Genomic DNA, 65,069 nt, shown 5'->3' on the forward strand with positions numbered 1-65,069 from the left:
TAGGATAGCATCTTGCAGTTGATGGAGATTTGTGGGATGCACATCCAGGGCACGAAGCTCCCGTTCCACCACATCCCAAAGATGCTCTATTGGGTTGAGATCTGGTGACTGTGGGGGCCAGTTTAGTACAGTGAACTCATTGTCATGTTCAAGAAACCAATTTGAAATGATTCGACCTTTGTGACATGGTGCATTATCCTGCTGGAAGTAGCCATCAGAGGATGGGTACATGGTGGTCATAAAGGGATGGACATGGTCAGAAACAATGCTCAGGTAGGCCGTGGCATTTAAACGATGCCCAATTGGCACTAAGGGGCCTAAAGTGTGCCAAGAAAACATTGAATAAACCATTATGAATATGATTCGGCCCTATTGTTACATTATTATTATTTGATGGGCTGATGTGAGACGAGCTTCTTTCATTGGGAGAGTGTAGTGCAATGACTGATTTGTTTGATTGTGGTTTGAAGGGCTGCAGGTGAGAGAGGGAGCGGGGGGCACATATAGACCTGCTAAGGCAGGAGAGAGGAAGGCTGTATAATGTGATGGATTGTCCTCTAAGGTTGAGCATGTTCTTCACTGTCTCTTTATTGTGTGTCAGCATGGGAGCTCCTGCCTCATTGAATGTGAACAGTGAAGCACCACGTCTCTGCTTGTCAGTTTGTGTTCTACCTCCCCCTAGTGGCAAATAAAGGTCAATGAAAGAGAATGACTGTAAACCTTTTCTTTTTCAAACACCCTGCTTTAGCGCCTTCTTGGCTCCACATTCAGAACCATTTATGAGAAACAGTTCCATTAATTAAGAAAAGAACCTACAAGGAGCTAATTAGTAATACAATAAATTATTAACAAAATATATAAATAAGATATACAGCCTACTGAGCATCGACTGAGGGGATGTAGTGCCTCAGAAAACATGTCTGTCCAGTAGGTGAAATGAGTTCAAGCTTATACTGTTGTACCTATAACATCAACAATAATAATAACAATTTAAGAAAACAAGTTATTAAAAATGTGCTACAGTTAAACTCATATTTTATAATTCAGCATAAAATAAAGAACAAACCGCCGGTCATGAATCTGCTGTCACAGGACAAGACCGCTCTGTAACTGACAGATACAGAGCGGTTTTAGCCGATCCATGACCTGTGAGTCAACACATTGCCTGATCTGCCACCCCCGCTGAAGTTTAAAAGCGACCCAACATGGCTTTACATACGTTTAATCATGGCTGAATTCACAGGTAACTGCCATCAATGCACAATTGACTGATAACACAATTTGATATGCTGCTGTGGTGTGTTATTTCAGCAGGACACACAGTCCCTAACAGCAATTAGTGATTGATTGATTTATCTTAGGGAGACAAAAGGACATTGATTGTTGACTTGATCATCAAGGTCACCCAGCCATTCTCTGTGGTGGAAGATGAGAGATTCAAGGCCTTTGTTAAGAAGCCTGAACCCAACTATGTGCTTCCTTCAAGGCACACTCTCAAGGCAATGGTGGGCTCAAGGTACCAACAAACCTGGGAAAAGGCAATTGCTGAAGTGGCTGGAGCAGCGGTGGCTAGACCTGGTCCTGCAGGGCTGCAGGGTGTACAGGTTTTTGTTCTATCCAGATTGTTAATGGCTTAAATGAACCAATTGTGGGTCTTAATTAGGTACAATTGCCTTGTGTTCAAGACAGGGTTGGCCACCCCTGGTCTAGAGCTGGGTTCAGATCCTGGTGCAGCACCTGTCTTCTAGAAATCTGTTGTGTGTGGTGTGTGTCAGTGCCAGAGGGGGCAGTGTCAGGCTGATACACCAGAGCTTTGAGAACATGTGAAGGGAGTCCTTGTGGCTCACTGCATGGTGTGCTGGTCTAGATGTCATGAGGACCTGGGTTCAAATCCTGGCAGGCCACCTGTTTCTGGTGAAATCTCTTGGTCATGTACTTGTACTTTGTCAGAGGGGGCAGTGTGAGGTAGTTGATCAGTGAGCATGTGTGTATGGTGTGGCTCACTGCATGGAGTGCTGGTCTGAAAGCTTGAAGGCCCAGTGTTCAAGTCCAGGCTGAGGTGCATGCTACTGAGGTAAGTACATGATAGAGGACAGAGTGGGTTGTGTGAGACTGGAGGAGGTAGTTTAGGCTGGGTGGGGTGGTCTAGGGTAAGACAGCTGCAGAGAGGAGATGTTGGGTAGAATGAGGTAAGTGGTTGTCTAGGGTGAGATGATTGAGGATAAGAGAGGTGAGGTGTCAGGCATGTAGTGGTTGGGCTACAAGGAGGGCACATGTAGTCTAGGAAAAGAGGACTGTGTGCAGGTTTGGTCTATATTTAAAAAAAAGTTGCAGTCTCTTGCACCCCCTCAATCTAACCCAACCCAGTTTTTTTAACTTCCTCTCCCCTCATTCCAGCCCACTCCATCCATGACATCTGTTACCCTAGACCACCCCACCCACCTTTCTAACCTAAACTCCCCCTCCACTCATTCTACTACAACCCACTCTACCCCTGGTATCCACACATTGGTTAGTATTATATCCCTTAATGTACTTACCTCAGCAGCATGCTCCTCAGCCTGGACTTGAACACAGGTCCTTTGAACTTTCAGACCAACACTCCATGCAGTGAGCCACACATATTCACTGATCAAAGATCTGGTATATCTACCTCACACTGCCCCCATCTGACCCTAAAACAAAGCACAAGTCCAAGAGATTTGCAGAAGACAGGTGGTGCACTAGGATTTGAACCCAAGTCCTATTGGCTTCCAGACCAGCACTCCCTGCAGTGAGCCACAAGGATTCCCTTCACACTTTCTCAAAGCTCTGGTGTTATCAGCCTGACACTGCCCCCTCTGGCACTGAAACACATCATACACAATTCACAAGCATTCATGGAAGAAAGACACTGCACCAGGATTTGAACCCAGGTCCTGTGAGGCTTCAGACCAGCACACAACACAATGAGCCACAAAGGACTCTGCATTTGAATACTCAGATATCTGATATATCCACCTTACACTGCTATGTAAGGCTAATCTGATCGATGTTGCTAGATATGGAAATCTGGCACATATAGTTAAATGACTAACATGATTTTAACATGATTTAAACACTTTTATTGAACATTCTCAAAGCCCAGCAACTTCATTACTTACTTCCCCTCAAAATTTGCTCCTGATACACAATACATGCAAGTGACTTCATTGCAGGCCCTCAGTCTCGCCAGTGAATTCTGTATTTATATTTTATTTCAAAATTAATACTGCACAATGAACAATATCAGTATTTTACTGACTGAGCTGTTTTTCAAGTTCAAATGTATGCAATAAATTAATGTTAATAAAGACTGTTTCTATTTTGTTTAAGTACTGCTCATTTATTTAACATACTGTACAGAGTGTTACCTATGCCTACTGCATTTATATTTCAAAATCTCAGTCTACATTTATATTTGGACACATCCTTAAAGCACTGTTTAGATTATGCCTAGCTTTCCTATCTTCTTTTACAATTCATTTTTGTATTCTTTCTAATGTCTAGATTATTTTTACATGACTGTGGATTAGTGCTTCTTAAACCATGCACATGGTCTTCTTATTACTGAGCACAATATTACCGTAATGCCAAAAGGAAGAGTGAATCGTGATGGTTTCAGTCTGAAGGAAAGTGGAAGATTTGGTTTTGGGAATGAAAACAGATGTCCAGCTGCTCCCCTCTCAATCCAAGGCACCTATATCTTTTAAGGTTAGTATTTCAAGTCTCAAATGTGGGTCAAACAGGGTCAGACATGTTAAAATGTAAATGCAAATTAGACACCTTCACTGCTAAAACTAAAAACAAATGCACATTTTTCAAAATGCAATACTAACCTACACAAGACATTAACTGATTTATCTCAAAGGTTTGAGTTATGCTCTTGAATTTGGCAGGGTGGATCATGTGACATTACCAAACTAAACTAGACCAAATCAATGAGCTGCCCGTGAATCACAACATACAAATCCCTATCAAACCTTATTGCAGTTTCATTTATTGATTGTGTAAAATACTCCAACAAATCTTGTCAAACACCTTCTTTAGAAGTGTATGGAAAAAAATTGAAGTAAAAAGACATTTCTGTGGCAATAGCTTCTTGAAAACTACTCTTATAAACTAACATGGGCAAACATGTTACGAGACATTTCATGTTAATATGCACAGACACCAACATATCAACATGGCTAGGGCCAAGGCCAGCGCACCTGTGTCACAGTAGCACCAGCGTTTAACCTGCTGGATGAGAGCCATGGTGCTGCAACAGCAGTTCGGCTTTATCTGACATATATTGCATTGTACATCAGCATCTTTTGCACACTAAACAAATACCACACAGTGCTCGAGTGCCTGCCAGTCCCGAGCAGCGTCCTGGCACTCCTCTCCTCGGCCTGGCTCCCTCTGTCTCCCCGGTCCGCCATTTGCACTAGATTAACATTTAGACGTCAAATCATATGCAACAGCGCCCAGCCTATTGATTACACTACACCACCTTGGTATTGCACGAGCAGGAGGAGTTCCTAATGAACAGATCAAATTAACCATAAATATTTAAACACACAAAACAGTGGCCAGCTGTTTCTCCTGTAGAAAGAGAAAAACTATGAATGACCAAACATAACTGACAATATACTAAAGTAACTTTTTAATATAAAAAAAAAAACAGTAAACTGCCTAAAATAATAAAAATAATACATTACCTCAGGTGACCCAAACCAATCCAGTGATCTTCCCTCTTGTTCATCCTACTGAATACCAACAAAAAAACACTTAGACTGGGGGAACCAGCACACGAACAAGCACAAGACACATGGAGAGCATGTGTTCCTATGAGTGTGTTATACAGGGGGGCGATTGCCAGGAATGCTTAGTGACTGAATTATTGGTGGCAATTAAGCAGAACTGGTCTCACCTGCTGCACATCAAAGGTGCAAGAAGCTTTTTGTGCAAATGCAGACATGAATACAAGAACTCAAATACCTTATCAAACTGTTGAGAATTAAACTAGTGAATTCCGAATCCTAAATCTTCCCGGGGTGTGGTGCAGCTGTGTCACTGTTATCCACAACTGTGTCTTAGAAAACTCTTACAATCCTGTTATAGTCTTAGTGGTGGCATCCACAAAATAGACAGATCTGCATACACTTTTAAGACCTTTCTCCCCAATGGACATTACTCAGCTCTCCAAGTAACATGAGATGCCCAGAGCAGCATACAGGCATGATGAGTTAACCCAAAGTCACATGGGAGGACATGCAGCTCCGAACTCCCCAGGGCTGCTTTACTTGCAGACCACTGCGCAATGAGAGGGTGCTACTGATGTGCAGATGAGGTTTCAGTCCAGGCTGCACTGGGACAATCGCCAGTCTGTGCCGACACATTCACAGCAGATGGATTGAGGCCAGTGAATCAATCGGCTGCTGACGGGGCTTTCTCCTGAAACTGTAGAGAGAACTGTGTAAAGACAAGCAGAAGCCAATTAACATGAAATCCCACAGCTTCTTACTGGGAGTGTAGAGAACTGTTCACATGCTGAGGGGCACAGAATACAGATCATAATATATATATATATATATATATATATAGATATATATACATACATAAACAAACTGCCCATCTATAATCCTATTTACAGTCAGAGGTCTTATGGCCACAAATAATTTAAACAATTGAATTAAAGATTGTTGGATATGTTTCTTTGTTTGTCAATCCTGAGCTTTTTTCAGAAAATTGACATTTGACATAACATAACACAGATTATTACAGAATCTTAAAAACAATCAGCTGTTCATGACAGTATTACATCCAACACCAACATATACTAGAAACAATTTCACTTGTAATATGTATTATAAGTCAAATTATGTTTCCAGTAAATCTGAATACAGTATATTGGATCAGGAATGTATTCTATTCATACAAGATGTATACTATACTAAGTGTTAAGGAAAAAACGTATTAAACACATGTAAGGGAGGCTCTGTTTTTATTCTGTATTTTTCATTTAAGAGAATTTGCCCTTCTGGCAACCTGGGGTGATGTAGAGCATCAGAATGACAATTTAAGGTGCAAAATAACGTTGACAATTGAAATGCTGCAATTAAAATGGGTCCAGATGTGACCAAAGGCTGCTATATTGTTTACACCACTGGGAGATACTCATGCAACTGGACCCAATCCGTATCAAAATTACTCATGAATCATTATTTTGTTAGATTTTTAGAATGTGAAAAGTCACTTAAATATAACTCCAGAACAATGCTAGTGTAAACAAATGACGTCACGCACAGAATGCTGCAGGCGGCGCGTCACACTGTTGTTTCCCGAGTTGTGGCTTCTGTCACTAAAACCGCGTCTAGTCCCGTCCATAGACCCGCACCTGCGTGAAACAGGACAAAACCCGCTGCTCACGCAATATACAGCTCACGCTGAACACGGTGCCCTGGATTCAGCTTCAATCACACACGGGCTGCAGCGGATTTACCGCGGGGGACGATTCCCACGTCCTCTCGTCGGAGGCCGGACCTCCGAAGTGCCGCTGTGTGCACGACCAGGTGAGGACGCTATTGCGCCAATCGTTCCTTCTTGTCCTTCTTTCTAACGTGTGGCAGAGCTTTTGATCATCTCTGTAATGTCAGCGCTTACAGTTTGCACAATAATGGAACCGCGGACACTGTAAGGGTTTGTGAGCCCCAGACGCGGCTCTGTTTTCATATATTGCTCAGGATTTACAGAGGCGTTGACCACATGGGGGCTTAGCCCGGAGTCACAACCCAAATAGCGGGGTCCCGGGGCACCCTCCCCCGGAAGACAAACCTATATTTTCAACAGCTAAACACCATAGTTATACGTGTATATAAAACTGGAATGCAAACCGCCGAGCACGAGCGAGATTGCTGTCCGCCATCTTGTGTGCTCAAAGAACGCGAGAGGCGCGAGTTCGGCACAGCGGTCAGTTGAACACAGATGTGAGTCCAGGCCTGTTCATATTCATATTCCCATTTCACTGCTCACTGCACATGCGTATTGTATTAAATGCAAATAAACTCAAATAACACGACTCGTTCCTTGTCAGTTGAAGCTGCTGGATATTTTTCATTTTTGATGAAATACTGTGAAATGTGACTGTCAAATGGGTTGAGATCAATCCGTCTGTAACTGTTCTGCTGTGCGATTACAAACAGTTGCAAACATGCTGATCTTGACAGCTTTGTAACACATTTGAAAGGGTGTTGGTTTGCAGACAGTCATTTTGAGTGTGTTATTGTATCTGCACACACACGTGTACGACTCAGGACATCTGTCTCCCTAAAATGAACCAAATGTGTTTAATGAATGATATTGTATGTTCACTTGCTTTGTGGATTACTGAAATGTGTGCTATTTCTTTTATGAACTGTATTTTTGAATATTGTATGGAGCTCATTTGTATTGGGTTTTTAATGTACATTTTATTGTGCAGCTGAGATACATGTTGCATATTTGATGGCTCTTGTTCGTGTCAATAATGATGCTGCATTACAGTGTCAGTGTTATTACTGTGGATTTGATATCAGCTGTGTTTTCATATTGCGATGCATTACAGTGTCTGTATCACATGATTTGCGTTTAATTATGTACTATTGAAATGTAAGGATGATCAATGAAACACACGAATAGTGGAAAGCATTTTTAAAGGGCAACTGCCCCCACATTTTGTGCTGCCAAGAGCCGACCCCCCATTTCAACGCACCCCAGTGATGGCCCCCACTTTCAATGCACCCCAATTTCGTCCCAATGCTTCAGCGCACCCCAGTGATGTTCCCAATTTCAACGCACCCAAGTGTTGACCCCGAGTTTCAGTGCACAACAGTTACAGCCCCCTGTCTCAGTGTACCCCAGTGATGACCCCCACTTTCAATGCACTCAGTCATCTTACACAGGAGGTGTGCTCCCAGTGCCCGACCTCCCAGTTTCCACACCACAGCTACAAGGTGTTCGTGCTGCCAGAAGCCCGACCCCCAGTTTCAGTGCACCCCAGTGATGACCCCAAGTTTCAACGCACCCCAGTTACGGCCCCCAGTTTCAACGCACCCCAGTGATGACCCCAAGTTTCAACGCACCCCAGTTACGGCCCCCAGTTTCAACGCACCCCAGTGATGTTCCCAATTTCAACGCACCCCAGTGATGACCCCAAGTTTCAACGCACCCCAGTGATGGCCCCGAGTTTCAACGCATGCCAGTTACGGCACACAGTTTCAACGCACCCCAGTTATCTCCCTGAGTTTCAACGCACCCAAGTTACGGCCCTCAATTTCAACGCACCCCAGTGATGACCCCAAGTTTCAACGCACCTCAGTGATGGCCCCGAGTTTCAACGCATGCCAGTTACGGCACACAGTTTCAACGCACCCCAGTTATCTCCCTGAGTTTCAACGCACCCAAGTTACGGCCCTCAATTTCAACGCACCCCATTTATGGACCCCAATTTCAACGCACCCCAGTGATGGCTCCCAGTTTCAACGCACCAAAGTGATGTTTCTAATTTCAACGCACCCAAGTGATGTTCCCAATTTCAACGCACCCCAGTGATGTTCCCAATTTCAACGCACACCAGTTAAGGCCCCCAGTTTCTACACACCCCAGTGATGGTCCCAATTTCAACGCGCCCCAGTGATGGTCCCAATTTCAACGCACCCCAGTTACGGCACATAGTTTCAACGCACCCCATTTATGGTCCCAATTTCAACGCACCCCATTTATGGTCCCAATTTCAACGCACCCCATTTATGGTCCCAATTTCAACGCACCCCAGTAATGGCCCCCTGTTTCAATGCACGCCAGTTACGGCACACAGTTTCAACGCACCCCAGTTATCTCCCTGAGTTTCAACGCACCCAAGTTACGGCCCTCAATTTCAAAGCACCCCATTTATGGTCCCAATTTCAACGCACCCCAGTGATGTTCCCAGTTTCAACACACGACAGTTAAGGCACACAGTTTCAACGCACACCAGTTACGGCACACTGTTTCAACGCACCCCATTTATGTCCCCCAGTTTCAGCGCACCCCAGTGATGGTCCTAATTTCAATACACCCCAGTGACGTTCCCAATTTCAACACACCCCAGTTACGGCACACAGTTTCAACGTGCCCCAGTGATGGCTCCCAGTTTCAACGCACCCGAGTCATGGCCCCGAGTTTCAACGCACGCTAGTTACGGCCTCCAATTTCAACGCACCCCATTTATGGCCCCCAGTTTCAATGCACCCCAGTGATGGTCCCAGTTTCAATACACCCCAGTGAGGTTCCCAATTTCAACACACCCCAGTGATGTTCCCAATTTCAACGCACCCCATTTACGGCACAAAGTTTCAACGCACCCTATTTATGGCCCCCAGTTTCAGCGCACCCCAGTGATGGTCCTAATTTCAATACACCCCAGTGAGGTTCCCAATTTCAACGCACCCCATTAACGGCACACAGTTTCAACGCACGCCACTTACGGCACACAGTTTCAACGCACCCCAGTGATGGCTCCCAGTTTCAACGCACCTCAGTGATGGCCTCGAGTTTCAACGCACGTCAGTTACGGCACACAGTTTCAACGCACCCCAGTTATCTCCCTGAGTTTCAACGCACCCATGTTACGGCCTTCAATTTCATCGCACCCCATTTATGGCCTCCAATTTCAACACACCCCAGTGATGTTCCCAGTTTCAACGCACCCCAGTGATGGCCCCGAGTTTCAACGCACCCTATTTATGGCCCCCAGTTTCAGCGCACCCCAGTGATGGTCCTAATTTCAATACACCCCAGTGAGGTTCCCAATTTCAACACACCCCAGTGATGTTCCCAATTTCAACGCACCCCATTAACGGCACACAGTTTCAACGCACGCCACTTACGGCACACAGTTTCAACGCACCCCAGTGATGGCTCCCAGTTTCAACGCACCTCAGTGATGGCCTCGAGTTTCAACGCACGCCAGTTACGGCACACAGTTTCAACGCACCCCAGTTATCTCCCTGAGTTTCAACGCACCCATGTTACGGCCTTCAATTTCATCGCACCCCATTTATGGCCTCCAATTTCAACACACCCCAGTGATGTTCCCAGTTTCAACGCACCCCAGTGATGGCCCCGAGTTTCAACGCACCCTATTTATGGCCCCCAGTTTCAGCGCACCCCAGTGATGGTCCTAATTTCAATACACCCCAGTGACGTTCCCAATTTCAACACACCCCAGTGATGTTCCCAATTTCAACGCACCCCAGTTACGGCACACAGTTTCAACGCACCCCAGTGATGGCTCCCAGTTTCAACGCACCCGAGTCATGGCCCCGAGTTTCAACGCACGCTAGTTACGGCCTCCAATTTCAACGCACCCCATTTATGGCCCCCAGTTTCAATGCACCCCAGTGATGGTCCCAGTTTCAATACACCCCAGTGAGGTTCCCAATTTCAACACACCCCAGTGATGTTCCTAATTTCAACGCACCCCATTTACGGCACACAGTTTCAACGCACGCCACTTACGGCACACAGTTTCAACGCACCCCAGTGATGGCTCCCAGTTTCAACGCACGCCAGTTACGGCACACAGTTTCAACGCACCTCAGTTATTGCCTCCAATTTCAACGCACCCCAGTGATGGCCCCGAGTTTCAACGCACGCCAGTTACGGCACACAGTTTCAACGCACCCCAGTTACGGCTCCCAGTTTCAACACACCCGAGTGATGGACCCCAATTTCAACGCACCTCAGTGATAGCCCCCACTTTCAACGCACCCCAATTTCGTCCCAATGCTTCAGCGCACCCCAGTGATGTTCCCAATTTCAACGCACCCAAGTGTTGACCCCGAGTTTCAACACACCCCAGTTATCTCCCTGAGTTTCAACGCACCCAAGTTACGGCCCTCAATTTCAACGCACCCCAGTGATATTCCAAATTTCAACACACCCAAGTGATGTTCCCAATTTCAACGCACCCAAATGATGGTCCAAATTTCAACGCGCCCCAGTGATGTTCCCAATTTCAACGCACCCAAGTGTTGACCCCGAGTTTCAGTGCACAACAGTTACAGCCCCCTGTCTCAGTGTACCCCAGTGATGGCCCCCACTTTCAATGCAGTCAGTCATATTACACAGGAGGTGTGCTCCCAGTGCCCGACCTCCCAGTTTCCACACTACAGTTACAAGGTGTTCGTGCTGCCAGAAGCCCGACCCCCAGTTTCAGTGCACCCCAGTGATTACCCCAAGTTTCAACGCACCCCAGTTATGGCCCCCAGTTTCAACGCACCCCAGTGATGACCCCAAGTTTCAACGCACCCCAGTTACGGCCCCCAGTTTCATCGCACCCCAGTGATGTTCCCAATTTCAACGCACCCCAGTTACGGCACACAGTTTCAACGCACCCCAGTGATGGCTCCCAGTTTCAACGCACCCCAGTTATGGCCCCCAGTTTCAACGCACCCCAGTGATGACCCCAAGTTTCAACGCACCCCAGTTACGGCCCCCAGTTTCATCGCACCCCAGTGATGTTCCCAATTTCAACGCACCCCAGTTACGGCACACAGTTTCAACGCACCCCAGTGATGGCTCCCAGTTTCAACGCACCTCAGTGATGGCCCCGAGTTTCAATACACCCCAGTGACGTTCCCAATTTCAACGCACCCCAGTTACGGCACACAGTTTCAACGTGCCCCAGTGATGGCTCCCAGTTTCAACGCACCCGAGTCATGGCCCCGAGTTTCAACGCACGCTAGTTACGGCCTCCAATTTCAACGCACCCCATTTATGGCCCCCAGTTTCAATGCACCCCAGTGATGGTCCCAGTTTCAATACACCCCAGTGAGGTTCCCAATTTCAACACACCCCAGTGATGTTCCCAATTTCAACGCACCCCATTTACGGCACAAAGTTTCAACGCACCCTATTTATGGCCCCCAGTTTCAGCGCACCCCAGTGATGGTCCTAATTTCAATACACCCCAGTGAGGTTCCCAATTTCAACACACCCCAGTGATGTTCCCAATTTCAACGCACCCCATTAACGGCACACAGTTTCAACGCACGCCACTTACGGCACACAGTTTCAACGCACCCCAGTGATGGCTCCCAGTTTCAACGCACCTCAGTGATGGCCTCGAGTTTCAACGCACGCCAGTTACGGCACACAGTTTCAACGCACCCCAGTTATCTCCCTGAGTTTCAACGCACCCATGTTACGGCCTTCAATTTCATCGCACCCCATTTATGGCCTCCAATTTCAACACACCCCAGTGATGTTCCCAGTTTCAACGCACCCCAGTGATGGCCCCGAGTTTCAACGCACCCTATTTATGGCCCCCAGTTTCAGCGCACCCCAGTGATGGTCCTAATTTCAATACACCCCAGTGACGTTCCCAATTTCAACACACCCCAGTGATGTTCCCAATTTCAACGCACCCCAGTTACGGCACACAGTTTCAACGCACCCCAGTGATGGCTCCCAGTTTCAACGCACCCGAGTCATGGCCCCGAGTTTCAACGCACGCTAGTTACGGCCTCCAATTTCAACGCACCCCATTTATGGCCCCCAGTTTCAATGCACCCCAGTGATGGTCCCAGTTTCAATACACCCCAGTGAGGTTCCCAATTTCAACACACCCCAGTGATGTTCCTAATTTCAACGCACCCCATTTACGGCACACAGTTTCAACGCACGCCACTTACGGCACACAGTTTCAACGCACCCCAGTGATGGCTCCCAGTTTCAACGCACGCCAGTTACGGCACACAGTTTCAACGCACCTCAGTTATTGCCTCCAATTTCAACGCACCCCAGTGATGGCCCCGAGTTTCAACGCACGCCAGTTACGGCACACAGTTTCAACGCACCCCAGTTACGGCTCCCAGTTTCAACACACCCGAGTGATGGACCCCAATTTCAACGCACCTCAGTGATAGCCCCGAGTTTCAACACACCCCAGTTATGGGCTCCAATTTCAATGCACCCCTGTGATGGCCCCGAGTTTCAACGCACGCCAGTTACTGCACACAGTTTCAACACACCCCAGTTATCTCCCTGAGTTTCAACGCACCCAAGTTACGGCCCTCAATTTCAACGCACCCCAGTGATATTCCAAATTTCAACACACCCAAGTGATGTTCCCAATTTCAACGCACCCAAATGATGGTCCAAATTTCAACGCGCCCCAGTGATGTTCCCAATTTCAACGCACCCAAGTGTTGACCCCGAGTTTCAGTGCACAACAGTTACAGCCCCCTGTCTCAGTGTACCCCAGTGATGGCCCCCACTTTCAATGCAGTCAGTCATATTACACAGGAGGTGTGCTCCCAGTGCCCGACCTCCCAGTTTCCACACTACAGTTACAAGGTGTTCGTGCTGCCAGAAGCCCGACCCCCAGTTTCAGTGCACCCCAGTGATTACCCCAAGTTTCAACGCACCCCAGTTATGGCCCCCAGTTTCAACGCACCCCAGTGATGACCCCAAGTTTCAACGCACCCCAGTTACGGCCCCCAGTTTCATCGCACCCCAGTGATGTTCCCAATTTCAACGCACCCCAGTTACGGCACACAGTTTCAACGCACCCCAGTGATGGCTCCCAGTTTCAACGCACCTCAGTGATGGCCCCGAGTTTCAACACACCCCAGTTATGGCCTCCAATTTCAACGCACCCAAGTGATGGCCCCGAGTTTCAACGCATGCCAGTTACGGCACACAGTTTCAACGCACCCCAGTTATCTCCCTGAGTTTCAACGCACCCAAGTTACGGCCCTCAATTTCAACGCACCCCATTTATGGACCCCAGTTTCAACGCACCCCAGTGATGGTCCCAATTTCAACGCACCCAAGTGATGGCTCCCAGTTTCAACGCACCCCAGTGATGTTCCTAATTTCAACGCACCCCAGTGATGGCTCCCAGTTTCAACGCACACCAGTTAAGGCCCCCAGTTTCTACAAACCCCAGTGATGTTCCCAGTTTCAACACACGCCAGTTAAGGCACAGAGATTAAACGCACACCAGTTACGGCACACTGTTTCAACGCACCCCATTTATGTCCCCCATTTTCAACGCACCTCAGTGATGGCTCCCAGTTTCAACGCACCCGAGTCATAGCACCGAGTTTCAACGCACGCTAGTTATGGCCTCCAATTTCAACGCACCCCATTTATGGCTCCCAGTTTCAGTGCACCCCAGTGATGGTCCCAGTTTCAACGCGCCCCAGTGATGATCCCAATTTCAACACACCCCATTTATGGTCCCAATTTCAGCGCACCCCAGTGATGTTCCCAACTTCAACGCACCCCAGTTACGGCACACAGTTTCAACGCACCCCATTTATGGACCCCAGTTTCAACGCACCCCAGTGATGGTCCCAATTTCAGCGCACCCAAGTGATGGCTCCCAGTTTCAACGCACCCCAGTTATCTCCCTGAGTTTCAACGCACCCAAGTTACGGCCCTCAATTTCAACGCACCCCATTTATGGTCCCAATTTCAACGCACCCTAGTGATGTTCCCAGTTTCAACACACGCCAGTTAAGGCACACAGTTTCAACGCACACCAGTTACGGAACACTGTTTCAACGCACCCCATTTATGTCCCCCATTTTCAACGCACCCCAGTGATGGCCCCGAGTTTCAACGCACCCCAGTGATGGTTTTAATTTCAATACACCCCAGTGATGTTCCCAATTTCAACGCACCCCAGTTACGGCACACAGTTTCAACGCACCTCAGTGATGGCTCCCAGTTTCAACGCACCCGAGTCATAGCACCGAGTTTCAACGCACGCTAGTTATGGCCTCCAATTTCAACGCACCCCATTTATGGCTCCCAGTTTCAGTGCACCCCAGTGATGGTCCCAGTTTCAACGCGCCCCAGTGATGATCCCAATTTCAACACACCCCATTTATGGTCCCAATTTCAGCGCACCCCAGTGATGTTCCCAACTTCAACGCACCCCAGTTACGGCACACAGTTTCAACGCACGCCAGTTATGTCCCCAATTTCAACGCACCTTAGTGATGGCCCCGAGTTTAAACGCACCCCAGTGATGGCTCCCAGTTTCAACGCACCTCAGTGATGGCCCCGAGTTTCAACACACCCCAGTGATGTTCCCAATTTCAACGCACCCCAGTTACGGCACACAGTTTCAACGCACCCCAGTGATGGCTCCCAGTTTCAACGCACCTCAGTGATGGCCCCGAGTTTCAACACACCCCAGTTATGGCCTCCAATTTCAACGCACCCAAGTGATGGCCCCGAGTTTCAACGCATGCCAGTTACGGCACACAGTTTCAACGCACCCCAGTTATCTCCCTGAGTTTCAACGCACCCAAGTTACGGCCCTCAATTTCAACGCACCCCATTTATGGACCCCAGTTTCAACGCACCCCAGTGATGGTCCCAATTTCAACGCACCCAAGTGATGGCTCCCAGTTTCAACGCACCCCAGTGATGTTCCTAATTTCAACGCACCCAAGTGATGTTCCCAATTTCAACGCACCCCAGTGATGGCTCCCAGTTTCAACGCACACCAGTTAAGGCCCCCAGTTTCTACAAACCCCAGTGATGTTCCCAATTTCAACGCACCCCAGTTACGCCACACAGTTTCAACGCACGCCAGTTATGGCACACAGTTTCAACACACCCCAGTAATGGCCCCCTGTTTCAATGCACGCCAGTTACGGCACACAGTTTCAACGCACCCCAGTTATCTCCCTGAGTTTCAAGGCACCCAAGTTACGGCCCTCAATTTCAAAGCACCCCATTTATGGTCCCAATTTCAACGCACCCCAGTGATGTTCCCAGTTTCAACACACGCCAGTTAAGGCACAGAGTTTAAACGCACACCAGTTACGGCACACTGTTTCAACGCACCCCATTTATGTCCCCCATTTTCAACGCACCCCAGTGATGGCCCCGAGTTTCAACGCACCCCAGTGATGGTTTTAATTTCAGTACACCCCAGTGATGTTCCCAATTTCAACGCACCCCAGTTACGGCACACAGTTTCAACGCACCTCAGTGATGGCTCCCAGTTTCAACGCACCCGAGTCATAGCACCGAGTTTCAACGCACGCTAGTTATGGCCTCCAATTTCAACGCACCCCATTTATGGCTCCCAGTTTCAGTGCACCCCAGTGATGGTCCCAGTTTCAACGCGCCCCAGTGATGATCCCAATTTCAACACACCCCATTTATGGTCCCAATTTCAGCGCACCCCAGTGATGTTCCCAACTTCAACGCACCCCAGTTACGGCACACAGTTTCAACGCACCCCATTTATGGACCCCAGTTTCAACGCACCCCAGTGATGGTCCCAATTTCAGCGCACCCAAGTGATGGCTCCCAGTTTCAACGCACCCCAGTGATGTTCCTAATTTCAACGCACCCAAGTGATGTTCCCAATTTCAACGCACCCCAATGATGGCTCCCAGTTTCAACGCACACCAGTTAAGGCCCCCTGTTTCTACACACCCCAGTGATGTTCCCAATTTCAACGCACCCCAGTTACGCCACACAGTTTCAACGCACCCCAGTAATGGCCCCCTGTTTCAATGCACGCCAGTTACGGCACACAGTTTCAACGCACCCCAGTTATCTCCCTGAGTTTCAACGCACCCAAGTTACGGCCCTCAATTTCAAAGCACCCCATTTATGGTCCGAATTTCAACGCACCCTACTGATGTTCCCAGTTTCAACACACGCCAGTTAAGGCACATAGTTTCAACGCACACCAGTTACGGAACACTGTTTCAACGCACCCCATTTATGTCCCCCATTTTCAACGCACCCCAGTGATGGTTTTAATTTCAATACACCCCAGTGATGTTCCCAATTTCAACGCACCCCAGTTACGGCACACAGTTTCAACGCACCTCAGTGATGGCTCCCAGTTTCAACGCACCCAAGTCATAGCACCAAGTTTCAACGCACGCTAGTTATGGCTCCCAGTTTCAGTGCACCCCAGTGATGGTCCCAGTTTCAACACGCCCCAGTGATGATCCCAATTTCAACACACCCCATTTATGGTCCCAATTTCAGCGCACCCCAGTGATGTTCCCAACTTCAACGCACCCCAGTTACGGCACACAGTTTCAACGCACGCCAGTTATGTCCCCAATTTCAACGCACCTTAGTGATGGCCCCGAGTTTCAACGCACCCCAGTGATGGCTCCCAGTTTCAACGCACCCAAGTGATGGCCCCGAGTTTCAACGCACACCAGTTACGGCACACAGTTTCAACGCACCCCAGTTATCTCCCTGAGTTTCAACGTACCCATGTTACGGCCCTCAATTTCAACGCACCCATGTTACGGCCCTCAATTTCAACGCACCCCATTTATGGTCCCAATTTCAACGCACCCTAGTGATGCCCCCCAATTTCATCGCACCCCATTTATGGCCCCCAGTTTCAATGCACCCCAGTGATGGTCCCAGTTTCAATACACCCCAGTGAGGTTCCCAATTTCAACACACCCCAGTGATGTTCCCAATTTCAACGCACCCCAGTTACGGCACAGAGTTTCAACGCACCCCATTTATGGCTCCCAGTTTCAGTGCACCCCAGTGATGGTCCCAGTTTCAACGCGCCCCAGTGATGATCCCAATTTCAACGCACCCCATTTATGGTCCCAATTTCAACGCACCCCAGTGATGTTCCCAACTTCAACGCACCCCAGTTACGGCACACAGTTTCAACGCACGCCAGTTATGTCCCCAATTTCAACGCACCTTAGTGATGGCCCCGAGTTTCAACACACCCCAGTGATGGTCCTAATTTCAACACACCCCATTTATGGTCCCAATTTCAACCTACCCCAGTTACGGTACACAGTTTCAACGCACGCCACTTACGGCACACAGTTTCAACGCTCCCTATTTATGGCCCCCAGTTTCAGCGCACCCCAGTGATGGTCCTAATTTCAATACACCCCAGTGACGTTCCCAATTTCAACACACCCCAGTGATGTTCCCAATTTCAACGCACCCCAGTTACGGCACACAGTTTCAACGCACCCCAGTGATGGCTCCCAGTTTCAACACACCCGAGTCATGGCCCCGAGTTTCAACGCACGCTAGTTACGGCCTCCAATTTCAACGCACCCCATTTATGGCCCCCAGTTTCAATGCACCCCAGTGATGGTCCCAGTTTCAATACACCCCAGTGAGGTTCCCAATTTCAACGCACCCCATTTACGGCACACAGTTTCAACGCACGCCACTTACGGCACACAGTTTCAACGCACCCCAGTGATGGCTCCCAGTTTCAACGCACCTCAGTGATGGCCCCGAGTTTCAACGCACGCCAGTTACGGCACACAGTTTCAACGCACCCCAGTTATCTCCCTGAGTTTCAACGCACCCATGTTACGGCCCTCAATTTCATCGCACCCATGTTACGGCCCTCAATTTCAACGCACCCCATTTATGGTCCCAATTTCAACGCACCCTAGTGATGCCCCCCAATTTCATCGCACCCCATTTATGGCCTCCAATTTCAACACACCCCAGTGATGTTCCCAGTTTCAACGCACCCCAGTGATGGCCCCGAGTTTCAACGCACCCTATTTATGGCCCCCAGTTTCAGCGCACCCCAGTGATGGTCCTAATTTCAACGCACCCCAGTGATGTTCCCAATTTCAACGCACCCCAGTTATGGCCCCCAGTTTCAACGCACCCCAGTGATGTCCCTAAGTTTCAACGCACCCCAGTTTCGGCCCCCAGTTTCAACGCACCCCAGTGATGTTCCCAATTTCAACGCACCCCAGTTAAGACCCCCAGTTTCATCGCACCCCAGTGATGTTCACAATTTCAATGCACCCCAGTTTCGGCACACAGTTTCAACGCGCCCCATTGATGGCTCCCAGTTTCAACGCACGCCAGTGATGGCCCCCAATTTCAACGCACCTCAGTGATAGCCCCGAGTTTCAACGCACGCCTGTTACTGCACACAGTTTCAACGCACCCCAGTTATCTCCCTGAGTTTCAACGCACCCAAGTTACGGCCCTCAATTTCAACGCACCCCATTTATGGACCCCAGTTTCAACGCACCCCAGTGATGTTCCAAATTTCAACGCACCCATGTGATGTTCCCATTTTCAACGCACCCCAGTGATGTTCCCAATTTCAACGCACACCAGTTAAGGCCCCCAGTTTCTACACACCCCAGTGATGGTCCAAATTTCAACGCGCCCCATTGATGGCTCCTAGTTTCAACGCATCCGAGTGATGGCCCCCAGTTTCAACGCACGCCAGTTATGTCCCCCAATTTCAACGCACCTCAGTGATGGCCCCGAGTTTCAACACACCCCAGTGATGGCTCCCAGTTTCAACGCACCCCAGTGATGGCTCCCAGTTTCAACGCACCCGAGTGATGGCCCCCTGTTTCAACGCACCTCAGTTATGTCCCCCAGTTTCAACGCACCTCAGTTATGGCCCCCAGTTTCAACGCACCTCAGTTATGGCCTCCAATTTCAACGCACCCCGGTGATGGCCCCGAGTATCAACGCACGCCAGTTACAGCACACAGTTTCAACGCACCCGAGTGATGGCCCCCTGTTTCAACGCATGTCAGTTATGTCCCTGAGTTTCAACGCACCCAAGTTATGGCCCTCAATTTCAACACACCCCATTTATGGTCCTAATTTCAACGCACCCTAGTGATGGCCCCGAATTTAAACGCACCCCAATGATTGCCCCCAGTTTCAACACATTCCAGTTATGGCCCCCAATTTCATCGCACCCCATTTATGGCTTTCAATTTCAACACACCCCAGTGATGTTCCCAGTTTCAGCACACGCCAGTTAAGGCACACAGTTTCAACGCACACCAGTTACGGCACACTGTTTCAAAGCACCCCAGTTAAGTCCCCCATTTTCAATGCACCCCAGTTACGGCACACAGTTTCAACGCACGCCACTTACGGCACACAGTTTCAACGCACCCCAGTGATGGCTCCCAGTTTCAACGCACCCAAGTGATGGCCCCGAGTTTCAACGCACGCCAGTTATGGCACACAGTTTCAACGCACCCATGTTACGGCCCTCAATTTCAACGCACCCATGTTACGGCCCTCAATTTCAACGCACCCCATTTATGGTCCCAATTTCAACGCACCCTAGTGATGCCCCCAATTTCATCGCACCCCATTTATGGCCTCCAATTTCAACACACCCCAGTGATGTTCCCAGTTTCAACACACCCCAGTGATGTTCCCAATTTCAACGCACCCCATTTACGGCACACAGTTTCAACGCACCCCAGTGATGGCTACCAGTTTCAATGCACCCGAGTCATGGCCCCGAGTTTCAACGCACGCTAGTTACGGCCTCCAATTTCAACGCACCCCATTTATGGCCCCCAGTTTCAGTGCACCCCAGTGATGGTCCCAGTTTCAATACACCCCAGTGAGGTTCCCAATTTCAACACACCCCAGTGATGTTCCCAATTTCAACGCACCCCATTTACGGCACACTGTTTCAACGCACGCCACTTACGGCACACAGTTTCAACGCACCCCAGTGATGGCTCCCAGTTTCAACGCACCCAAGTGATGGCCCCCATTTTCAACGAACGCCAGTTACGGCACACAGTTTCAACGCACGCCACTTACGGCACACAGTTTCAACGCACCCCAGTGATGGCTCCCAGTTTCAACGCACCCAAGTGATGGCCCCGAGTTTCAACGCACGCCAGTTACGGCACACAGTTTCAACGCACCTCAGTTATGGCCTCCAATTTCAACGCACCCCAGTGATGGCCCCGAGTATCAACGCACGCCAGTTACGGCATACAGTTTCAACGCACCCTTTGTTATGTCCCTGAGTTTCAACGCACCCAAGTTATGGCCCTCAATTTCAACACACCCCAGTTACAACACATAGTTTCAACGCACCCCATTTATGGTCCCAATTTCATCGCACCCCAGTTTCGGCCCCCAGTTTCAACGCACCCCAGTGATGTTCACAATTTCAATGCACCCCAGTTTCGGCACACAGTTTCAACGCACCCCAGTGATGGCTCCCTGTTTCAACACACCCGAGTGATGGCCCCCAATTTCAACGCACCTCAGTGATAGCCCCGAGTTTCAACACACCCCAGTTATGGCCTCCAATTTCAATGCACCCCTGTGATGGCCCCGAGTTTCAACGCACGCCAGTTACTCTACACAGTTTCAACGCACCCCAGTTATCTCCCTGAGTTTCAACGCACCCAAGTTATGGCCCTCAATTTCAACGCACCCCATTTATGGACCCCAGTTTCAATGCACCCCAGTGATGGTCCCAGTTTCAATACACCCCAGTGAGGTTCCCAATTTCAACGCACCCCATTTACGGCACACAGTTTCAACGCACGCCACTTACGGCACACAGTTTCAACGCACCCCAGTGATGGCTCCCAGTTTCAACGCACCTCAGTGATGGCCCCGAGTTTCAACGCACGCCAGTTACGGCACACAGTTTCAACGCACCCCAGTTATCTCCCTGAGTTTCAACGCACCCATGTTACGGCCCTCAATTTCATCGCACCCATGTTACGGCCCTCAATTTCAACGCACCCCATTTATGGTCCCAATTTCAACGCACCCTAGTGATGCCCCCCAATTTCATCGCACCCCATTTATGGCCTCCAATTTCAACACACCCCAGTGATGTTCCCAGTTTCAACGCACCCCAGTGATGGCCCCGAGTTTCAACGCACCCTATTTATGGCCCCCAGTTTCAGCGCACCCCAGTGATGGTCCTAATTTCAACGCACCCCAGTGATGTTCCCAATTTCAACGCACCCCAGTTATGGCCCCCAGTTTCAACGCACCCCAGTGATGTCCCTAAGTTTCAACGCACCCCAGTTTCGGCCCCCAGTTTCAACGCACCCCAGTGATGTTCCCAATTTCAACGCACCCCAGTTAAGACCCCCAGTTTCATCGCACCCCAGTGATGTTCACAATTTCAATGCACCCCAGTTTCGGCACACAGTTTCAACGCGCCCCATTGATGGCTCCCAGTTTCAACGCACGCCAGTGATGGCCCCCAATTTCAACGCACCTCAGTGATAGCCCCGAGTTTCAACGCACGCCTGTTACTGCACACAGTTTCAACGCACCCCAGTTATCTCCCTGAGTTTCAACGCACCCAAGTTACGGCCCTCAATTTCAACGCACCCCATTTATGGACCCCAGTTTCAACGCACCCCAGTGATGTTCCAAATTTCAACGCACCCATGTGATGTTCCCAATTTCAACGCACCCCAGTGATGTTCCCAATTTCAACGCACACCAGTTAAGGCCCCCAGTTTCTACACACCCCAGTGATGGTCCAAATTTCAACGCGCCCCATTGATGGCTCCTAGTTTCAACGCATCCGAGTGATGGCCCCCAGTTTCAACGCACGCCAGTTATGTCCCCCAATTTCAACGCACCTCAGTGATGGCCCCGAGTTTCAACACACCCCAGTGATGGCTCCCAGTTTCAACGCACCCCAGTGATGGCTCCCAGTTTCAACGCACCCGAGTGATGGCCCCCTGTTTCAACGCACCTCAGTTATGTCCCCCAGTTTCAACGCACCTCAGTTATGGCCCCCAGTTTCAACGCACCTCAGTTATGGCCTCCAATTTCAACGCACCCCGGTGATGGCCCCGAGTATCAACGCACGCCAGTTACAGCACACAGTTTCAACGCACCCGAGTGATGGCCCCCTGTTTCAACGCATGTCAGTTATGTCCCTGAGTTTCAACGCACCCAAGTTATGGCCCTCAATTTCAACACACCCCATTTATGGTCCTAATTTCAACGCACCCTAGTGATGGCCCCGAATTTAAACGCACCCCAATGATTGCCCCCAGTTTCAACACATTCCAGTTATGGCCCCCAATTTCATCGCACCCCATTTATGGCTTTCAATTTCAACACACCCCAGTGATGTTCCCAGTTTCAGCACACGCCAGTTAAGGCACACAGTTTCAACGCACACCAGTTACGGCACACTGTTTCAAAGCACCCCAGTTAAGTCCCCCATTTTCAATGCACCCCAGTTACGGCACACAGTTTCAACGCACGCCACTTACGGCACACAGTTTCAACGCACCCCAGTGATGGCTCCCAGTTTCAACGCACCCAAGTGATGGCCCCGAGTTTCAACGCACGCCAGTTACGGCACACAGTTTCAACGCACCATGTTACGGCCCTCAATTTCAACGCACCCATGTTACGGCCCTCAATTTCAACGCACCCCATTTATGGTCCCAATTTCAACGCACCCTAGTGATGCCCCCAATTTCATCGCACCCCATTTATGGCCTCCAATTTCAACACACCCCAGTGATGTTCCCAGTTTCAACACACCCCAGTGATGTTCCCAATTTCAACGCACCCCATTTACGGCACACAGTTTCAACGCACCCCAGTGATGGCTACCAGTTTCAATGCACCCGAGTCATGGCCCCGAGTTTCAACGCACGCTAGTTACGGCCTCCAATTTCAACGCACCCCATTTATGGCCCCCAGTTTCAGTGCACCCCAGTGATGGTCCCAGTTTCAATACACCCCAGTGAGGTTCCCAATTTCAACACACCCCAGTGATGTTCCCAATTTCAACGCACCCCATTTACGGCACACTGTTTCAACGCACGCCACTTACGGCACACAGTTTCAACGCACCCCAGTGATGGCTCCCAGTTTCAACGCACCCAAGTGATGGCCCCCATTTTCAACGAACGCCAGTTACGGCACACAGTTTCAACGCACGCCACTTACGGCACACAGTTTCAACGCACCCCAGTGATGGCTCCCAGTTTCAACGCACCCAAGTGATGGCCCCGAGTTTCAACGCACGCCAGTTACGGCACACAGTTTCAACGCACCTCAGTTATGGCCTCCAATTTCAACGCACCCCAGTGATGGCCCCGAGTATCAACGCACGCCAGTTACGGCATACAGTTTCAACGCACCCTTTGTTATGTCCCTGAGTTTCAACGCACCCAAGTTATGGCCCTCAATTTCAACACACCCCAGTTACAACACATAGTTTCAACGCACCCCATTTATGGTCCCAATTTCATCGCACCCCAGTTTCGGCCCCCAGTTTCAACGCACCCCAGTGATGTTCACAATTTCAATGCACCCCAGTTTCGGCACACATGTTTCAACGCACCCCAGTGATGGCTCCCTGTTTCAACACACCCGAGTGATGGCCCCCAATTTCAACGCACCTCAGTGATAGCCCCGAGTTTCAACACACCCCAGTTATGGCCTCCAATTTCAATGCACCCCTGTGATGGCCCCGAGTTTCAACGCACGCCAGTTACTCTACACAGTTTCAACGCACCCCAGTTATCTCCCTGAGTTTCAACGCACCCAAGTTATGGCCCTCAATTTCAACGCACCCCATTTATGGACCCCAGTTTCAACGCACCCCAGTGATGTTCCAAATTTCAACGCACCCAAGTGATGTTCCCAATTTCAACGCACCCCAGTGATGTTCCCATTTTCAACGCACACCAGTTAAGGCCCCCAGTTTCTACACACCCCAGTGATGGTCCAAATTTCAACGCGCCCCATTGATGGCTCCCAGTTTCAACGCACGCCAGTTATGTCCCCCAATTTCAACGCACCTCAGTGATGGCCCCGAGTTTCAACACACCCCAGTGATGGCTCCCAGTTTCAACGCACCCGAGTGATGGCCCCCTGTTTCAACGCATGTCAGTTATGTCCCCCAGTTTCAACGCACCTCAGTTATGGCCCCCAGTTTCAACGCACCCCAGTGATGGCTCCCAGTTTCAACGCACCCCAGTGATGGCTCCCAGTTTCAACGCACCCGAGTGATGGCCCGCTGTTTCAACGCATGTCAGTTATGTCCCCCAGTTTCAACGCACCTCAGTTATGGCCTCCAATTTCAACGCAGCCCAGTGATGGCCACGAGTATCAACGCACGCCAGTTACGGCACACAGTTTCAACGCACCCTTAGTTATGTCCCTGAGTTTCAACGCACCCAAGTTATGGCCCTCAATTTCAACACACCCCATTTATGGTCCTAATTTCAACGCACCCTAGTGATGGCCCCGAATTTAAACGCACCCCAATGATTGCCCCCAGTTTCAACACATTCCAGTTATGGCCCCCAATTTCATCGCACCCCATTTATGGCCTCCAATTTCAACACACCCCAGTGATGTTCCCAGTTTCAACACACGCCAGTTAAGGCACACAGTTTCAACGCACACCAGTTACGGCACACTGTTTCAACGCACCCCAGTGATGGCCCCCTGTTTCAACGCACGCCAGTTACGGCACACAGTTTCAACGCACCCCAGTGATGGCCCACTGTTTCAACGCACGCCAGTTACGGCACACAGTTTCAACGCACCCCAGTGATGGCTCCCAATTTCAACGCACCTCAGTGATGGCCCCGAGTTTCAACGCACTCAAATGATGGCCCCCAGTTTATCGCACCCCAGTTCTGGCCCCCAGTTTCATCACACCCCATTTATGGCTCCCAGTTTCAACGCACCCGAGTCATGGCCCCGAGTTTCAACGCACGCTAGTTATGGCCTCCAATTTCAACGCACCCCATTTATGGCCCCCAGTTTCATTGCACCCCAGTGATGGTCCCAGTTTCAACGCACCCCAGTGATGTTCCCAATTTCAACGCACACCAGTTAAGACCCCCAGTTTCTACACACCCCAGTGATGGTCCCAATTTCAACGCGCCCTAGTGATGGTTCCAATTTCAACGCACCCCAGTTACGGCACATAGTTTCAACGCACCCCATTTATGGTCCCAATTTCAACGCACCCCAGTGATGGTCCTAATTTCAACGCACCCCAGTGATGTTCCCAATTTCAACGCACCCCAGTTACGACACATAGTTTCAACGCACCCCATTTATGGTCCCAATTTCATCGCACCCCAGTTTCGGCACATAGTTTCAACGCACACCATTTATGTTCCCAATTTCAACGCACCCCAGTTATGTTCCCAATTTCAACGCACCCCAGTTATGGCCCCCAGTTTCAACGCACCCAGGTCATGGCCCCGAGTTTCAACGCACCCTATTTATGGCCCCCAGTTTCAGCGCACCCCAGTGATGGTCCTAATTTCAATACACCCCAGTGAGGTTCCCAATTTCAACACACCCCAGTGATGTTCCCAATTTCAACGCACCCCATTTACGGCACACAGTTTCAACGCACGCCACTTACGGCACACAGTTTCAACGCACCCCAGTGATGTTCCCAACTTCAACGCACCCCAGTTACGGCACACAGTTTCAACGCACGCCAGTTATGTCCCCAATTTCAACGCACCTTAGTGATGGCCCCGAGTTTCAACACACCCCAGTGATGGTCCTAATTTCAACACACCCCATTTATGGTCCCAATTTCAACCTACCCCAGTTACGGTACACAGTTTCAACGCACGCCACTTACGGCACACAGTTTCAACGCACCCCAGTGATGGCTCCCAGTTTCAACGCACCCAAGTGATGGCCCCGAGTTTCAACGCACGCCAGTTACGGCACACAGTTTCAACGCACCCCAGTTATCTCCCTGAGTTTCAACGCACCCATGTTACGGCCCTCAATTTCAACGCACCCATGTTACGGCCCTCAATTTCAACGCACCCCATTTATGGTCCCAATTTCAACGCACCCTAGTGATGCCCCCAATTTCATCGCACCCCATTTATGGCCTCCAATTTCAACACACCCCAGTGATGTTCCCAGTTTCAACACACCCCAGTGATGTTCCCAATTTCAACACACCCCATTTACGGCACACAGTTTCAACGCACCCCAGTGATGGCTCCCAGTTTCAACGCACCCGAGTCATGGCCCCGAGTTTCAACGCACGCTAGTTACGGCCTCCAATTTCAATGCACCCCATTTATGGCCCCCAGTTTCAGTGCACCCCAGTGATAGTCCCAGTTTCAATACACCCCATTGAGGTTCCCAATTTCAACACACCCCAGTGATGTTCCCAATTTCAACGCACCCCATTTACGGCACACTGTTTCAACGCACGCCACTTACGGCACACAGTTTCAACGCACCCCAGTGATGGCTCCCAGTTTCAACGCACCCAAGTGATGGCCCCGAGTTTCAACGCACGCCAGTTACGGCACACAGTTTCAACGCACCCCAGTTATCTCCCTGAGTTTCAACGCACCCATGTTACGGCCCTCAATTTCCCCAGTTTCGGCACATAGTTTCAACGCACTTCGTTTATGGTCCCAATTTCAACGCACCCCAGTGATGGTCCTAATTTCAACGCACCCCAGTGATGTTCCCAATTTCAACGCACCCCAGTTACGACACATAGTTTCAACGCACCCCATTTATGGTCCCAATTTCAACGCACCCGAGTCATGGCCCCGAGTTTCAACGCACCCTATTTATGGCCCCCAGTTTCAGTGCACCCCAGTGATCGTCCCAGTTTCAATACACCCCACTGAGGTTCCTAATTTCAACACACCCCAGTGATGTTCCCAATTTCAACGCACCCCATTTACGGCACACAGTTTCAACGCACGCCACTTACGGCACACAGTTTCAACGCACCCCAGTGATGCTCCCAGTTTCAACGCACCCAAGTGATGGCCCCGAGTTTCAACGCACGCCAGTTACGGCACACAGTTTCAACGCACCCCAGTTATCTCCCTGAGTTTCAACGCACCCATGTTACGGCCCTCAATTTCCCCAGTTTCGGCACATAGTTTCAACGCACTTCGTTTATGATCCCAATTTCAACGCACCCCAGTGATGGTCCTAATTTCAACGCACCCCAGTGATGTTCCCAATTTCAACGCACCCCAGTTACGACACATAGTTTCAACGCACCCCATTTATGGTCCCAATTTCATCGCACCCCAGTTTCGGCACATAGTTTCAACGCACCCCAGTTACGGCACACAGTTTCAACGCACCCCAGTGATGTTCCCAATTTCAACGCACCCGAGTCATGGCCCCGAGTTTCAACGCACCCTATTTATGGCCCCCAGTTTCAGCGCACCCCAGTGATGGTCCTAATTTCAATACACCCCAGTGAGGTTCCCAATTTCAACACACCCCAGTGATGTTCCCAATTTCAACGCACCCCATTTACGGCACACAATTTCAACGCACGCCACTTACGGCACACAGTTTCAACGCACCCCATTTATGGTCCCAATTTCAACGCACCCGAGTCATGGCCCCGAGTTTCAACGCACCCTATTTATGGCCCCCAGTTTCAGTGCACCCCAGTGATGGTCCCAGTTTCAATACACCCCAGTGAGGTTCCCAATTTCAACACACCCCAGTGATGTTCCCAATTTCAACGCACCCCATTTACGGCACACAGTTTCAACGCACCCCAGTGATGGCTCCCAGTTTCAACGCACCCAAGTGTTGGCCCCGAGTTTCAACGCACGCCAGTTACGGCACACAGTTTCAATGCACCCCAGTTATCTCCCTGAGTTTCAACGCACCCATGTTACGGCCCTCAATTTCCCCAGTTTCGGCACATAGTTTCAACGCACTTCATTTATGGTCCCAATTTCAACGCACCCCAGTGATGGTCCTAATTTCAACGCACCCCAGTGATGTTCCCAATTTCAACGCACCCCAGTTACGGCACACAGTTTCAACGCACCCCAGTGATGGCTCCCAGTTTCAACGCACCCGAGTCATGGCCCCGAGTTTCAACGCACCCTATTTATGGCCCCCAGTTTCAGCGCACCCCAGTGATGGTCCTAATTTCAATACACCCCAGTGAGGTTCCCAATTTCAACACACCCCAGTGATGTTCCCAATTTCAACGCACCCCATTTACGGCACACAGTTTCAACGCACGCCACTTACGGCACACAGTTTCAACGCACCCCAGTGATGTCTCCCAGTTTCAACGCACCCAAGTGATGGCCCCGAGTTTCAACGCACGCCAGTTATGGCCCCCAGTTTCAACGCACCCCATTTATGATCCCAATTTCAACGCACCCGAGTCATGGCCCCGAGTTTCAACGCACCCTATTTATGGCCCCCAGTTTCAGCGCACCCCAGTGATGGTCCTAATTTCAATACACCCCAGTGAGGTTCCCAATTTCAACACACCCCAGTGATGTTCCCAATTTCAACGCACCCCATTTACGGCACACAGTTTCAACGCACGCCACTTACGGCACACAGTTTCAACGCACCCCAGTGATGGCTCCCAGTTTCAACGCACCCAAGTGATGGCCCCGAGTTTCAACGCACGCCAGTTACGGCACACAGTTTCAACGCACCCCAGTTATCTCCCTGAGTTTCAACGCACCCATGTTACGGCCCTCAATTTCCCCAGTTTCGGCACATAGTTTCAACGCACTTCGTTTATGGTCCCAATTTCAACGCACCCCAGTGATGGTCCTAATTTCAACGCACCCCAGTGATGTTCCCAATTTCAACGCACCCCAGTTACGACACATAGTTTCAACGCACCCCATTTATGGTCCCAATTTCGTCGCACCCCAGTTTCGGCACATAGTTTCAACGCACCCCAGTGATGTTCCCAATTTCAACGCACCCCAGTGATGTTCCCAATTTCAACGCACGCCAGTTATGGCCCCCAGTTTCAACGCACCCCATTTATGGTCCCAATTTCAACGCACCCGAGTCATGGCCCCGAGTTTCAACGCACCCTATTTATGGCCCCCAGTTTCAGTGCACCCCAGTGATCGTCCCAGTTTCAATACACCCCACTGAGGTTCCCAATTTCAACACACCCCAGTGATGTTCCCAATTTCAACGCACCCCATTTACGGCACACAGTTTCAACGCACGCCACTTACGGCACACAGTTTCAACGCACCCCAGTGATGCTCCCAGTTTCAACGCACCCAAGTGATGGCCCCGAGTTTCAACGCACGCCAGTTACGGCACACAGTTTCAACGCACCCCAGTTATCTCCCTGAGTTTCAACGCACCCATGTTACGGCCCTCAATTTCCCCAGTTTCGGCACATAGTTTCAACGCACTTCGTTTATGGTCCCAATTTCAACGCACCCCAGTGATGGTCCTAATTTCAACGCACCCCAGTGATGTTCCCAATTTCAACGCACCCCAGTTACGACACATAGTTTCAACGCACCCCATTTATGGTCCCAATTTCATCGCTCCCCAGTTTCGGCACATAGTTTCAACGCACCCCAGTTACGGCACACAGTTTCAACGCACCCCAGTGATGTTCCCAATTTCAACGCACCCCAGTTATGGCCCCCAGTTTCAACGCACCCCATTTATGGTCCCAATTTCAACGCACCCGAGTCATGGCCCCGAGTTTCAACGCACCCTATTTATGGCCCCCAGTTTCAGCGCACCCCAGTGATGGTCCTAATTTCAATACACCCCAGTGAGGTTCCCAATTTCAACACACCCCAGTGATCTTCCCAATTTCAACGCACCCCATTTACGGCACACAATTTCAACGCACGCCACTTACGGCACACAGTTTCAACGCACCCCATTTATGGTCCCAATTTCAACGCACCCGAGTCATGGCCCCGAGTTTCAACGCACCCTATTTATGGCCCCCAGTTTCAGTGCACCCCAGTGATGGTCCCAGTTTCAATACACCCCAGTGAGGTTCCCAATTTCAACACACCCCAGTGATGTTCCCAATTTCAACGCACCCCATTTACGGCACACAGTTTCAACGCACCCCAGTGATGGCTCCCAGTTTCAACGCACCCAAGTGATGGCCCCGAGTTTCAACGCACGCCAGTTACGGCACACAGTTTCAATGCACCCCAGTTATCTCCCTGAGTTTCAACGCACCCATGTTACGGCCCTCAATTTCCCCAGTTTCGGCACATAGTTTCAACGCACTTCATTTATGGTCCCAATTTCAACGCACCCCAGTGATGGTCCTAATTTCAACGCACCCCAGTGATGGTCCCAATTTCAACGCACCCCAGTGATGGTCCTAATTTCAACGCACCCCAGTGATGTTCCCAATTTCAACGCACCCCAGTTACGACACATAGTTTCAACGCACCCCATTTATGGTCCCAATTTCAACGCACCCGAGTCATGGCCCCGAGTTTCAACGCACCCTATTTATGGCCCCCAGTTTCAGCGCACCCCAGTGATGGTCCTAATTTCAATACACCCCAGTGAGGTTCCCAATTTCAACACACCCCAGTGATGTTCCCAATTTCAACGCACCCCATTTACGGCACACAGTTTCAACGCACGCCACTTACGGCACACAGTTTCAACGCACCCCAGTGATGGCTCCCAGTTTCAACGCACCCAAGTGATGGCCCCGAGTTTCAACGCACGCCAGTTATGGCCCCCAGTTTCAACGCACCCCATTTATGATCCCAATTTCAACGCACCCGAGTCATGGCCCCGAGTTTCAACGCACCCTATTTATGGCCCCCAGTTTCAGCGCACCCCAGTGATGGTCCTAATTTCAATACACCCCAGTGAGGTTCCCAATTTCAACACACCCCAGTGATGTTCCCAATTTCAACGCACCCCATTTACGGCACACAGTTTCAACGCACGCCACTTACGGCACACAGTTTCAACGCACCCCAGTGATGGCTCCCAGTTTCAACGCACCCAAGTGATGGCCCCGAGTTTCAACGCACGCCAGTTACGGCACACAGTTTCAACGCACCCCAGTTATCTCCCTGAGTTTCAACGCACCCATGTTACGGCCCTCAATTTCAACGCACCCATGTTACGGCCCTCAATTTCAACGCACCCCATTTATGGTCCCAATTTCAACGCACCCTAGTGATGCCCCCAATTTCATCGCACCCCATTTATGGCCTCCAATTTCAACACACCCCAGTGATGTTCCCAGTTTCAACGCACCCCAGTGATGGCCCCGAGTTTCAACGGACCCTATTTATGGCCCCCAGTTTCAGCGCACCCCAGTGATGGTCCTAATTTCAATATACCCCAGTGACGTTCCCAATTTCAACACACCCCAGTGATGTTCCCAATTTCAACGCACCCCAGTTACGGCACACAGTTTCAACGCACCCCAGTGATTACTCCCAGTTTCAACGCACCCGAGTCATGGACCCGAGTTTCAACGCACGCTAGTTACGGCCTCCAATTTCAACGCACCCCATTTATGGCCCCCAGTTTCAATGCACCCCAGTGATGGTCCCAGTTTCAATACACCCCAGTGAGGTTCCCAATTTCAACACACCCCAGTGATGTTCCCAATTTCAACGCACCCCATTTACGGCACACAGTTTCAATACACCCCATTGAGGTTCCCAATTTCAACGCACCTCAGTGATGGCCCCGAGTTTCAACGCACGCCAGTTACGGCACACAGTTTCAACGCACCCCAGTTATCTCCCTGAGTTTCAACGCACCCATGTTACGGCCCTCAATTTCAACGTACCCATGTTACGGCCCTCAATTTCAACGCACCCCATTTATGGTCCCAATTTCAACGCACCTTAGTGATGCCCCCCAATTTCATCGCACCCCATTTATGGCCTCCAATTTCAACACACCCCAGTGATGTTCCCAGTTTCAACGCACCCCAGTTTCGGCCCCCAGTTTCAACGCACCCCAGTGATGTTCCCAATTTCAACGCACCCCAGTTAAGACCCCCAGTTTCATCGCACCCCAGTGATGTTCACAATTTCAATGCACCCCAGTTTCGGCACACAGTTTCAACGCACCCCAGTGATGGCTCCCAGTTTCAACACACCCGAGTGATGGCCCCCAATTTCAACGCACGCCAGTTACTGCACACAGTTTCAACGCACCCCAGTTATCTCCCTGAGTTTCAACGCACCCAAGTTACGGCCCTCAATTTCAACGCACCCCATTTATGGACCCCAGTTTCAACGCACCCCAGTGATGTTCCAAATTTCAACGCACCCAAGTGATGTTCCCAATTTCAACGCACCCCAGTGATGTTCCCAATTTCAACGCACACCAGTTAAGGCCCCCAGTTTCTACACACCCCAGTGATGGTCCAAATTTCAACGCGCCCCATTGATGGCTCCCAGTTTCAACGCACCCGAGTGATGGCCCCCAGTTTCAACGCACGCCAGTTATGTCCCCCAATTTCAACGCACCTCAGTGATGGCCCCGAGTTTCAACACACCCCAGTGATGGCTCCCAGTTTCAACGCACCCCAGTGATGGCTCCCAGTTTCAACGCACCTGAGTGATGGCCCCCTGTTTCAACGCATGTCAGTTATGTCCCCCAGTTTCAACGCACCTCAGTTATGGCCCCCAGTTTCAACGCACCCCAGTGATGGCTCCCAGTTTCAACGCACCCCAGTGATGGCTCCCAGTTTCAACGCACCCGAGTGATGGCCCCCTGTTTCAGCGCATGTCAGTTATGTCCCCCAGTTTCAACGCACCTCAGTTATGGCCTCCAATTTCAACGCACCCCAGTGATGGCCCCGAGTATCAACGCACGCCAGTTACGGCACACAGTTTCAACGCACCCTTAGTTATGTCCCTGAGTTTCAACGCACCCAAGTTATGGCCCTCAATTTCAACACACCCCATTTATGGTCCTAATTTCAATGCACCCTAGTGATGGCCCCGAATTTAAACGCACCCCAATGATTGCCCCCAATTTCAACACATTCCAGTTATGGCCCCCAATTTCATCGCACCCCATTTATGGCCTCCAATTTCAACGCACCTCAGTGATGGTCCTAATTTCAACGCACCCCAGTGATGTTCCCAATTTCAACGCACCCCAGTTACGACACATAGTTTCAACGCACCCCAGTGATGTTCCCAATTTCAACGCACCCCAGTGATGTTCCCAATTTCAACGCACCCCAGTTATGGCCCCCAGTTTCAACGCACCCAATTTATGGTCCCAATTTCAACGCACCTCAGTGATAGCCCCGAGTTTCAACACACCCCAGTGATGGCTCCCAGTTTCAACGCACCCAAGTGATGGCCCCGAGTTTCAACGCACGCCAGTTACGGCACACAGTTTCAACGCACCCCAGTTATGTCCCCCATTTTCAACGCACCCCAGTTACGGCACACAGTTTCAACGCACGCCAGTTATGTCCCTGAGTTTCAACGCACCCAAGTTATGGCCCTCAATTTCAACACACCCCATTTATGGTCCTAATTTCAACGCACCCTAGTGATGGCCCCGAGTTTAAACGCACCCCAATGATTGCCCCCAGTTTCAACACATTCCAGTAATGGCCCCCAATTTCATCGCACCCCATTTATGGCCTCCAATTTCAATACACCCCAGTGATGTTCCCAGTTTCAACACACGCCAGTTAAGGCACACAGTTTCAACGCACACCAGTTACGGCACACTGTTTCAACGCACCCCAGTTATGTCCCCCATTTTCAATGCACCCCAGTTACGGCACACAGTTTCAACGCACCCCAGTGATGGCCCCCTGTTTCAACGCACGCCAGTTACGGCACACAGTTTCAACGCACCCCAGTGATGGCTCCCAATTTCAACGCACCTCAGTGATGGCCCCCAGTTTCATCACACCCCATTTATGGCTCCCTGTTTCAACGCACCCGAGTCATGGCCCCGAGTTTCAACGCACGCTAGTTATTGCCTCCAATTTCAACGCACCCCAGTTATGTCCCCCATTTTCAACGCACCCCAGTTACGGCACACAGTTTCAACGCACCCCAGTGAGGTCCCCAATTTCAACACACCCCAGTGATGTTCCCAATTTCAACGCACCCCAGTGATGGCTCCCAGTTTCAACGCACCCGAGTGATGGCCCCCTGTTTCAGCGCATGTCAGTTATGTCCCCCAGTTTCAACGCACCTCAGTTATGGCCTCCAATTTCAACGCACCCCAGTGATGGCCCCGAGTATCAACGCACGCCAGTTACGGCACACAGTTTCAACGCACCCTTAGTTATGTCCCTGAGTTTCAACGCACCCAAGTTATGGCCCTCAATTTCAACACACCCCATTTATGGTCCTAATTTCAATGCACCCTAGTGATGGCCCCGAATTTAAACGCACCCCAATGATTGCCCCCAATTTCAACACATTCCAGTTATGGCCCCCAATTTCATCGCACCCCATTTATGGCCTCCAATTTCAACGCACCTCAGTGATGGTCCTAATTTCAACGCACCCCAGTGATGTTCCCAATTTCAACGCACCCCAGTTATGGCCCCCAGTTTCAACGCACCCAATTTATGGTCCCAATTTCAACGCACCTCAGTGATAGCCCCGAGTTTCAACACACCCCAGTGATGGCCCCGAGTTTCAAAGCACGCCAGTTACGGCACACAGTTTCAACGCACCCCAGTTATGTCCCCCATTTTCAACGCACCCCAGTTACGGCACACAGTTTCAACGCACGCCAGTTATGTCCCTGAGTTTCAACGCACCCAAGTTATGGCCCTCAATTTCAACACACCCCATTTATGGTCCTAATTTCAACGCACCCTAGTGATGGCCCCGAGTTTAAACGCACCCCAATGATTGCCCCCAGTTTCAACACATTCCAGTAATGGCCCCCAATTTCATCGCACCCCATTTATGGCCTCCAATTTCAATACACCCCAGTGATGTTCCCAGTTTCAACACACGCCAGTTAAGGCACACAGTTTCAACGCACACCAGTTACGGCACACTGTTTCAACGCACCCCAGTTATGTCCCCCATTTTCAATGCACCCCAGTTACGGCACACAGTTTCAACGCACCCCAGTGATGGCCCCCTGTTTCAACGCACGCCAGTTACGGCACACAGTTTCAACGCACCCCAGTGATGGCTCCCAATTTCAACGCACCTCAGTGATGGCCCCCTGTTTCAACGCACGCCAGTTACGGCACACAGTTTCAACGCACCCCAGTGATGGCTCACAATTTCAACGCACCTCAGTGATGGCCCCCAGTTTCATCACACCCCATTTATGGCTCCCTGTTTCAACGCACCCGAGTCATGGCCCCGAGTTTCAACGCACGCTAGTTATTGCCTCCAATTTCAACGCACCCCAGTTATGTCCCCCATTTTCAACGCACCCCAGTTACGGCACACAGTTTCAACGCACCCCAGTGAGGTCCCCAATTTCAACACACCCCAGTGATGTTCCCAATTTCAACGCACCCCAGTTACGGCACACAGTTTCAACGCACCCCATTTATGGTCCCACTTTTAACGCACCCCAGTGATGTTCCCAATTTCAACGCACCCTAGTTACGGCACACAGTTTCAACGCACCCCAGTTATGTCTCCCATTTTCAACGCACCCCAGTTACGGCACACAGTTTCAACACACCCCAGTGAGGTTCCCAATTTCAACGCACCCCAGTGATGTTCCCAATTTCAATGCACCCCAGTTACGGCACACAGTTTCAACGCACGCCAGTTACGGCACAGTTTCAACGCACCCCAGTTATGGTCCCAATTTCAATGCACCCCAGTTATGTCCCTGAGTTTCAACGCACCCCAGTTATGTCCCTGAGTTTCAACGCACCCAAGTTATGGCCCTCAATTTCAACACACCCCATTTATAGTCCTAATTTCAACGCACCCTAGTGATGGCCCTGAGTTTAAATGCGCCCCAATGATTGCCCCCAGTTTCAACACATTCCAGTTATGGCCCCCAATTTCATCGCACCCCATTTATGGCCTCCAATTTCAACACACCCCAGTGATGTTCCCAGTTTCAACACACGCCAGTTAAGGCACACAGTTTCAACGCACACCAGTTACGGCACACTGTTTCAACGCACCCCAGTCATGGCTCCCAGTTTCAACTCACGCCAGTTATGTCCCCCAATTTCAACGCACCCCAGTGATGGCCCCCCGTTTCAACGCACCCCGGCAACTAGGTGTTCGTGCTGCCAGAAGCCGACCCCCAATTGCAACGCACCTTAGTGATGGCCTCTAGTTTCAACGCACCCCAGTTACTGCCCCATGTTTCTACGCACCCCAGTTATGGACCCCTGTTTTCACTCAATCATCTTACACAGAAAATGTGCTGCCAAGAGCAGACATCTCATTTTCAATGTACCCCAGTGATGGCTCCCAGTCTCAGCTGTAGCGTTAAGTGGGGGTGTATTTTGATAAGAGCATTCAGAGCCTTAGCCGAAGCTCTGATCTAAATGAAGACCTCTCCCCCAAAGTTATCAGATTGCCTGAGCTCATCGGCGCATGAACTGGTCTACATCAAAGTGGCAGTCTTGGGAGGATGGCACCGAGAATGGGCCGAATGGCTTGGGATCCCTGCTGTGAAATGTCTGGGGAATAGGGCCTAAAGAAAAAAAAAGCTTTGATGTGGATGTTTGAGAGCTGAAATCCCGACACAGAGCTACGAACCCAGGCCAACCGGCATTCCCAAAAGATTGCATGGATTGACATCAGTCATAAATCAAGCCTCCTCCAATAGAACACTGGGGGCTGAAACCGAAATCCAATCTCACAAACTCAAGAACCAATCATCTATTGATCTGACAGGCATTAAAAAGCAACGCACAACACCTTTCTCCTTCTCTCACCTGAACCAGTATCTCGCTGCCACAGCTCAACCTGTAGCTCTGTTGCCAGAACCGGAACCATAAACCAACCAAGTCTTTGCCGGCAACAGAAGAGTTGAAGTGGGAGAAGGAGATTGAGCCGTACGAAGAATTCTTTTAAAGGACTTTATTCAGTTAAAGAACTTTAGAAACTGCGCTGCCCGCCTGTACCCGTCTGATCAGTGGAGTTTTACAGCTGGACCATCGACTGCAATACGAAAGTGTTCAGTCATTTAAATAGCTATTGAGTCTTAAGAAACTTGACCCTTGGAAACGAACAGGGCCCTGCTTTCCTCAAAGACTTTGTCTTCAAGTAACTATGGTGGAAACCCTGCTTGCAAAGAAGATTTTGTGCACAACCCTGGAAAATCTGTTTGGAAAAGACTCTACTTTCACGAAACCCCAACTTCCAGGTGCATCGACCGAGTGGAAGTTACTGGACAAAGCCGAACCGGCCTGCCTTTGTTCCAAACCACACGGACCTCGTGCCGTGTGCTGTTATCTGAGCCCGAAGACAGAGAGGCCTCTCTGCGACGAAGTTCACATAAGTTAACAGTTTGGAGTTTATCATTCATGACATTTTGAGAAATCAATTAGAAGTGTTATTCTGTGAGTCATAAACTTTAGAAGGTGTAATATCATTTAGTATTTTCTTAAATATAAATGTGTGCTGCATTAAACTGTTTCATTGACAATTTTAGAAATAAAATCTGTGAACGCCGAGAAATATCTTCTCCTTCCTGTTTAACTGTTTAGTCTGAAATTGACACACGTTAATAGACACTGGATTATAGGTGGCCCTGCCTATCCTTAATCATTGAACAGTAATCAATTGGGGAGAATTGTGGAAACAAGTAATGATAGGATCTTTCTCGGCACCCAAACGTAAATGAGACTAATATACACTCACCTAAAGGAATATTAGGAACACCATACTAATACTGTGTTTGACCCCCTTTCGCCTTCAGAACTGCCTTAATTCTACGTGGCATTGATTCAACAAGGTGCTGAAAGCATTCTTTAGAAATGTTGGCCCATATTGATAGGATAGCATCTTGCAGTTGATGGAGATTTGTGGGATGCACATCCAGGGCACGAAGCTCCCGTTCCACCACATCCCAAAGATGCTCTATTGGGTTGAGATCTGGTGACTGTGGGGGCCAGTTTAGTACAGTGAACTCATTGTCATGTTCAAGAAACCAATTTGAAATGATTCGACCTTTGTGACATGGTGCATTATCCTGCTGGAAGCAGCCATCAGAGGATGGGTACATGGTGGTCATAAAGGGATGGACATGGTCAGAAACAATGCTCAGGTAGGCCGTGGCATTTAAACGATGCCCAATTGGCACTAAGGGGCCTAAAGTGTGCCAAGAAAACATCCCCCAGACCATTACACCACCACCACCAGCCTGCACAGTGGTAACAAGGCATGATGGATCCATGTTCTCATTCTGTTTACGCCAAATTCTGACTCTACCATCTGAATGTCTCAACAGAAATCGAGACTCATCAGACCAGGCAACATTTTTCCAGTCTTCAACTGTCCAATTTTGGTGAGCTTGTGCAAATTGTAGCCTCTTTTTCCTATTTGTAGTGGAGATGAGTGGTACCCGGTGGGGTCTTCTGCTGTTGTAGCCCATCCGCCTCAAGGTTGTACGTGTTGTGGCTTCACAAATGCTGTGCTGCATACCTCGGTTGTAACGAGTGGTTATTTCAGTCAAAGTGGCTCTTCTATAAGCTTGAATCAGTCGGCCCATTCTCCTCTGACCTCTAGCATCAACAAGGCATTTTCGCCCACAGGACTGCCGCATACTGGATGTTTTTCCCTTTTCACACCATTCTTTGTAAACCCTAGAAATGGTTGTGTGTGAAAATCCCAGTAACCGAGCAGATTGTGAAATACTCAGACCGGCCCGTCTGGCACCAACAACCATGCCACGCTCAAAATTGCTTAAATCACCTTTCTTTCCCATTGAGACATTCAGTTTGGAGTTCAGGAGATTGTCTTGACCAGGACCACACCCCTAAATGCATTGAAGCAACTGCCATGTGATTGGTTGGTTAGATAATTGCATTAATGAGAAATTGAACAGGTGTTCCTAATAATCCTTTAGGTGAGTGTATATAACGAGAAGTTATTTGACTTAAATACTAATTCACCTTAGTTATTTAATGTCCGACTAACAATACTAATGAGAGACTCACCTTCGTCTTATTAACCGGTATTGTAGACAGTGTGTAATCTTGTGTAACGTTTTGTGTGTCATCATATGTGATTCCATGGTCTTTGATTTGGTCACGGAAGTGATTTGTCTTTGATTTGTTGATCTTGAGTGAATTTTAATTAGTTTTCCCTTTTTTGTTTAGCTAGTGTAGTGCTACATTTTATCTTTGTTTTTAATAAATTTGAGAATTTATATCTTTGGAATTGGTATCTGCGTCCAATTATTGCAGAAATTGAGTTCTACAAGATTCTAGGATTCTTGATAAGGTGATACTGAAATTCACTTCTTTGAACTGAAATGTATAAGTGTACATTACGCTACACAACGCACCCCAGTTATGTCCCCCAGTTTCAACGCACCCCAGTTATGACCCCTGCTTGAACGCACCTCATTTACGCCCCCCTGCTTGAACGCACCCCAGTTACGGCCCCCTGTTTCGATGCACCCAAGTTACGGCCCCCTGCTTCAACGCGCCTCAGTTATGGCCCCCTGTTTCAACCCACCCCAGTGATGGCCCCCTGTTTCAACACACCCCAGTCATGGCCTCCTGCTTCAACGCACCCCAGTTACGCCACACAGTTTCAACACACCTCAGTGATGGCCCCCTGTTTCAAGGCACCCCATTGTTGGCCCCCACTTTCAACACAGCCCAGTGATGGTCCCAATTTCAGCGCACCCCAGTGATGGCCCCCTGTTTCAACACACCCCAGTCATGGCCTCCTGCTTCAACGCACCCCAGTTATGGCATCCAGTTTCAATGTACCCCAGTGATGGCCCGACGTTTAAATGCACCCCAGTGATAGCCCCCAATTTCAATGCACCCCACTGATGGCCTCCAGTTTGAACGCACCCCAGTGATGATACCAATTTCAACGCAACCTATTCATGGCCCCCAGTTTCAACACACCCCAGTGATGGTCCCAATTTCAACGCACCCCAGTGATGGTCCCAATTTCAACGCACCCCAGTGATGTTCCCAATTTCAACGCTAGTGATGGCCCCCTGTTTCAACGCACCCCAGTTATGGCACCCAGTTTCAACGCACTCCAGTGATGGTACCAATTTCAACGCACCCCAGTGATGGCTCCCAGTTTCAACGCACCCGAGTGATGGCCCCCAGTTCAACACACCCCAGTTATGGCCCACAGTTTCATCGCACCCCATTTTTGGCCCCCCGTTTCAACGCACCACAGTGATGGTCCCAATTTCAACGAACCCCAGTAATGGCCCCCTGTTTCAACGCACCCCAGTTATGGCCCCCAGTTTCAACGCACCCCATTTATGGCCTCCAGTTTCAACGCACCCCAGTGATGGTCTCAATTTCAACTCACCCAAGTGTTGGCCCCCAATTTCAACGCACCGAGTTACGGACCCCAGTTTCTAAACACCCAATTGTCTTACACAGCAGGTGTGTTTCCAAGAGATGGAACCTCAGTTTCATCGCACCACAGTGAAGTACCCGAGTTTCAACGCACCCAATCATCTTACATAGAAGGTGTGCTCCCAAGGTCTGGCCTCCATGTATCAAATCACCCAAGTGATGACCCCTAGTTTCAACGCACCCCAGTGATGACCCGGAGTTTCAGCGCACCCAAGATTCGCTCCCCCCTTTCAACGCACCCCAGTGATGGTCCCAATTTCAACGCACCCCAGTGATGGTCCCCCGTTTCAACACACCCCAGTTGCGGCACCCAGTTTCAATATACCCCACCGATGGCCCCCAGTGTTGTGTCTGTTTGATGGGCTGATGTGAGACGAGCTTCTTTCATTGGGAGAGTGTAGTGCAATGACTGATTCGTTTGATTGTGGTTTGAAGGGCTGCAGGTGAGAGAGGGGGCGGGGGGCACATATAGACCTGCTAAGGCAGGAGAGAGGAAGGCTGTATAATGTGATGGATTGTCCTCTAAGGTTGAGCATGTTCTTCACTGTCTCTTTATTGTGTGTCAGCGTGGGAGCTCCTGCCTCATTGAATGTGAACAGTGAAGCACCGCGTCTCTGCTTGTCAGTTTGTGTTCTACCTCCCCCTAGTGGCAAATAAAGGTCAATGAAGGAGAATGACTGTAAACCTTTTCTTTTTCAAACACCCTGCTTTAGCGCCTTCTTGGCTCCACATTCGGAACCATTTTTAAGAAACAGTTCCATGAATTAAGAAAAGAACCTACAAGAAGCCATGAATAATGAACTAATTAGTAATACAATAAATAATGAACAAAATATATAAATATGATCAACAGACATATGTTGTCATTGCATTTTTTGTTAAAAGCCAGAGAACACATTTGTAAATTCCCTCTCTCACAGTTCTTGAACTAAACTATATCTTTTTTATTATTATGTATTTATTGGTGGACACCCTTTTCCTTTTCCATCATCCTTCATGAGCTACGTGATAAAGATGAAGCAGGTCAAGGGACCAAGCAATGTCAAATATGTGTATATGTGTGTATTTATTAATACGCTGCTGTATATGACAGAATGCACAAGCTCCATTTTAAATAATGCTATATTTAAAAAAAGGAAAAAATATTTAAAAAAAAAGAAGGGCATGCGGTGAAGGGAAAGGGGGAGTTGGGCTGGAGTTGCTGGGGTTGGTGTGTTGGCGTCCATGTTGTTGAAGGGTAAAAGTGGTTACACAGGCCATGATGGAGAAGTGCAATATATGCTTGGCCATTACCCTATTTATCTTAATTCTCTGGCCATAAGGGAAGGGTTCAAGGGGTTATAGGAAAGGGGTGTTTACAATAATGTTTTGTTTATTTCTCTTTGTACTGATGTTGTTTAGTTTTTTTCATGGTATTAGATATAATTAGTTTTGTTTATTGATATCATGACAATGGGTAATTTACAGTATTTGGGTCTATACTTTTAGATATTGAGATATTTATGTTTTATTAGTGGTATGTTCTTGGGGGAGGAGTTGTAGACCTTGGGGTATAAAGAGGGAGTGTGAGAACTGCTAGGGGTCAGTTGGAAGGTTGGGTTCCTCCAAGGAGGTGGCTAGAGTACAAGGTAGCTCTTGTTTTCCCTGCTCTCAGGAGTTTTTCTGTTCTCATGTGAAGGGATAGATTTTCTACCATTATTCTGTCCAGATATTTGTTTTTTTATTTTTCCATTAAAAAAAAAACTTAATTCAATTACTTTCTTCTGGAGAACTGTCTATCTGGTCCTACGTGTTCCCTGCTTGATGACACCTGACCCTGGGTCTGTAACACTTTGGTAGGAAATCAGTGAAGTAGCAAATAGTCTCTCACCAATTTCTTTCCTACTCACAGAGGTGTTGTGATTAAACTCAGTTAAATGTCTTCAATGCTGTTCTGCCTCAGACACTCTCACTCTTGGTATATGTACCCTTATCATAAAATTCAGTTCATAGTTGCACTGCACTGTTGTGCATATTGGCAGTTATAGTGTCCTTCAAAGACCTCTGGAACAATCCCTTCGTGGCAAAGGGGGGCTAATACCCCATTGCAAATACAGCTGGTCATGCCTTGCTGTGTATGTGTGTACTTTTTTTACCATGCTTAAGCCACTGGACAGTGAAGGTTTCCTTATCAATGTAGATAGTGTCCATGACTCCATGTACATGCGATTGATGGGATCCCTGGATCGCGGTGTCTTTAGAATCATTCTCAAACCGACCTGAGCCAAGGCATTCAATGGCAAGCAGAAGTTCTCCTGACCCGAACCCACTGACAGGAGTGGAAAAGACACAACGAGCAGAAATATGCTGGGGGAGAGGATTAGGCCTGAAGTGGCAAACACAGACAGTGTGATGCACTGCTTGGTTTCTGTGACAGACTTTGCAGGTGTGGTGGCTAACAAATGGAGATACTTGGCTGAGTAAAAAAAAATGGACAAAACATGTATTCGGGTGCATTGATTTTTGAGCATGATTTAACAATTGTGCTGATTCGGGTTTATACAATTTTTATGCTCAGTATCTGCTTATACGGTTTGTGCAGCCCCTTAAAATATGATTTTAGCTGTTTCAACTGTGCCTGTTATTTATACTGTTTTATTTGTTGAAGTATTTTACATTTTCAGTATAAAAACATTCAAGATTTTAATACTTATGATTAAAAAACAATTTCTAAAATCACAAATCACAAAATTAAATCTTAATGTGATTAACAACATACCTGAACTCAAATAAACATGTGCTTAAATCAATAAAACAATAAACTTGTGATAAAAAGCAAACTGCAAACCAACAAAAAAGGTCAAATACATTGAAAGTAACTGAAAATGCATCAGACAAAACAAAAATCAAATAAAACGATAAAATAAAAAACAAAAACAAAACAGTCTGATGCATTTAAAATTTTAATCCAAACGGCCAATGTATTTGACAAAGAAACAAAACAAAACCAACCAAATACCAAAACAAAACAAGTGCATTTAAAATCAAATCATTCTTTAAAAACAATTACAATTTAGTTTTTTTAAAATAATTTCTAAAAAACAATCATTCATAAAAGGGGTTAAAAGATCTTGAACTCGGGCTCCAGCAGGGGTAGATGGCCGTCCCCGGAGGTGGGTCCCATCATGGGATCCTGATCTCCCCCAGATCTTGTATTTGCCAGTTCTTAAAGGCTTCCTCCTTGCCCCTCTGGTGGACCTCCAGATTGACATAGTCCCTAACTAGGACCATGCCCCTCCGCGCGATGACGACTGGGTCCAGCTCCTGCTTGTTGAATAGACAGATGTTCCGTCCCTCCCACAGGGCCTGTTTCACTGCGCAGACGACACGCCACCAGCACCTCAGGGTTGAAGATGTAATTCCCCTGGCTGGACCATAAAGGATCTGCTGGGCCGTCGCCCACACAGGAACGGCAAACCTGCAGAGGAACGGAGAAAACAGGAGCCAGACCCTGCAGGCGGAGGGGCAATCCCTAAAGATATGAGCCTCCGTCTCCTTTCCCAGGCAACCCTTGTAGGGTCAGATGTCAAAAGGGGCCAGGCCCCTTCTGTGTATGAACACTCGGGTGGGGAGACACTGACTCACAACCATCCAGGAGACATCTTTCTGCGTGTTTGTGAGGCAAACGTGCGTAGCGTTAGCCCAGATAAACCGGCAGGTTTCGGGAGGGAAATCTTCTATCCGGCTGGTCTCCTGGGTAGATCTCATCTGGCTACAGATGGTCTTATAATCCCAGGAGGCCAGCATGACTTTATGGAGGCCTACTTCGAGCGCAAATGCTCGGAGCGCCCTGTAGAACGGCGGGGGGATCCCACGATTTATAAATTAAACATTTAAGCTTAACATACACCCAAGGCAATTATGAGTCTTTTATGAAGCGGTTGAGGCTCTGGACTTTGGGGCAGAGGGCCGGGGGTTCAGTCTCTCTGCTGCTGTACCCTTGAGCGAGGTACTTTACCTAGATTGCTGCAGTAAAAACTCTGTAGCTGTATAAATGGGTAACTATGTAAAAATAATGTAGTATATTGTAACAATTGTAAACCACCTTGGATAAAGGCATCTGCTAACAAATAAAATATGAATATGTATATATGAAATATTTCCCTAAATATTCTGTTCTCTATTGCCCCCTAGTGTTAATTGAAATGACTATAATAAGACTAGGTGCTTGGAAAGATTGGGTTATTGTTTAAATCTTGATTTGCAGACCCTGTACAAGCTGTGATTGTATGAGTTCATCAATGTTAATGTGCTATTTTCCAAATAGTGTTACTTATTGTCATGTCCAAACCACCTAATTAATTTGTGAAATCTATGAAAAACAAGACATATACACACAACTGCAGCAGACCAGTCTGTGTAAACCATAACTGTGTACTTCAAAATACAGGTGAAATTGTTATAAAGATTAAATTGGGGAAAAAACATTTACAGCTGCTGGTAGAATAAACAATACAACCGTACAATAAATGTTGATTTAGTATTTGTTTTATTTCTTTTTCCCAGTGTTATGTCCTGTCTGAATCTATTCCAGTGTTTTCATTAACCTTTTCTTTTTTTGTTCATTGCACAACATTGCCTAACTGTGTTCTCCTTTTAATCAGAAAATTGAGTCGCTTGGTAACAAACAGGATGCTGTGATTATAACACAATGAAAATGCTTGGCTGTGTGATTGAAACACAGAGCCCAGAAACTGGGCCGAAATGGGGAAAATACACACTGGGGAGGGGGGGTGTTGAGCTGGTTGCAACTCAAAGGTTTAACCAGATGACTGATTAGAGTGATAGCAAGTGTTTTGGCCTATGTGTAACACACTGTAGGTACAGCCTGCTAGTGGAATAAAAACAATATAAGAGTGGCGTGTCACACGTTTATTAAACAGGTGTTTATGAAGCCCCACCTGTGAGCGCCACACATTATCGTCTAAAACGCGGGAATGGCAGACGGGTGGACAAGGCTAGAAGAATATGTTTGTTTTTGTTTTTTTTAGTTTTGTTTTTATTCATTCAGCAGTCGTTCAGGTTGTAAATACTTTCTTATTTTTTTATTTTTAATCCAGCTAGTTCAATCTCTCTGTTGATCGCTGCAGAGAAGTTTTAGGCAGTTCCCACTGTGCGCACAGAGACGGGCAGAAAAGCGTTTGGGGTTGCTGCTCCGACTGCAGGGAATGGTCTTCAATCTGACCTAAAACTGCAGGAGCTTGTAGCACTGGGTGTGTATAAACCTAAATAGCTGTATTTATTTGGTCATGTATTGGTGCTGGATGGTATGGTGTCTATATTTTGATTTCCCTATGTTGTGTTGTGTGTTTTAAATTAGTTTGTGTTTGCTGATGTCTGTCTTGCCCAGGACACTCCTGTAAAAGAGATTTTTAATCTTAGCGAGTTCTTTTCCTGGTTAAATACAGTGAGGGGAAAAAAGTATTTGATCCCCCGCTGATTTTGTCCACTTGCCCACTGACAAAGAAATGATCAGTCTATAATTTTAATGGTAGGTGTATTTTAACAGTGAGAGAGAATAACAACAACAAAAAATCCAGAAAAACGCATTTCAAAAAAGTTATAAATTGATTTGCATGTTAATGAGGGAAATAAGTATTTGACCCCTTCGACTTAGTACTCGGTGGCAAAACCCTTGTTGGCAATCACAGAGGTCAGACGTTTCTTGTAGTTGGCCAACAGGTTTGCACACATCTCAGGAGGGATTTTGTCCCACTCTTCTTTGCAGATCCTCTCCAAGTCATTAAGGTTTCGAGGCTGACGTTTGGCAACTCGAACCTTCAGCTCCCTCCACAGATTTTCTATGGGATTAAGGTCTGGAGACTCCAGGACCTTAATGTGCTTCTTCTTGAGCCACTCCTTTGTTGCCTTGGCTGTGTGTTTTGGGTCATTGTCATGCTGGAGTACCCATCCACGACCCGTTTTCAATGCCCTGGCTTTGGGAAGGAGGTTCTCACCCAAGATTTGACGGTACATGGCCCCGTCCATCGTCCCTTTGATGTGGTGCAGTTGTCCTGTCCCCTTAGCAGAAAAACACCCCCAATGCATAATGTTTCCACCTCCATGTTTGACGGTGGGGATGGTGTTCTTGGGGTCATTCCTCCTCCTCAAAACACGGCGAGTTGAGTTGATGCCAAAGAGCTCGATTTTGGTCTCATCTGACCACAACACTTTCACCCAGTTCTCCTCTGAATCATTCAGATGTTCATTGGCAAACTTCAGATGGGCCTGTACATGTGCTTTCTTGAGCAGGGGGACCTTGCGGGCGCTGCAGGATTTCAGTCCTTCACGGCGTAGTGTGTTACCAATTGTTTTCTTGGTGACTATGGTCCCAGCTGCCTTGAGATCATTAACAAGATCCTCCCGTGTAGTTCTGGGCTGATTCCTCACCGTTCTCATGATCATTGAAACTCCACGAGGTGAGATCTTGCATGGAGCCCCAGACCGAGGGAGACTGACAGTTATTTTGTGTTTCTTCCATTTGGAAATAATCGCACCAACTGTTGTCACCTTCTCACCAAGCTGCTTGGTGATGGTCTTGTAGCCTATTCCAGCCTTGTGTAGGTTTACAATCTTGTCCCCGACATCCTTGGACAGCTCTTTGGTCTTGGCCATGGTGGAGAGTTTGGAATCTGATTGATTGATTGCTTCAGTGGACAGGTGTCTTTTATACAGGTAACGAGCTGAGATTAGGAGCACTCCCTTTAAGAGAGTGCTCCTAATCTCAGCTCGTTACCTGTATAAAAGACACCTGGGAGCCAGAAATCTTGCTGATTGATAGGGGATAGCTGTCCAAGGATGTCGGGGACAAGATTGTAAACCTACACAAGGCTGGAATGGGCTACAAGACCATTGCCAAGCAGCTTGGAGAGAAGGTGACAACAGTTGGTGCGATTATTTCCAAATGGAAGAAACACAAAATAACTGTCAGTCTCCCTCGGCCTGGGCTCCATGCAAGATCTCACCTCGTGGAGTTTCAATGATCATGAGAACGGTGAGGAATCAGCCCAGAACTACACGGGAGGATCTTGTTAATGATCTCAAGGCAGCTGGGACCATAGTCACCAAGAAAACAATTGGTACCACACTACGCCGTGAAGGACTGAAATCCTGCAGCGCCCGCAAGGTCCCCCTGCTCAAGAAAGCACATGTACAGGCCCATCTGAAGTTTGCCAATGAACATCTGAATGATTCAGAAGAGAACTGGGTGAAAGTGTTGAGGTCAGATGAGACCAAAATCGAGCTCTTTGCCATCAACTCAACTCGCCATGTTTGGAGGAGGAGGAATGACCCCAAGAACACCATCCCCACCGTCAAACATGGAGGTGGAAACATTATGCATTAGGGGTGTTTTTCTGCTAAGGGGACAGGACAACTGCACCGCATCAAAGGGACGATGGATGGGGCCATGTACCGTCAAATCTTGGGTGAGAACCTCCTTCCCTCAGCCAGGGCATTGAAAATGGGTCGTGGATGGGTACTCCAGCATGACAATGACTCAAAATACACAGACAAGGCAATAAAGGAGTGGCTCAAGAAGCAGCACATTAAGGTCCTGGAGTCTCCAGACCTTAATCCCATAGAAAATCTGTGGAGGGAGCTGAAGGTTCGAGTTGCCAAACGTCAGCTTCGAAACCTTAATGACTTGGAGAGGATCTGCAAAGAGGAGTGGGACAAAATCCCTCCTGAGATGTGTGCAAACCTGGTGGCCAACTACAAGAAACGTCTGACCTCTGTGATTGCCAACAAGGGTTTTGCCACCAAGTACTAAGTCGAAGGGGTCAAATACTTATTTCCCTCATTAACATGCAAATCAATTCATAACTTTTTTGAAATGCGTTTTTCTGGATTTTTTTGTTGTTATTCTGTCTCTCACTGTTAAAATACACCTACCATTAAAATTATAGACTGATCATTTCTTTGTCAGTGGCCAAACGTACAAAATCAGCAGGGGATCAAATACTTTTTTCCCCTCACTGTAGCTGTATTTATTTAGTCATTTATTGATGCTGGATGGTATGGTGTCTGTATTTTGATTTCCCCATGTTGTGTTGTGTGTTTTAAATTAGTTTGTGTATGCTGATGCCTGTCTTGCCCAGGACACTCCTGTAAAAGAGATTTAAAATCTCAGGGAGTTCTTTTCCTGGTTAAACAAAGGTTAAAAAAAAAAAAGATGGTTTAAATGCCTGACGCTGTGAGGTAATTGAAAAGTCTTGACAATGAACCTTGAAAGCGCTGCAAAAGCCTTGTCAAAGCACCTCGAAAGCGCTTGAAAAGGGCTTGAAGTCGGCTTCTGAAAAGCTGGAAGCGCCCTGTCTGCTGCTGGCCTGTGCTCTGGTGGATTGACAGCAGTGTGCGATAGAAAACACCGCAGCTGTAGCCGTCTATACTACCCAGGTATATATGGACCTGCAGTGAGCCTATACTGTTGTAGTAGCGCAGGCAGCCGGCACACTTGTACCGGCGCACATTGCCCACCCTCTCTCTGATTGAGACGGCCTTCACAAAGGCAGGGTCCATGTAAGCACTGTTCCTAATAACCAGCTCTCCACTGCTGACCGAGGAGCCGGCATCGCCGAGCCCGCTCTCATCCTGGCAGGCGGCTGGGAGCTCTGCAGGGCCGCAGCGTCGGGTCTCCTGCTCGGCTCTGACCTCTGTGCACTCAAACGCATCTATTGGTGAACAAGTGAGCGCGTCTTCCTCCTTCCCAATGGGCTCCTCAGGCCCTCCTCCGCTCTGTGTCTGCTCCCCAGACACCTGTGGGTCCAAGTCAGATGGGCTGCTGGGTGGCAGGGTGCTGGACTCAGAGAGCCCAGCAGAGTCACACCTGTCAAACCAAGCCAGGATCTTTCTCTGCACGCAGACTCCTGAACCCTGGTCCACTGAATCTTGAGTCACTGCAATAGAGAGAAACAGACACTTTAGAGGCTCTCTGTTTTAGGGAAAAGTTAATACAGGCATGTCATTGTCTAGGTACCCTTTTCAATTACATTTCAGTGGATTCTCCAATACAAATCAAAGTTTATATACTACCAATTGATGTTTTTGGTTTTAACACATTGATCTTGAAATCAGTTTTTTTTTCTTCAAGTAACTTCATTATAAAATATCAGATCAGCAATTGGAATTAACATTTGGAAATTCTTTTAAATTAAACCATCAAAAAGGAACTTACTTGTGGTATTGATGGGGTATTTGGCAGCTGGAGTGCAGACGGGTTTCAGTGTCGCCAGGAGCACTATTAATCCGTGTCCAACTCTGCAAGGTCTTCGATGCAAATGGCTAGGCTCAATAATACAAATGAGAAAGTTAGGAAGGGATTTCCATAGACATCAGAATTGAATCTTCACATTTTAAATCTTTGGCTGCTGACATCAAAGAGGCCTAGTGACATCATAGAATCGCCACATTTTGAGAGTTTTCATGTAAGCTGGCCTGGAGAATGGCCCTTTTTCCTTCCTTCAGTTCAACAGCCATGCAGTAGTAGCAGCTCATGGCCCCACACAATGTGTGGGCATAAAATAACACCAGCTAATGCGACTTCAGTGTTTTTAAATGTGAAACAATCCTACTCCATACACATGCTGCAATTTACCTGCACACTACTGTTACTGTTACTATACTATACACAACAAGCAATGCACTAATAATAGCAACATCATACAACAACCATGATACATTACTGTGGGTATTACTCCAATGCAAAAATCCTGTAGAGGACGATTATGATTTAAAACAAACAAAAAAATCACTTTGCCAACAAGCTTTCTCATAACAGCACCATTGCATTATCAGACTGTTTGGTGTATATTATTATTCGATTACCCTACATAACTGCAATGTTTACCTTGTTACAACCAGATAATGTTCCCGGGCGGAACAAATTCAAGTGTGCTAGGCCTGCTGTCGCTTCTCTGTCGCAAAATTCAGTCTTCGTTAAAGAGCAAAATCGAGTCGCTGTCTCTCGCTGTGCAGTCTGCGCTTTGTGACGCCGCGCGCTCTCTTAGTACGGTGTCCGAGGTTCCAAAGCACGGGGCCGTGACGCCGTTGCTAGGCGATTAATTGATGCAGTACTTGTGACGTAGCGCTACAGTGCATTTCAATGCATGTCACTGTCTATATCCGCTTCATAGAGCTGAGTATGAAGGGGCATTTGCGAACCATTGCGCATGCGCAAATCATTAAACAAGCGGTACTGTACACATAAGGACAACCCCAGCAGCCCATGCAGTTATAAACGGAACAGCAATAAACCATATGAATCAACAAGTGTAGAAAATAACGAAGTGACTGACTATAGGCCTAGCATGTATTTAATCACGTATTGAAAAATGTGCGTTGATTTTGATAGTTTTCATCACCAGCGGCCAGTCCCGTCCCCCCATCCCAAGAAAGACCCTACAATGTTAAAAATGCAACCCTTGTTAACAGACTCAGGGAGTTGACAGTTAGTCTACACTAAGCATGGCCCTCACACTTGCGGCTCAGACCGTGTCTCCGCGTCAGCAGGTGTCCAGCGCGTCTCTGGCGGATCCATGTTCAGACGCATCTGAAGCCGCGGGCTGGAGTAGCTGGATCAGCGGGCGCATGTGGCTCCGCGGCGGACTGCACTGCTCACTTGATCGGGCTCCGCCGCCGGCCCGCTTCCTGTCGCGGAGTCTGTGATCGGGCGACAGACAGTAAACCAGCCTTGAGACCAGTAGAGCCCAAGACACAGACATCTGAAATGGGTAATATATTGATTAGACTCCCATTGAACCATGCCGCTAGACCAACACTTGTCCTCACGTATTGTTTAATTATTAGAAAGCATCGCCTGCAAAGAGTACTTTCAAAGGCACTATATAAGTGTACATTGGTTCAATGTGAATAAGTTGTGACACAAATGTGTAAGCACTCCTAATGTCATGTGTAACTGTTTGTTTCAGCAGATATGTTGAATTCCCTTTTGCTTTCTCTCTTTTAAATGGACGTTTCTGAATCTATGTAACCTTGGACTGTTTTATTAAAGCTTTGGTACAGTGCACTCAATGAAAACTGTGGTTAGCTTAAGTGCAATGAATTTAACACCTGGAACTGAAATGGTAAGGGTAAAGTATTTAAAACGCCCAATTAATATATCTGAATCTATTATTCTCTGATGAATTTAGTGGACAATTCAATCTTCCTGTAGGCTATAAATATTTACCAATTGCAAGCCTAAACATGCAACAGGACACTCAGTTACCTTGATAAGTTGTTTTAAAGGTGCAGCGCAAACTGCCACTTTAAACATATCATGGAAATAAAAACATGACATAATCCACATTTTGAATACATATTTTAAAATGGCAGAAAAATGTATGCTTTTTGTACAGTAGCAGATGCCCATGAATTGCCTTGCAGGTCCATCTGTGCTTTTCGAATGAGGCCCATATTTCAGGGGTTTTCACTTCTGTGTTCGATTTGTGTTGGAGTGTGTCGTTGTGATATTGGCTTTCACCCTGAATGGACGCCCCAGCGTTTGTGTGGATGTATGCGCTCTTACTGGGACTCTGCCCTCCAGTTTTCGCTCAATAAGAGTGGAGGCATATGTTGGTTTTCAACACAGTGTAGTGCCTGACCTTGGAGCATCTGCTCCGCTTTGTTAAGTAGATGCTTTTTTCCATAATTTGCTCTTTGGTTGTTCTTGTTTCAGATTTCCAGCTTAAGGGTTTGCTATCCGGGGAAAAGGATTAGCATTTCAAGCTAATTGTGAACTAAATGAGCGCGAGGTAGAGGGGCAGAGACTGCACAAGATCCAGATTTTGTTTTTGTTTTTTTGGAGGGGTGGGGGTCCTCTGTCAGAGTCAGTGAAAATGCAAATATTTTATGATAAATTCCTGAAAATGTACCTTAAGTAGTTGTCACAACACAAATTGTTGTTGTTTGAAGAACTGATGACAAGAAGCAAATTAAGCATCCCATGAATCTACTGCTTTTAGAATTTGTGTATATATATATATACACTCACCTAAAGGATTATTAGGAACACCATACTAATACTGTGTTTGACCCCCTTTCGCCTTCAGAACTGCCTTAATTCTACGTGGCATTGATTCAACAAGGTGCTGAAAGCATTCTTTAGAAATGTTGGCCCATATTGATAGGATAGCATCTTGCAGTTGATGGAGATTTGTGGGATGCACATCCAGGGCACGAAGCTCCCGTTCCACCACATCCCAAAGATGCTCTATTGGGTTGAGATCTGGTGACTGTGGGGGCCAGTTTAGTACAGTGAACTCATTGTCATGTTCAAGAAACCAATTTGAAATGATTCGACCTTTGTGACATGGTGCATTATCCTGCTGGAAGTAGCCATCAGAGGATGGGTACATGGTGGTCATAAAGGGATGGACATGGTCAGAAACAATGCTCAGGTAGGCCGTGGCATTTAAACGATGCCCAATTGGCACTAAGGGGCCTAAAGTGTGCCAAGAAAACATTGAATAAACCATTATGAATATGATTCGGCCCTATTGTTACATTATTATTATTTGATGGGCTGATGTGAGACGAGCTTCTTTCATTGGGAGAGTGTAGTGCAATGACTGATTTGTTTGATTGTGGTTTGAAGGGCTGCAGGTGAGAGAGGGAGCGGGGGGCACATATAGACCTGCTAAGGCAGGAGAGAGGAAGGCTGTATAATGTGATGGATTGTCCTCTAAGGTTGAGCATGTTCTTCACTGTCTCTTTATTGTGTGTCAGCATGGGAGCTCCTGCCTCATTGAATGTGAACAGTGAAGCACCACGTCTCTGCTTGTCAGTTTGTGTTCTACCTCCCCCTAGTGGCAAATAAAGGTCAATGAAAGAGAATGACTGTAAACCTTTTCTTTTTCAAACACCCTGCTTTAGCGCCTTCTTGGCTCCACATTCAGAACCATTTATGAGAAACAGTTCCATTAATTAAGAAAAGAACCTACAAGGAGCTAATTAGTAATACAATAAATTATTAACAAAATATATAAATAAGATATACAGCCTACTGAGCATCGACTGAGGGGATGTAGTGCCTCAGAAAACATGTCTGTCCAGTAGGTGAAATGAGTTCAAGCTTATACTGTTGTACCTATAACATCAACAATAATAATAACAATTTAAGAAAACAAGTTATTAAAAATGTGCTACAGTTAAACTCATATTTTATAATTCAGCATAAAATAAAGAACAAACCGCCGGTCATGAATCTGCTGTCACAGGACAAGACCGCTCTGTAACTGACAGATACAGAGCGGTTTTAGCCGATCCATGACCTGTGAGTCAACACATTGCCTGATCTGCCACCCCCGCTGAAGTTTAAAAGCGACCCAACATGGCTTTACATACGTTTAATCATGGCTGAATTCACAGGTAACTGCCATCAATGCACAATTGACTGATAACACAATTTGATATGCTGCTGTGGTGTGTTATTTCAGCAGGACACACAGTCCCTAACAGCAATTAGTGATTGATTGATTTATCTTAGGGAGACAAAAGGACATTGATTGTTGACTTGATCATCAAGGTCACCCAGCCATTCTCTGTGGTGGAAGATGAGAGATTCAAGGCCTTTGTTAAGAAGCCTGAACCCAACTATGTGCTTCCTTCAAGGCACACTCTCAAGGCAATGGTGGGCTCAAGGTACCAACAAACCTGGGAAAAGGCAATTGCTGAAGTGGCTGGAGCAGCGGTGGCTAGACCTGGTCCTGCAGGGCTGCAGGGTGTACAGGTTTTTGTTCTATCCAGATTGTTAATGGCTTAAATGAACCAATTGTGGGTCTTAATTAGGTACAATTGCCTTGTGTTCAAGACAGGGTTGGCCACCCCTGGTCTAGAGCTGGGTTCAGATCCTGGTGCAGCACCTGTCTTCTAGAAATCTGTTGTGTGTGGTGTGTGTCAGTGCCAGAGGGGGCAGTGTCAGGCTGATACACCAGAGCTTTGAGAACATGTGAAGGGAGTCCTTGTGGCTCACTGCATGGTGTGCTGGTCTAGATGTCATGAGGACCTGGGTTCAAATCCTGGCAGGCCATCTGTTTCTGGAAATCTCTTGGTCATGTACTTGTACTTTGTCAGAGGGGGCAGTGTGAGGTAGTTGATCAGTGAGCATGTGTGTATGGTGTGGCTCACTGCATGGAGTGCTGGTCTGAAAGCTTGAAGGCCCAGTGTTCAAGTCCAGGCTGAGGTGCATGCTACTGAGGTAAGTACATGATAGAGGACAGAGTGGGTTGTGTGAGACTGGAGGAGGTAGTTTAGGCTGGGTGGGGTGGTCTAGGGTAAGACAGCTGCAGAGAGGAGATGTTGGGTAGAATGAGGTAAGTGGTTGTCTAGGGTGAGATGATTGAGGATAAGAGAGGTGAGGTGTCAGGCATGTAGTGGTTGGGCTACAAGGAGGGCACATGTAGTCTAGGAAAAGAGGACTGTGTGCAGGTTTGGTCTATATTTAAAAAAAAGTTGCAGTCTCTTGCACCCCCTCAATCTAACCCAACCCAGTTTTTTTAACTTCCTCTCCCCTCATTCCAGCCCACTCCATCCATGACATCTGTTACCCTAGACCACCCCACCCACCTTTCTAACCTAAACTCCCCCTCCACTCATTCTACTACAACCCACTCTACCCCTGGTATCCACACATTGGTTAGTATTATATCCCTTAATGTACTTACCTCAGCAGCATGCTCCTCAGCCTGGACTTGAACACAGGTCCTTTGAACTTTCAGACCAACACTCCATGCAGTGAGCCACACATATTCACTGATCAAAGATCTGGTATATCTACCTCACACTGCCCCCATCTGACCCTAAAACAAAGCACAAGTCCAAGAGATTTGCAGAAGACAGGTGGTGCACTAGGATTTGAACCCAAGTCCTATTGGCTTCCAGACCAGCACTCCCTGCAGTGAGCCACAAGGATTCCCTTCACACTTTCTCAAAGCTCTGGTGTTATCAGCCTGACACTGCCCCCTCTGGCACTGAAACACATCATACACAATTCACAAGCATTCATGGAAGAAAGACACTGCACCAGGATTTGAACCCAGGTCCTGTGAGGCTTCAGACCAGCACACAACACAATGAGCCACAAAGGACTCTGCATTTGAATACTCAGATATCTGATATATCCACCTTACACTGCTATGTAAGGCTAATCTGATCGATGTTGCTAGATATGGAAATCTGGCACATATAGTTAAATGACTAACATGATTTTAACATGATTTAAACACTTTTATTGAACATTCTCAAAGCCCAGCAACTTCATTACTTACTTCCCCTCAAAATTTGCTCCTGATACACAATACATGCAAGTGACTTCATTGCAGGCCCTCAGTCTCGCCAGTGAATTCTGTATTTATATTTTATTTCAAAATTAATACTGCACAATGAACAATATCAATATTTTACTGACTGAACTGTTTTTCAAGTTCAAATGTATGCAATAAATTAATGTTAATAAAGACTGTTTCTATTTTGTTTAAGTACTGCTCATTTATTTAACATACTGTACAGAGTGTTACCTATGCCTACTGCATTTATATTTCAAAATCTCAGTCTACATTTATATTTGGACACATCCTTAAAGCACTGTTTAGATTATGCCTAGCTTTCCTATCTTCTTTTACAATTCATTTTTGTATTCTTTCTAATGTCTAGATTATTTTTACATGACTGTGGATTAGTGCTTCTTAAACCATGCACATGGTCTTCTTATTACTGAGCACAATATTACCGTAATGCCAAAAGGAAGAGTGAATCGTGATGGTTTCAGTCTGAAGGAAAGTGGAAGATTTGGTTTTGGGAATGAAAACAGATGTCCAGCTGCTCCCCTCTCAATCCAAGGCACCTATATCTTTTAAGGTTAGTATTTCAAGTCTCAAATGTGGGTCAAACAGGGTCAGACATGTTAAAATGTAAATGCAAATTAGACACCTTCACTGCTAAAACTAAAAACAAATGCACATTTTTCAAAATGCAATACTAACCTACACAAGACATTAACTGATTTATCTCAAAGGTTTGAGTTATGCTCTTGAATTTGGCAGGGTGGATCATGTGACATTACCAAACTAAACTAGACAAAATCAATGAGCTGCCCGTGAATCACAACATACAAATCCCTATCAAACCTTATTGCAGTTTCATTTATTGATTGTGTAAAATACTCCAACAAATCTTGTCAAACACCTTCTTTAGAAGTGTATGGAAAAAAATTGAAGTAAAAAGACATTTCTGTGGCAATAGCTTCTTGAAAACTACTCTTATAAACTAACATGGGCAAACATGTTACGAGACATTTCATGTTAATATGCACAGACACCAACATATCAACATGGCTAGGGCCAAGGCCAGCGCACCTGTGTCACAGTAGCACCAGCGTTTAACCTGCTGGATGAGAGCCATGGTGCTGCAACAGCAGTTCGGCTTTATCTGACATATATTGCATTGTACATCAGCATCTTTTGCACACTAAACAAATACCACACAGTGCTCGAGTGCCTGCCAGTCCCGAGCAGCGTCCTGGCACTCCTCTCCTCGGCCTGGCTCCCTCTGTCTCCCCGGTCCGCCATTTGCACTAGATTAACATTTAGACGTCAAATCATATGCAACAGCGCCCAGCCTATTGATTACACTACACCACCTTGGTATTGCACGAGCAGGAGGAGTTCCTAATGAACAGATCAAATTAACCATAAATATTTAAACACACAAAACAGTGGCCAGCTGTTTCTCCTGTAGAAAGAGAAAAACTATGAATGACCAAACATAACTGACAATATACTAAAGTAACTTTTTAATATAAAAAAAAAAACAGTAAACTGCCTAAAATAATAAAAATAATACATTACCTCAGGTGACCCAAACCAATCCAGTGATCTTCCCTCTTGTTCATCCTACTGAATACCAACAAAAAAACACTTAGACTGGGGGAACCAGCACACGAACAAGCACAAGACACATGGAGAGCATGTGTTCCTATGAGTGTGTTATACAGGGGGGCGATTGCCAGGAATGCTTAGTGACTGAATTATTGGTGGCAATTAAGCAGAACTGGTCTCACCTGCTGCACATCAAAGGTGCAAGAAGCTTTTTGTGCAAATGCAGACATGAATACAAGAACTCAAATACCTTATCAAACTGTTGAGAATTAAACTAGTGAATTCCGAATCCTAAATCTTCCCGGGGTGTGGTGCAGCTGTGTCACTGTTATCCACAACTGTGTCTTAGAAAACTCTTACAATCCTGTTATAGTCTTAGTGGTGGCATCCACAAAATAGACAGATCTGCATACACTTTTAAGACCTTTCTCCCCAATGGACATTACTCAGCTCTCCAAGTAACATGAGATGCCCAGAGCAGCATACAGGCATGATGAGTTAACCCAAAGTCACATGGGAGGACATGCAGCTCCGAACTCCCCAGGGCTGCTTTACTTGCAGACCACTGCGCAATGAGAGGGTGCTACTGATGTGCAGATGAGGTTTCAGTCCAGGCTGCACTGGGACAATCGCCAGTCTGTGCCGACACATTCACAGCAGATGGATTGAGGCCAGTGAATCAATCGGCTGCTGACGGGGCTTTCTCCTGAAACTGTAGAGAGAACTGTGTAAAGACAAGCAGAAGCCAATTAACATGAAATCCCACAGCTTCTTACTGGGAGTGTAGAGAACTGTTCACATGCTGAGGGGCACAGAATACAGATCATAATATATATATATATATATATATAGATATATATACATACATAAACAAACTGCCCATCTATAATCCTATTTACAGTCAGAGGTCTTATGGCCACAAATAATTTAAACAATTGAATTAAAGATTGTTGGATATGTTTCTTTGTTTGTCAATCCTGAGCTTTTTTCAGAAAATTGACATTTGACATAACATAACACAGATTATTACAGAATCTTAAAAACAATCAGCTGTTCATGACAGTATTACATCCAACACCAACATATACTAGAAACAATTTCACTTGTAATATGTATTATAAGTCAAATTATGTTTCCAGTAAATCTGAATACAGTATATTGGATCAGGAATGTATTCTATTCATACAAGATGTATACTATACTAAGTGTTAAGGAAAAAACGTATTAAACACATGTAAGGGAGGCTCTGTTTTTATTCTGTATTTTTCATTTAAGAGAATTTGCCCTTCTGGCAACCTGGGGTGATGTAGAGCATCAGAATGACAATTTAAGGTGCAAAATAACGTTGACAATTGAAATGCTGCAATTAAAATGGGTCCAGATGTGACCAAAGGCTGCTATATTGTTTACACCACTGGGAGATACTCATGCAACTGGACCCAATCCGTATCAAAATTACTCATGAATCATTATTTTGTTAGATTTTTAGAATGTGAAAAGTCACTTAAATATAACTCCAGAACAATGCTAGTGTAAACAAATGACGTCACGCACAGAATGCTGCAGGCGGCGCGTCACACTGTTGTTTCCCGAGTTGTGGCTTCTGTCACTAAAACCGCGTCTAGTCCCGTCCATAGACCCGCACCTGCGTGAAACAGGACAAAACCCGCTGCTCACGCAATATACAGCTCACGCTGAACACGGTGCCCTGGATTCAGCTTCAATCACACACGGGCTGCAGCGGATTTACCGCGGGGGACGATTCCCACGTCCTCTCGTCGGAGGCCGGACCTCCGAAGTGCCGCTGTGTGCACGACCAGGTGAGGACGCTATTGCGCCAATCGTTCCTTCTTGTCCTTCTTTCTAACGTGTGGCAGAGCTTTTGATCATCTCTGTAATGTCAGCGCTTACAGTTTGCACAATAATGGAACCGCGGACACTGTAAGGGTTTGTGAGCCCCAGACGCGGCTCTGTTTTCATATATTGCTCAGGATTTACAGAGGCGTTGACCACATGGGGGCTTAGCCCGGAGTCACAACCCAAATAGCGGGGTCCCGGGGCACCCTCCCCCGGAAGACAAACCTATATTTTCAACAGCTAAACACCATAGTTATACGTGTATATAAAACTGGAATGCAAACCGCCGAGCACGAGCGAGATTGCTGTCCGCCATCTTGTGTGCTCAAAGAACGCGAGAGGCGCGAGTTCGGCACAGCGGTCAGTTGAACACAGATGTGAGTCCAGGCCTGTTCATATTCATATTCCCATTTCACTGCTCACTGCACATGCGTATTGTATTAAATGCAAATAAACTCAAATAACACGACTCGTTCCTTGTCAGTTGAAGCTGCTGGATATTTTTCATTTTTGATGAAATACTGTGAAATGTGACTGTCAAATGGGTTGAGATCAATCCGTCTGTAACTGTTCTGCTGTGCGATTACAAACAGTTGCAAACATGCTGATCTTGACAGCTTTGTAACACATTTGAAAGGGTGTTGGTTTGCAGACAGTCATTTTGAGTGTGTTATTGTATCTGCACACACACGTGTACGACTCAGGACATCTGTCTCCCTAAAATGAACCAAATGTGTTTAATGAATGATATTGTATGTTCACTTGCTTTGTGGATTACTGAAATGTGTGCTATTTCTTTTATGAACTGTATTTTTGAATATTGTATGGAGCTCATTTGTATTGGGTTTTTAATGTACATTTTATTGTGCAGCTGAGATACATGTTGCATATTTGATGGCTCTTGTTCGTGTCAATAATGATGCTGCATTACAGTGTCAGTGTTATTACTGTGGATTTGATATCAGCTGTGTTTTCATATTGCGATGCATTACAGTGTCTGTATCACATGATTTGCGTTTAATTATGTACTATTGAAATGTAAGGATGATCAATGAAACACACGAATAGTGGAAAGCATTTTTAAAGGGCAACTGCCCCCACATTTTGTGCTGCCAAGAGCCGACCCCCCATTTCAACGCACCCCAGTGATGGCCCCCACTTTCAACGCACCCCAATTTCGTCCCAATGCTTCAGCGCACCCCAGTGATGTTCCCAATTTCAACGCACCCAAGTGTTGACCCCGAGTTTCAGTGCACAACAGTTACAGCCCCCTGTCTCAGTGTACCCCAGTGATGACCCCCACTTTCAATGCACTCAGTCATCTTACACAGGAGGTGTGCTCCCAGTGCCCGACCTCCCAGTTTCCACACCACAGCTACAAGGTGTTCGTGCTGCCAGAAGCCCGACCCCCAGTTTCAGTGCACCCCAGTGATGACCCCAAGTTTCAACGCACCCCAGTTACGGCCCCCAGTTTCAACGCACCCCAGTGATGACCCCAAGTTTCAACGCACCCCAGTTACGGCCCCCAGTTTCAACGCACCCCAGTGATGTTCCCAATTTCAACGCACCCCAGTGATGACCCCAAGTTTCAACGCACCCCAGTGATGGCCCCGAGTTTCAACGCATGCCAGTTACGGCACACAGTTTCAACGCACCCCAGTTATCTCCCTGAGTTTCAACGCACCCAAGTTACGGCCCTCAATTTCAACGCACCCCAGTGATGACCCCAAGTTTCAACGCACCTCAGTGATGGCCCCGAGTTTCAACGCATGCCAGTTACGGCACACAGTTTCAACGCACCCCAGTTATCTCCCTGAGTTTCAACGCACCCAAGTTACGGCCCTCAATTTCAACGCACCCCATTTATGGACCCCAATTTCAACGCACCCCAGTGATGGCTCCCAGTTTCAACGCACCAAAGTGATGTTTCTAATTTCAACGCACCCAAGTGATGTTCCCAATTTCAACGCACCCCAGTGATGTTCCCAATTTCAACGCACACCAGTTAAGGCCCCCAGTTTCTACACACCCCAGTGATGGTCCCAATTTCAACGCGCCCCAGTGATGGTCCCAATTTCAACGCACCCCAGTTACGGCACATAGTTTCAACGCACCCCATTTATGGTCCCAATTTCAACGCACCCCATTTATGGTCCCAATTTCAACGCACCCCATTTATGGTCCCAATTTCAACGCACCCCAGTAATGGCCCCCTGTTTCAATGCACGCCAGTTACGGCACACAGTTTCAACGCACCCCAGTTATCTCCCTGAGTTTCAACGCACCCAAGTTACGGCCCTCAATTTCAAAGCACCCCATTTATGGTCCCAATTTCAACGCACCCCAGTGATGTTCCCAGTTTCAACACACGACAGTTAAGGCACACAGTTTCAACGCACACCAGTTACGGCACACTGTTTCAACGCACCCCATTTATGTCCCCCAGTTTCAGCGCACCCCAGTGATGGTCCTAATTTCAATACACCCCAGTGACGTTCCCAATTTCAACACACCCCAGTTACGGCACACAGTTTCAACGTGCCCCAGTGATGGCTCCCAGTTTCAACGCACCCGAGTCATGGCCCCGAGTTTCAACGCACGCTAGTTACGGCCTCCAATTTCAACGCACCCCATTTATGGCCCCCAGTTTCAATGCACCCCAGTGATGGTCCCAGTTTCAATACACCCCAGTGAGGTTCCCAATTTCAACACACCCCAGTGATGTTCCCAATTTCAACGCACCCCATTTACGGCACAAAGTTTCAACGCACCCTATTTATGGCCCCCAGTTTCAGCGCACCCCAGTGATGGTCCTAATTTCAATACACCCCAGTGAGGTTCCCAATTTCAACGCACCCCATTAACGGCACACAGTTTCAACGCACGCCACTTACGGCACACAGTTTCAACGCACCCCAGTGATGGCTCCCAGTTTCAACGCACCTCAGTGATGGCCTCGAGTTTCAACGCACGTCAGTTACGGCACACAGTTTCAACGCACCCCAGTTATCTCCCTGAGTTTCAACGCACCCATGTTACGGCCTTCAATTTCATCGCACCCCATTTATGGCCTCCAATTTCAACACACCCCAGTGATGTTCCCAGTTTCAACGCACCCCAGTGATGGCCCCGAGTTTCAACGCACCCTATTTATGGCCCCCAGTTTCAGCGCACCCCAGTGATGGTCCTAATTTCAATACACCCCAGTGAGGTTCCCAATTTCAACACACCCCAGTGATGTTCCCAATTTCAACGCACCCCATTAACGGCACACAGTTTCAACGCACGCCACTTACGGCACACAGTTTCAACGCACCCCAGTGATGGCTCCCAGTTTCAACGCACCTCAGTGATGGCCTCGAGTTTCAACGCACGCCAGTTACGGCACACAGTTTCAACGCACCCCAGTTATCTCCCTGAGTTTCAACGCACCCATGTTACGGCCTTCAATTTCATCGCACCCCATTTATGGCCTCCAATTTCAACACACCCCAGTGATGTTCCCAGTTTCAACGCACCCCAGTGATGGCCCCGAGTTTCAACGCACCCTATTTATGGCCCCCAGTTTCAGCGCACCCCAGTGATGGTCCTAATTTCAATACACCCCAGTGACGTTCCCAATTTCAACACACCCCAGTGATGTTCCCAATTTCAACGCACCCCAGTTACGGCACACAGTTTCAACGCACCCCAGTGATGGCTCCCAGTTTCAACGCACCCGAGTCATGGCCCCGAGTTTCAACGCACGCTAGTTACGGCCTCCAATTTCAACGCACCCCATTTATGGCCCCCAGTTTCAATGCACCCCAGTGATGGTCCCAGTTTCAATACACCCCAGTGAGGTTCCCAATTTCAACACACCCCAGTGATGTTCCTAATTTCAACGCACCCCATTTACGGCACACAGTTTCAACGCACGCCACTTACGGCACACAGTTTCAACGCACCCCAGTGATGGCTCCCAGTTTCAACGCACGCCAGTTACGGCACACAGTTTCAACGCACCTCAGTTATTGCCTCCAATTTCAACGCACCCCAGTGATGGCCCCGAGTTTCAACGCACGCCAGTTACGGCACACAGTTTCAACGCACCCCAGTTACGGCTCCCAGTTTCAACACACCCGAGTGATGGACCCCAATTTCAACGCACCTCAGTGATAGCCCCCACTTTCAACGCACCCCAATTTCGTCCCAATGCTTCAGCGCACCCCAGTGATGTTCCCAATTTCAACGCACCCAAGTGTTGACCCCGAGTTTCAACACACCCCAGTTATCTCCCTGAGTTTCAACGCACCCAAGTTACGGCCCTCAATTTCAACGCACCCCAGTGATATTCCAAATTTCAACACACCCAAGTGATGTTCCCAATTTCAACGCACCCAAATGATGGTCCAAATTTCAACGCGCCCCAGTGATGTTCCCAATTTCAACGCACCCAAGTGTTGACCCCGAGTTTCAGTGCACAACAGTTACAGCCCCCTGTCTCAGTGTACCCCAGTGATGGCCCCCACTTTCAATGCAGTCAGTCATATTACACAGGAGGTGTGCTCCCAGTGCCCGACCTCCCAGTTTCCACACTACAGTTACAAGGTGTTCGTGCTGCCAGAAGCCCGACCCCCAGTTTCAGTGCACCCCAGTGATGACCCCAAGTTTCAACGCACCCCAGTTATGGCCCCCAGTTTCAACGCACCCCAGTGATGACCCCAAGTTTCAACGCACCCCAGTTACGGCCCCCAGTTTCATCGCACCCCAGTGATGTTCCCAATTTCAACGCACCCCAGTTACGGCACACAGTTTCAACGCACCCCAGTGATGGCTCCCAGTTTCAACGCACCTCAGTGATGGCCCCGAGTTTCAATACACCCCAGTGACGTTCCCAATTTCAACGCACCCCAGTTACGGCACACAGTTTCAACGTGCCCCAGTGATGGCTCCCAGTTTCAACGCACCCGAGTCATGGCCCCGAGTTTCAACGCACGCTAGTTACGGCCTCCAATTTCAACGCACCCCATTTATGGCCCCCAGTTTCAATGCACCCCAGTGATGGTCCCAGTTTCAATACACCCCAGTGAGGTTCCCAATTTCAACACACCCCAGTGATGTTCCCAATTTCAACGCACCCCATTTACGGCACACAGTTTCAATACACCCCATTGAGGTTCCCAATTTCAACGCACCTCAGTGATGGCCCC

The 65,069-nt window shown here is 47.8% G+C and overlaps 3 long non-coding RNA genes across 3 annotated transcripts; all 3 read right to left on the bottom strand.

Annotated features, from left to right (window-relative positions):
- Positions 1-3,343: 3,343 nt before the first annotated feature.
- Positions 3,344-6,399, bottom strand: LOC136717226 (uncharacterized). The gene is made up of 4 exons (XR_010805204.1): positions 6,310-6,399; positions 5,002-5,463; positions 4,722-4,769; positions 3,344-4,447 (listed from the first exon to the last, which is right to left on the bottom strand). It is a non-coding gene; the product is annotated as an uncharacterized LOC136717226 (long non-coding RNA).
- Positions 6,400-49,057: 42,658 nt separating this feature from the next.
- On the bottom strand, positions 49,058-51,187 carry LOC136716958 (uncharacterized). The gene is made up of 3 exons (XR_010805171.1): positions 50,994-51,187; positions 50,322-50,428; positions 49,058-50,043 (listed from the first exon to the last, which is right to left on the bottom strand). It is a non-coding gene; the product is annotated as an uncharacterized LOC136716958 (long non-coding RNA).
- A 5,420-nt stretch (positions 51,188-56,607) lies between these two features.
- LOC136717227 (uncharacterized) lies at positions 56,608-59,664 on the bottom strand. Its single transcript, XR_010805205.1, has 4 exons — positions 59,575-59,664; positions 58,271-58,732; positions 57,991-58,038; positions 56,608-57,716 (listed from the first exon to the last, which is right to left on the bottom strand). It is a non-coding gene; the product is annotated as an uncharacterized LOC136717227 (long non-coding RNA).
- Positions 59,665-65,069: the final 5,405 nt, after the last annotated feature.

The sequence above is a fragment of the Amia ocellicauda genome, chromosome 21, assembly GCF_036373705.1.
Source record: "Amia ocellicauda isolate fAmiCal2 chromosome 21, fAmiCal2.hap1, whole genome shotgun sequence".
Taxonomy (NCBI): domain Eukaryota; kingdom Metazoa; phylum Chordata; class Actinopteri; order Amiiformes; family Amiidae; genus Amia; species Amia ocellicauda.